The sequence below is a fragment of the Coptis chinensis genome, chromosome 6 (assembly GCF_015680905.1).
Source record: "Coptis chinensis isolate HL-2020 chromosome 6, ASM1568090v1, whole genome shotgun sequence".
NCBI lineage: Eukaryota > Viridiplantae > Streptophyta > Magnoliopsida > Ranunculales > Ranunculaceae > Coptis > Coptis chinensis.
Genome location: NC_141461.1, coordinates 20,505,469 through 20,577,231, shown reverse-complemented (window position 1 = coordinate 20,577,231; position 71,763 = coordinate 20,505,469). Strand labels below are relative to the sequence as shown.

The 71,763-nt window shown below is 37.5% G+C and overlaps 2 long non-coding RNA genes and 1 pseudogene across 3 annotated transcripts; 2 read left to right on the top strand and 1 right to left on the bottom strand.

The window, feature by feature from the left end:
- The first annotated feature begins 11,155 nt into the window (after window positions 1-11,155).
- LOC147492028 (uncharacterized) lies at window positions 11,156-14,746 on the top strand. Its single transcript, XR_015199638.1, has 4 exons — window positions 11,156-11,372; window positions 12,416-12,522; window positions 12,732-12,881; window positions 14,351-14,746. It is a non-coding gene; the product is annotated as an uncharacterized LOC147492028 (long non-coding RNA).
- Window positions 14,747-23,439: 8,693 nt separating this feature from the next.
- LOC147492027 (uncharacterized) lies at window positions 23,440-27,326 on the top strand. Its single transcript, XR_015199358.1, has 3 exons — window positions 23,440-23,468; window positions 25,798-26,739; window positions 27,247-27,326. It is a non-coding gene; the product is annotated as an uncharacterized LOC147492027 (long non-coding RNA).
- A 5,319-nt stretch (window positions 27,327-32,645) lies between these two features.
- Window positions 32,646-40,470, bottom strand: LOC147492026 (thioredoxin H2 pseudogene; annotated as a pseudogene). The gene is made up of 2 exons (XR_015199432.1): window positions 39,654-40,470; window positions 32,646-32,735 (listed from the first exon to the last, which is right to left on the bottom strand). The product of XR_015199432.1 is annotated as a thioredoxin H2 pseudogene (transcript).
- Window positions 40,471-71,763: the final 31,293 nt, after the last annotated feature.

The following is a 71,763-nucleotide window of genomic DNA, read 5'->3' as shown; positions in this document are numbered from 1 at the left end:
ATCATATATATTCTCTCATTTTTGTAATTCAAAACTATCCTTTTAACTATTTTATCAGGACAGGATAGAACTGCAATACTCAAATATGTTAATCAAGTCATTTTTAAGGGCATCCACATCGTGCGCCTAGATTACTCTGAATTATAATATTAGCAGCTTTGATGAACTTAAGGTTAAGGTATCAAAAGAATGTGTTCCTTATCTTGCAAACAATATGAGTCGGCCATGTCTATGTCGGGCGAGGCGATTGAAAATAATATAGTTTAAAGTGGACAAACATAAATAGATGAACTGGTTTCCTTACGGTCCATGATTCTACCTTTAGAATGTTTACCCGATTATGGCAATCAGATTCGGAGAATCTAGAAATTATAATACAAATCCAATATTTACTGATCAGGAACAAATCCTTATACCTGCAGTTACGGTGACTGGATCCACATTTTCAATGAGACTACGACCAATTCAACAACTAAAAAGCTTAAAGATATGCAGGAAAATAAGAACTAATTAAGAAGACTCGCAAGAAATTGTTTCGCATTTTGTGCTACCTCTGCTTCTAGTACTGCTTCCAACATGATATCTGATCCTTTTGCATCATCTATCAGTAACAGCGTATAAAGAACTAACAAAGACAAAACATACGTCATTCAATTAATATTTAATTAAACAATGATTATAAAAAATTAGACAACATAAGAAGCAAATCTGAAATATACCCATGATGAATAAGCAAAGGAACATACCCTATTACTGTTCAACGAAGAAATGTCATATAGCGGAGGCCAATCCTCCTTCTCAGCCAACAAATGAGCAGCATCTTTAAAATGTTTCAAGGTGTGACTCTCATCAAACATCCATGGGAATATCATCTGTAGTAGTAAACCAAGATGTCAATAAGATGAATCCAAGAAATCTGATAAACACCTAATAGTATGTCTTTGGTGGCAGAAATTATACAAAAAGGAAAGAAAAAAGAGAACGGGATGCCTTTGGGTAAGCGGAAAAACTACTTTTTATATGAAGGTTATGATTTCTACCTAATAGTATGTCCATTTGCTTCTATTAGCTCCCATGTAAAATGCATATAATAGTTTTATTAATGGAGATAATCTAATGTGACTGAGCCTCTTAAAAGTATCACCAAATGACCACATGCTTCTATTCTAGGTCTACCTGCCACTATTACTGCTTAATTTTAACTTATAGTGAGTACCTAATTATAACTGCTTTATTAGTCTATCCATCTTGTCGTTCACGAAATGAATCACGCTCCACATTCATTGGCTGACAATAAGTAAACCATCAAATATACAGAAATAATGGAGGAGCAAAAAACAAACACGCAACTTACCAATATCTAAATGAGTTGCATAAAACAACCAAAAGACAAAAGTATCAACTAAAGAAAATGGATACGACAGAAGAAAAAGTATAACTCACATAGTTCCTTTTCGGCATAGTTTTATTAGTTTCTAGTAACAAAAATGGCTTAGACCTTGGGTGTAAAGGCAGCGTTGAAAAGACTATCTCGTATAGTTGCAATCCCATTAATCCCCGTCTCAAAAAATGGCATCCAAAGTTTATCGTCCCACTTGAATTCGAAGTTAAAGTGAATCAGAGTTTCTGACCCGACAATTTTTTTTTTTTTACATTTCCCTCTTTTTCTCCATGTGGCAGAGCAAATAAATAGACTCGTGGACTCACAGACTTCAGATGTAAAATCTATTAGGTCAATTCTTAATGAACACTCCACATGAATCTAGATGACAGTACAATTGATAAACGAATAACAAATATGTTCACAATTTACATCATCAGGTAGGTATATGGAATCAGATCCATATTACCACTAACTTTTAGAATATTGCGAACAAAGACGATTGACTGATATCTCAGCTATATGAGGTTGACAACATCATTAAAATTAATGATTTAGGATTTGGGTTATGGGAAGAGGTTTTAGAAAGATGATGGGTTTTGGGATGATAGGTTTCCAAAACCCCGAGTAAATTCTAAGGTACCAATCTTGCACTCACTTTCGATAGAACCACTACTAAAATTCTCTTCACTCGCACTAAATCCCAATGCCATACACTAATGCAAACCAATCACAATGCAAGCATATCAACACTAAGTATTCGTGAAGTCGAAAACCGGCCGCGATAAATCCGAGCAGTCTCAACTCGGCAACTCTTTTTCGCCAATGCCGGTAACTCTTCTCCCAATATCTTCTTCTTCTTCTTCTTCTCTCTTCCCACTCCATCATCTAACCCAAAAAAAAAAAAAACATACACAATTAAATTGAAAAAAAAAAAAAAAAAAAAAAAAAAATACAACTTGACTAAAAACAATCACAACGAACCTGGATTCGACACAGAGACACGTGTCAAGGACTTAAGATAATTTAATTTCTGTTCAATTACATGAAACAAACCACCGATTTGTTCTAAATGTGAAGCGTATGTGAAAAGAGATTTTAATTGACAAAAGAAAAAGAGGGTTGTCAAGGGTTATGAGTACCATATTACCTGAAAATGGAGGGAGATGAACTGATTGGTCTGGACATGATAGACATGGGAAAAGGCCTAGCTTGGCTGAACGGTCAAGAGATAGGAAGATATTGGCCTAGAAGAAGCTCTATTCATGAGGGAGGTGCGCGAATCACGATTCTGAGAGGAAAATTTAGCCCAAACAAATGCAGCACTGGTTGGGGAGAACCAACTCAAAGATGGTAACACTACTAACAATATGTCAACGTAATTGGAAATGAGAGAGTTCTGCTTTAGAAGAAACAGTGCTAGCATTGGATCGATGGTTCCATTAATGAGCTCTTGCTTCATATTTCATGGTAATGGCGGTGAATAAGAAGTAGTTTTTTTTTTTTTTTTTTTTTTTTGTTTGTTTGTTTGTTTGTTTGTTTGTTTGTTTTTCTTTTTTTTATAATTTTTTGGTGAAGCGTTTTGTTTTTTTATCCGAACAATTGAAATCTGCAAAAAAGGGCGTAGATTTATTTTTTTTGAAGAAAAATATGATGTGTTAGTTTTAGAGAAAAAAAAGAGACTGACATGGGTCACTGGGAGCATTTTCCACTACTCAGTATTAATGGGCTTTGATTACATCTACCAAAATCAGCTCTCACTTCTTTAGTTTTCAGTTCAACCGACCTCAACTTGATCGTCCTACTGGTACAATAAGGAGTTACGTGGGGGATTTCTATCTTAAACTTTGAAACTTTGCCAACAATTTGGATCATAATTGGTGTTATCCCAAAAACTGACAAAAACGGCCTTCTTATAACACTTATCATAGCGATTTCCCTTTTCCATATGGTCTCGAGTAAAAGAATAATACTTTAAATATGATACATTATATTACAAAATGTAACTTGTTTTAGCTTGCTCCAAATCCTCCAATGCCTTAATTTTGTGAAAACAATTGCTTCTTGAGACTCTGGTGCTAAGCAAACTTGCACTGAAGTTTCAACAATCAAATCGCTATATAAAATGATTAGGAAATTGAGATAAACTTTTACACGAGTGAGCTATAATTAGGGTAAAATAAGTTGTGGGCAATGAACACTATCACCTGTGGTGAAAATTTTATGGTTTGTGTTATTTAATTTGTCAGCTGACGGCCTGACGCTCACACTTAATTCAATTTTTATACAACAATGCCCAAATCCTGAAAATTAAGACATAACTTTGGCAAGAATATATTTTTCGTGATCACACTAGCTAATATGTTTAATTAGGTGATCACTTTCTAGGTAATAATAGCATGCCCAACAAATTGACCTAGCTCGTTAGGCTATAACACTACATATGTAAGAAACTAATAACAAAGCTAGTTATAGCTGTTACTGAATCCTCAACAATGACATGAAGTACATATTCGCATTAGGTAGAGAGTCATGAAACTGAACGCTCCCATTAGATTTTTGTGAAGCATATATTTTATGGAGAATACAACTGGCTAGTTCAAACTCATAGAATCACAGCCATTGTAGATTTATTATTACTATTACTATTTTTTCGCTATAAAACATATTTATATATATTATAGAATTAATAGAGTACACTGTAGGATTTTATCGATATCTCATGCATGATTCCTATGATATATACAATTACGTTATACCACATGCATAAAATAGCCTTGTGAAAGGAAGATCGTACCTTGGTCACGACTTTCAATTTGAAGTTCCAAGCTTTGATCACGGGAGAAGATGTTCTTGACACACTCAAGATCTTCTTTTTCTTAACTTTGCTTGAGTCAAGTTCCAACCCTAACGGGGAAGCAACCTTTGTTTTCACGAACCAAGAACCAAGAACTGACAATGGCTAGGGAGGATACCACCTATGGAATCTCCACAAATTCATCGGGCTTCTACTTTAGAAAATGTTGGAGGAGGCCATTAAAGGAGAGAGAGCTTTTCTTGTTGTTCGGATGATTAATATGTGAGAGGTGGGGGTCTATTTATAGAGGTTCCCACCTCCTCAATATTGATAGGATAAGTCCTATACTCATCTAATATCGATAGGATAGAGTTATATACTCATCTAATATCTGATAGGATAGAGTCCTATACTCATCTAATATCGGATAGGATAGAGTTATATACTCATCTAATATCGATAGGATAGAATCCTATACTCATCTAATATCTGATAGGATAGAGTCCTATACTCATCTAATATCAGATAGGATAGAGTCCTATACTCAGTGGTTTATCCTTATCTTGGTGGGCGTCTATCCAACCTTATTTCCAACATCTCCCACTCGCCACACAACGTGAAGAAGGTTTCTAAGAGAAGCATTTAAGTAGAATGCTTAGCCATTTGTGTGTCTCACACGGCAAATGGTTAGGTGTGACTCTAGCACCGCGTATCATGATATCGTGAAGTAGCAAGTCGCAATGAAAAGCACGACTACGGTGATCTACCATGAAAGTGATCTTAAAGAAGATGAATCCGAAAACCTAATATCCGGAGAGTGTGTGTATACCCCAAGATCTGTTTGTTTCATCACTTTGACAAATAGCACTCATCCCTATGAGTCCACACCATAAAGTCAAAAACGTATCACATGATTCACAATTATCATCAATTGTCACGGCGGGGTAGAATCCCGGTGATTGTGTGATAAACCTTCGGTTCTTTTACCGCTTTTGCTAAGTCATCATTTGTCGTCGAGTTCTACCAACTTCCAAGATGCATCCGGTCGGCCTTTTAGTAAGAGCTTGTGGGGAGCAAACCAAAGTTACGAGTAGTCCTCTTATTTTTCTTGACAAGGTCAAAAGTTCAAGGAGGGTACCATTCGATATGTTTTAAACAAAAATATATCAATAGAGCTCACATAGCAAAATTTTAGGGATATTTCTTTTCTTGCTCTCGGGTGGTCAACTATACACATGTTGTGTGAAAACATGTCATGGCAAAGAGTATCTAATTTGTTTACTTTCAACAATAGATATCTGTATGTCCACTCATACCATGCAAGTGTTGTCATCCCTAATGACAATTCCAAGGATACTATGCTTCCCACTTGGCAACAACCGTTTGTAGGTTTAGGCGAGAATCTTCCTATGAAGCTGTTTCTTCTTATCCAATTATAAGAAGGGGCATGACTTCGCACTAGGTCCACCCTTCCTATAAGGTTTAGTGACTTGTCAAGCTAAAACCCACGTTTAAAATGGAAGTGATTTGTTCATGTGGAGTGAACCCAAATCAACCCTACTTGACATACATATGAGATGATATAGCGATTATAATGAGAATGCAATCGATATGGAAAGAATGCACTTTTATTCATTAAACCATCAAAGTGTTCTTAACATAATCACATCCTCTTTAACCCAAGCATTTTTACATGTGCAAGGAAGAGTTCCTTTGGAATAGGTTTGGTCGGTGGATCCATGAACCATCGATCGGTGGATATATGTTGTAGAACCACTTTCTTTTTCAGTATCATTTGTCGATGCGTAGTGGTATTTTAACTCTATATGCTTGGTTCTTCCATGGTACTTTGGATCTTTAGCATATGCAAGAGCAGACCATCTTTGTCGACCCGGATGTGAACTGGTTGGTTCGGCCAAACTCTTGAGAACACGACAAGTGTTTGATGAATCGTCGAGCCACCAGCGACCTCGTGGTGGCGAGTAAATATGCAATATACTTTCGGCTTCCATAGTTGAAAGTGCTATGGAAGTTTGCTTCTTTTTTGCTCGGATATAGCACCTCCATTCATTATGTAGGTATATCCCGAAGTTGACTTCCTCTCATCAAGGTCTCGACCCGGTCGGCATCGGAGTACCCAATCAGCTTAAGATCTTTCCCTTGGTGGTAAGTGAGTAGTCCGCGGTGCCTTTTAGATACCTCATTATCTTCTTGATGACCTTCCGATTAATGGCGACCCGTGATTTGTTTGGAACCTTGATACTAACCCAACTGCATAGCAGATGTCCGGGCCTTGTACACAACATTGCATACATAAGGCTTCCGGCTGCTTTGAGTATGGTACATTTTTCATAGCCTCCGAGTTTCAAGAGGGGATTCTTGGGAGACATTTTAGAACTCAAAGACTCTCCCTAGACTTCTTGGGAGATCCACTTGCTTACAATCGGTCATGTTGAATCTTTCCAAACCTTCTTGATATATGTCTCCTGAGACAAAGATAACAAGCGTTTGGGCCGATCACGAGTTATTTTAACTCCTAAGACATAACTTTCTTTACCCATGTCCTTCATTTCGAAGTTTAATGACAACAACTCCTTAGTGGAATTTATCAATGCCTTATTGTTACCTAACTAACAAAATGTCATCCACATATAGAGATAGAATCACAAAACCATTTTTAGATGTCTTGACATATCACCAATGATGGTCCCTCATTTACCATTTCGAATTTGTCTTGAAGCATTGCTTCATGGAATCTCAGATTCCAATGTCTAGAGGCCTGTTTTAAACCATATATGGATGCATTTCGGTTTACACACTTTGTGTTCTCGACCCTTGATTGAAAAACCAAATTGGGTTGATCCATATAGATTTCATCTTGTAATTCTCCATTGAGAAAAGCAGTTTGACATCCATCCGTAAAGCTCTAAATCTAAATGGGCAACCATTGACAAGAGGAGGCGATATGGAGGCAAATCTCACTCTTGGTGAGAAGGTGTCCTCATAGTCTATTCCTTCTTTTGGGTGTAACCTTTTGCAACAAGCCTAGCTTTGAATTTGTCTATGTTCCCTTCGATTTTTCTTGATCTTGAGAACCCACTTGTTCCCCAATAGATCTCTCTGTTTGGAGGTAGATCAACTAAGTCCCATACTTTGTTTTTCTTCATCGACTCCAATTCTTCCTTCATAGCTTCCATCCACTTACTTTATTGGACCCAGAAATAGCCTCCTTGAGCGTTTTAGGTTCATCGGATATTTCGTAAGTGCATTGGTCATATTTATCTCCCTTCAATCTCAAACCGACGCGTTTGGGGATATGGCCTCTAACACTCTTACGAGGTTGGGATTGATCAATCATTTGACCAATGCCATTGTTACTAGAATCGGGGTTGATGAAAGTTTCATCTTCGCCTTTGTTCATCGCCAGTTATAAGGTTATCAACTTCGTAAAGTTGTATATCCTTATCAACCTCACCCCTCATTGGGTATTGATCCTCTAAGAATCGGCGTTACGTGCTTCTATTTACGTGACATGCCCTTGAGTATCCTCCCCTAGGAAGACATACCCCTTAGAAGTCTCACTTTGTATCTTATAAAAGATACACTTCTTTCGAGGAGCACTCAACTTTCCAAATTCTCGATTTTGAGAAGTGACAAAGGCCGACACCCCATGGTCTAAGGTAGTTCAAAGCGGGTTGTCTACCAGTCCATAGTTCATAGGGTGTTTTGTCGGCAGTTTTTGAAGGAACTAGGTTAAGTATGTGCGCGGCCGTTAACAATGCATCACTTTAAAAAATGAGATAGGCAAGTTAGCCCGAGCCATCATAGATCTAACCATGTCCAACAGGGGTTCTATTCCTTCTCTCCGGAGACACCATTCTCGCGAGGGGTATAAGGAATAGTTAGCTGTCTAGCTATACCCTTATTATTTTCACGAGTTCCTTAAACTCATGGAAAGATATTCGTCGTCCGCAAATGTTCTTCTTAAGGCCTTTATTGTCTATCAAGTTGATTCTCAACTAAGTTCTTGTACTTTTTAAAATAGTCCAAGGCGCCTCGATTTGTGAGACATCAAGTACACGGTCCCCATAACGTGTATAGTCATCTGTGAAGGTAATGAAATACAAAGCCCCATGCCTTTAGCGTTACATTCATTGGTCCACGGATGTCCGAGTGAATAAGTTGTAAAGGATAAGTTGCCTTTTGGGCTTTCCCCAAAAGGTTTCTTGGTGGCTTTTCCAAAGAAGACAACTTTCACAGGTTTCCATTTTAACAGAGGTTAAGTTACCTAATAACCCCTCCCCTTGCTAAGCGGTCTATCCTATTATTGTCCAATATGTCCTAGTCTAGCATGCCACAATTGGCAACCAACCATTTTAGACATAAAACTTCAGTTTGTGCTAAGTGTAATGTCATAAAAGAATTCATTAAATAAGCATGACCTATCAAACTGTTATTTAAAGATATCTCAAGCGAGTTAAGGGAAAAATTAAACACATAGGATTCTTGAAGTAATTTCAAAACCCGGATAAAAGATTTCTCCTAATTGAGGGTACAAAGAGTACTTCTTCAATAAGGATGGATCTCCCACTCTCATAAAATCCAACCTACAAGTGCCTGTGCCCAAAACATCGGCAACACTTTGGTTTCCCTATGTGGACTCTCCAGGAGTTCCTTGTGGAAGTTCAGGAAATCTTCAAATAGGGACCTATCGGCTTTATGTGGTCTGTCATTTCGCTGAATCTACAATCCAATATTGTGATGAATCAGACCGGCATGACAGATTTTATCACATTGGCAAGATTTTAAAGTAAAACTCACCTCAGAGAAGGACATGCCCCAGCATAGTGTCCCATCGATGACAACGGAAGCATTCAACACTAGTCATGTCCATCGACTTCCTAGGTTTCTTTTTGTGGGTTAGGCTTGGCCTTTTCCTTGCCTTTCCTTTTCCACTTTTCTTGTTCCAAGGAGCCTTCCTCTTTTTGGAGTTGACAACATTTGCTTGGTTTGAACAACGAGGCTTTCCATTGAGAAGCCTTTGTTCCTCAAGCTCACATTTCCTTTGCACTTTGTGCAAAGTTTGTGATATTGTCGTCATCGGCCAAGATAAGACCTAAATTGTTCCCAAGTTTTAGGTAAAGACCTAATGACAGCTTGAATTTGCTGTTCATTTGACAGACTCAATCTGCTTGGGCTAACTTCAAGAACCATGTTTCTCATCACCGTGCAATGTTGTGTCATAGAGGTATGGGGGCAGCTTGATAAATTTGTCAAAGCTCATTTGTAGCCTCCTCACCGGTGCGGTGAGTCATTACCCCAAGGTCCGCTTTTTACTGCTTCCCATAGCTTTTGCCGATCCAAGGCCATCATACCGCGATCATGAAGTCATTCCTCTCATGGTGCCAAGTATGGCAATTCGAGGCAACATTATCTTTGCTTGTATACTCATTGTACTTTTTTAAAATGAAGATTATAAGCGACTTGTATTAATCCTTCAAATGTAGGTTACGCTACTATCTCAGTTATTACATCAATGACCTTCCTATCTGCGATGAATTAGCCTAACTTTCCTAGACCAAAGTTTGTAATTCTTATCGTTTAACAAGTCCTTTTCGGTAGCATCAGAACGGGGATTTTCCATCGGGTGCCATTCTATCAAGTTTGAATTCCAAAAAATAAGATACTACTTAATAAGAATCATCTCTTAAATTTAAATCTAAGTAATCCACATTTTCACATATGAGATGATCATGATAATCTACTAGCATGATTCTAGCCATTAAATAAAATCAATGCATTTGACTATCAATAACATAGAATATGCAAAAATCTACTACTTAAATTTCCATTTCATAAAATTGTTTCTACAAAAAAGAGTTTCCTATCTTTCAAAACAATGTAGAACCAAACATGAGGCTAGTCAACCATGAACATAGAAGCTTCCCTGGGTGCCGAGTCATCCTCATCCTCCACGGTCACTATCACCATTCGAAAATTACTAGCCACTTCCTCTGTTTCCCGGAGGTGGGAAAATAAACCCCACGATGACACATCATATGGATTTGGTTCCTTAGCATCGTCCCATGTCGATGTAGAGAGATTTAAGTGGGTCGAGCCTCATTCCTATCTTGAATAGGACTGGGGCTCTTTGGTGTATATTCCAGTGATGGTGGCTCTGTCTCTATCTTATCAGATTTCAAGACAAGAGGGCTTCAAAGTTCTCCTATATTGCTTTGATCATGCGTTTCTTTGGAAGCCCGTCTCCCAAGATCTGGTTGATTTTTCCTACAAGTTTGGTCTATGTGACTTAGGCATTGTGCCTTAGTTTTCATATGACCGTTGATAGAAAAACAAACAATTTTATATTCATGCAATAGTAAAAATCCAGATTCAAATAATTATCGCATGTTAAAAATAAACATCCTAATGTCAATTTTAATTGTGGAAAAATACATGTGAAAAAAATCCTAAAATTTATAGAGAAATAATCTCATAAATAAATTTCCATGTAAAAATTTCTAAGAAAAATTTCCTAGAAAAAATTTTTACATCAAGTTTGAAATCATCAAGTTTAATCAACCCAATCTTCCACCTCAATCAAGTTTAATCAACCCAATCTCCCATCCCAATCAAGTTTAATCAACCCAATCTTCCATCCAATCAAATTTAATCAACCTAATCAAGTTTAGTCAACCCAACCAAGTTTGAGTATATACTCAAACGGGACATGACTCAAATTGGGTGAAGTCACCAACTTCAATTCCCATTGTTGATTCACAACTCAACACTCGAAGTATGAACATGACAGAAAACTCGAAGTTTTTTTTTTTGGGGTTTAGTCTTGCAAGAGAGATGATACCGACTACAAAAGGTTTGAAAAAAAGAGTAGCCGGTATGCGTTGAGGTGGGGGTATTGGGCTATTGTTGTTTGACTTAGTTGTCGGGTTTTGGCCGGAGGCTGCCCAATACAATTTGATGAGTGCCCAATTAAATCACCATGGAATTTATTGTATATGATATGTCGATCAATTTTACAAGTTTTTATTGTAATTACTTTATGTATCAAAATTTATGTGTTAATAGTTGACAATGTTGTCTCACTAGGCATGGAGCAATTGCAGATACTATAATGTTACTCACCGAATTATGATGAAAGGGGATGCTCTATGGGATTCTTTTCACACATCAACGGTATAGTCTAAAACTACAAACTACAAAAAGCTGCTTTAGTAATTTAAGATGGTCGAGCAAGTCTTTGAATTTTTGACAAAATAACCCGAACAAATTTCATGAAGCCAAAGAGTTTGATCGAAGTTTTGAATGGTTGAGCAAGTCTTAGAATCTAAAGTCAGGAGATTGTCAAATTTCTATATGCTCTCCCCGTTCATCGAGAACTACTCTGGAAGAATGAATCCCTTTTGGCTCTCTAGATATTGTCCCCTTTCATACTATCCCTTTCCATTATTGACTATTTTAATAAAATAGAAGTAGGTTCAATCTCTTGCATTTGTTGCTTTGAACTATCTTTTTTGAGTTTTGTTGTGTTTGAAAGGAGACACAAAAGACTTGAGGTTCATTTGGAGGAATTGAACATAGGGATTGTTGTTATAGGGTATGGGTACAGTTGATTGGAGTGGGGAGTTAAACATTTTGGGGACCCTCAAGATAATAGTGATAGCCATAAACTTATTTTACTAATACCATCATACAAACTATTATTAAGAGTTCATTTTTTTATATAATTGAAGTGTACTAATGCCACTGTTGAAACTCGATTATTGCACCATGGGCACACTAGCAAGTGTATTGAAAGCTCTTAAGTTAAGTTATTGTTTTTAGTGTTTCTTTTCAATTTGAATGCATCATGTTGTGCCTACAAGCAGTCTAATTCATTTCCAAGTCGGGGAACTACATATAAAAAGCTATAGTAATTGGAATGAGTCAGTCAGTAACGTAATTTTATAGATGAACATTGGGAAATCACGTAAAATCTTAACTCTTCAGATTATTTCAGAGTTGAGATTTAAATCTAAATCTTTTGTGTAATTTCTTAGTAATTATACCATCTCGCATAAACAATCCTGTTGAATTGCTTTTATTTCTTTTCCCCTTGAAAATTATGTTTGCGTTGAATTGCCTTTATTTTTTTTCCCCTTGAAAATTATGTTTGTGATATGGCTGAAACAGTATATATTGGTGTTTGGTATTGATTAAGAACGTCTTTGTATTTCAAGATTGGCTTGGTATTGGATTAGTTGAATGGTGATAAAATAATCAATGGGACTAAATCAGCAGAGAAAATAACCATTGTCAATCGTGTTCTTCAATCTACAAATTCACGGTTTGTTCCTTCTTCTTCTTCTCTTACCTTCAATCAATTTCCAACACTTATTTCATACTCTATAAGGGTATCTCCTTTCTCCACCACAGGTCCAGGAACTTCGAGTCCAAACCGGATTTAGTTTTAATATAAGCCACAAGATTGTCCTTTTTTTCGTTAAGAGCTAATGCTTTTGGGTTTAATATATCTGCTTCTCATTGTTGGTACAGAACCAATCTATAAGCAATGTATACCCTTTCCAAAGTTGGAGACTACATGTTCTCACAAGAACGAGGGTGACAAGGAGAAATAAATAACTACCATTAATACATACGGCGTCAATCTTTGGCACTAGCTGGTGGTGTTATTGCTCCAAATGTGTAAGCAAAAGTCCCTCCATGCTCTTACTTAGTCCATTTTACTTTACTTGATTGGTAAGTTTAAGCCCTATTTTCATTGGTCATATTGTTTAAGAATTAAGAATGGTTTCCACTATACTATTATTTTATCAAAAAGAAAAAAATACTACTAAGTTTATCTAGAAAGAAGAGTTTGCTGAGTTGCACTAGGGTAATTACAACCCTTGCAAGTGGGTTATGTATAGTTGAATCCCTTGCAAGTTTTTATATATTCTTTTACATGTCAAGAAGTGAAAACATGTTTCTAATTTATGATGTATGTCATGTAGAAATCAATTTAAGCAGTGACAACATAGTGTCATGGAGATCGCCAGTTGAGAAGTTTGATAACTAATTTGCACATGTCATTAATAATCCAGTCTTAATAATTATCTCCTTTTATTTCATTTATCAGTGGCCGCTCACTCCATTTTATTTGTTGTAGGTATGAGTGAGAAATATATGATGCATGTTGCCTGTTTATTAGTCTATTATATGTGAATTAGGTTGCCTTATGTAACTTACCTTTTGGAAAAGTGGTAGGAAGCGATTGAGGAGAGGGGGAGAAGTGGGGTTGGTGTTATGAGAAACTTGAGAAGGGGTGAAGTTGGGAAGGAGAAGAGGGAGAGGGAGGGAAAAGAGGATGGAGGAGTAGATGGGAGCTTGGGAGACAAGACTCCCTAGACAGACTTTGTGACGGGCGAATTGGTTTTGGCGCCCTTAGAACAATTAGGAATTTTTGTAGAGATGGATTCCAGGTGATTAAAATTATTTGAAATAAGTGAAAAATCAAAAGGGAATTTTCCTATATCTTAATAGTTCTCCTCACGATATGAAATTTCCAAATTGTTTGTTTATGTGCTAATTACTCCCAAACTTTGTGGATAATGGTAGCTTTTTAAAACTGAAGAATTGATTCATTTCAATTGTCAACATTGCTAACGTAGTATTGGCAGTTTACAACTTAAATTAGTCTTACCTCTCTACCTGTAATGAGTAAAAGATGTATCTTTGCCCTTAGTTTTTGTACACTGGTTTTTTCGTTGCACAGTGTAATCAACTAATCATGTTCAGCAGAAGCCACTTAAAAGACTTAAATAGTTAAAGTTACTTAAGTCATAGCCACTTTGTTTTTGTCTTGGAAGATAGTTGACAAACATATTGTGCATGACTCAATTGCTTTGTTCTGGGTGCATGAGTCCTTCAATAGCTTTAGGTTCTTTAAGACTTGGTAGCATGTCAGAAGATTTTACATTTGGTCCATTGTAAAAGATTGCAGGAAGCTACTTTTATGTAGAACAAATAATAGTAATGAGGTAGAGATAAATGTCGAGAGGATATAGATACAATGTTCAATGTTAGCCATTAGTTATTATTTGGCAATCTAGATTTTTGATATTCTAATTAACAGTTGTTTTCTTTCACTCTCATATATCTTCTCTAACTTGCAGGATTCTTTGGTCAATCCTATAACAAAGATCCTGGTTGAAATTGTCATTATAACTATTTTGATAGCATTGGCTTTGAAGGAAACTCCTGATTGGCTGAAAAGTTTACAGCTCCCAAGTCTGAACTTTCCTCCATGGATTCTTGCCTTGGTTGTGATAGTTTTTACCTGTTTAGGAAGAGAACAAGGGATTTCTTGAAAAAGTTTGGTTGGTGAAAGGAGTTCTTTTTGTATGTTGTAATGCACAAGTTTGGTTGGTGAAAGGAGTTCTTTTTTATATGGCTCTTCAATTTCACCCATCATGATCTCACTTGAATGTACTCTGCCACTCTTACTAGGAATGAACAGAGATGACCAATTTTTTTCCCTTCCCATTTGTATATTGTACAAAAGACAGATGTGCATGCTAATTCAATAAATTGTGAATTTGGATGTCATTTTTGCTTTGCCCTTTCCGTTACCTGGAGTTGTGTTTTTTGTTTCTGCTCTGTGCTAAACTAACTATTGCAGATTTGAGCAGGTTGGTCTATAACTTTTTGTTCCACTTGATAATGATTTGGATATCATATATCCCACTTGGAAATTAAATGATTTCCAAGGCAGGGCTATAATAGAAATAAGCAAAAAACAAATTGTGGAGGAAAATGATTGCCCAACAATGTGTAAACACGAAAACTTAGCCATGCACTCTTCAGCAGAAGTGTAAATAATAAATAAGTATATAAGTATTGATTGTAGAGAAGAGATTTACAAGTTGGCCTTTGAATTATATTGAAGTCAAATCCGCTCTTTGGGATTGGGACGTTCATTTTGAATTATACTAAATATTTCGTCCATGAGATTTGTTACGTGGGCTATTCGGAGTCCAAACATGGGACCTTTTCCAAGGTGTATAACCTTAATGTATAAGTGTGTTGTTGCTCCTCATTTCAGTATGATGAGTGATTAGCGGAAAAAAGAAGGTTTCTGAATTTGTCTCTAATTGGTCCACATCATCACAGGGCACAATCAACCAATTTATGGAGGCAACTGCAAACACAAAAATCTGATTTGAAGGTACGCTGCTTTGTTTTCATTTTTTATGGTTGGGATCTTGGCTTAAGGTCCCTCTCTATGGAGACATTATCTGTATTTTCTAAGATGAAAAAAACTAAAAATATAAGGTAACACCATAATTGAAAATTACCGGATTTAATGGTTTAATTGAACATTACAATATTAAACCTCTAATGGGTTCCAGAATCCTCAAGTACTACCGCATTCAAAATTTCGTGTTAGTAAGTGAATCATAAACAAAACCATGGGAACAAGTTTTGCAACAGGTATCAAATATTGGTAAGTAGGTTCTCTGAAGCTACTGTCACAGAAAGTTCATAGCAAAGGTATCAAATATTGTTAAGTAGGGTAAGTAGGTTCTCTAAAGCTACTGTCATAGAAAGTTCATAGCAAATGCACAACGATGTAATAGGTAGTGTATGGTTGACATGACTTAACCATCAATTCACAGAGCACTTTCATTAGTAAACATTCATATTAGAGTTCAACATGACACAAACAACAGAGACAAATCTCAAAGGATCCATATCCTTACCGACCATGTCACTACACACTAAGTAGTACGTACTAAGTACCACACTCCATGATGAAATCTCATGCATTCACAAGCAAATTAAAAGTGTGCCCCCTTAAGGTCACTGACGAGGCAGTATCAGGTCGAATTTCCAACCAAGGCCAGGGATTAGTCATGGTGCGCGTAAGCTGGCACGGACACCCGGTTAAAACATACACACACAGAGAGCAGAGCAATAACATCCTACCAAATTTCATTCATGTTCAGATAGAAATAGTATAATGTGTACCATTTGGAGTAACCTCAGTCAATGTAATTATGCACTTGACACGTATTTTAGTTTATGAAGGAAGCGTGTAATTTATCATGTAAACCCAAGATTTTTTTTCATTTGAATTTTGTTGTCATTAGAAGATAATGGGGATTCCTCTTTGAGAGATACACAAAAAAATTGATCAATTTCTTTATACTATTTGTCCCTAGGTTGTGAATCAGTTATTTGGAAAGATTCCAACAAAGTTAGGCTACTTGAAGAATTTGCAGCTCTTGAATGTCATGTCCAACCAATTAACAAGTCACATTATTCCTACTGAACTTGGTGAACTAACCAAGATAGAGGTGCTTGAGCTATGGAACAATTCCCTATCAGGTCCCTTGCCAGCAAATCTTGGATGGAACACGCCTTTACAGTGGTTAGATGTATCATCAAATTTGTTGTCTCATGTTCCCATGCCTTTACAGTGGTTATTGCATGCTTTGTAAACATGTAGTCTCTACTTTTCTTACGCTTCTTTGTGTTTCTGCTTTGAGTAATAGGAAAAACTTTGCAGAATTGTATCCCTTTGATTTACTAATGATTCAACTTATAAAAAGAGAAGTACGTGTTGCAGTCTAATTGGATAGATACAAATTTTCTTCCTATAAGAGCTTTATTTCTGCAAGTGTTCGAAGGTATGCCTCTCTATCATTCATTTTATTTTTTTATTACATTCGGGGTGTATTTTTGGGTTTTCTAGCTTTCCATACTTCCCAATGCGTGGTGTTTGAGAAAATTATCTGGGCTACAGTGTTTATATTTATGGATTTGAGCAAATGGTTGTTATGATATTGTACTATTAAGTTATATAATTTATTTTATGTTAGGGTCTTGAGGGAATCAAAAATTTGGATTAATGATCATTAAATCTGTGTCCTTGAATATGGTTCCATTAATCTTCTCTTATTTGGCTTTGGCCCTACTCTTAACATCAACAATTAATATGCTAGACGGGTGCACATTGATAGCCAAGGAAATCGGATATGGGTTGTGGATTATGAAAATGGGTGATGTATTAACAACTCCGGGCAATAGTAGTACTTGAAGAGTGATTAATTGTTATCCATAATTTTTCAAAAGAAAATATGCAAGTTTTTCTGCTGAAAATCTCTTTATCAGCTTTGCTTTTTTTTTTTTTTTTCTTCTTCCTTTTTTTTACCCCTTACGATTAGCATTTCTTTACAAATTATTTTATGATTGTTCTTATGGATAGCCGTGTATAGATATAGTTTGCTTAGCCAAAATTGTTAATATAGTTTATGTACATGGAGAACTGTTTCTGCTAGCCAGTTTTAGAACCAAAAAGTATAATTCCCACAATGAAGTAGCATCTACCTAAACTTATGTGTTGATAAAAAGCTTAAACCCTACAAAACATTATTTAGCCCTTATTTTCAATCGCTTAATCCAATTTTTCTTTACACCAACAAGTTCATCTCTTCTCCAATTTAGAGTTCTTCTTCAGGTATTCTTCTTCAGTTACCTTCTTCAAATGGTATGTGGAGATAACATATACCCTCCTCATTCCCATTCCCATAAGAACGAATACTGTGATTTGCATTTTGAACAGGCGTGAATACAACAACTATAGGATAACTTCCGTTTTGAGCATTTTTTGGTGTTTTCATACGAATCCTTTTTTGTTCTTTCATTCCAGGTAACCCCCTAGAATTATCAACCAATGGGGGATAGAGGAAGAGAAAACAACCAAAGATTTCACATAGTACTTTTGATTGACAAATAAATCATATTTATTTTGTACCCCTCTCTCGATGAGGAAATGAGTCACATATATAATTCCTCCACGATTGCATGCCTAAAAGAACATTAATCAATGTAAATATTACAATCTTATAGTTGTTAAAAATTCATCAGAATTCAGAGTCAGATGTAACTGAGAGATCAACCCAATTACTTTCGTTACTCTTGTAACAAGAGTTATCATTCCCTTGAGAGACCACCTTCTTTCTTTGCTAATACTATTTGTATTTGCCATGTTTTAGCCAGGCCTACAACTTTTTAATTGATATACAAAACATATCAAGTTCACTACTTCCCTTTTGCTAGTGAGTTGTAAATTAGTCATTAAAGTTGTTATCCTACATATAGAAATTAAGTAGTGTATGAAGAAAAAAAATTATATATAATCAGTATTGTTTACTTAATCCATGTTGACAGGTTAATTGATTGTGACCAAAATTATTTGATGGTATGATTTTCTAATTGTCCAAAATGTCTCCAAAACATGCAATGAGTCCAAAGTTGTCCAAAGAATGAGAAAGGTGTCTTATTGTTATTCAAGTAAGGAAATAGTTTTAGTGTTGTTTTCTCTGTTGGTAAGTAAAGACTTCATTTGTATATATATATACTTGCATTTTGATATTTGATGTTAAGAAGCCACAAAATGCTTTTACCCCGTGAGCAATGCATGTTCTTCTTTTGTTTCCCCTATAGTTCTTTAGCATATATCAGATTCCAAAAATCAATTTTTCTGATAGGTTATAGGTATAGCCTAAAAGCATAAATCTGGAATAATTAGGAAGATTGGTGGCATGCTCGGCTAACCTTTTCAATCATTAACTCTTTGAGCTAAGGCGTCAGGGTGAGCTTGAACCTCTTTGAAACGAGAACAAATGCTCCGAGTTGGTGGTTGACGAACTTTCTCAGCCTGTCATAAGCTCATCTTAATTAGTACAATGAGTAGAAATATCACTCGAACCTGAGACCTAGGTCATCCATTGACACCTGAACTCCAAAAATATTTCCTGAGTTTCAGTGAACCTAATGAAGTCGGTCGAATTTTCAAGCCACTCGCAATCATAGAGAAATGCTTGAAGTTTGAAGTGGTTCTCTCCATGCAATAAACTTGGGTTCGCTACAGAACATGGCTACTTCTTGAGGTATTCTTGTTCTTTTATCTATGTTGAATTAATTTGATGTATTTATTTGTATCGAAGTTTTTCATCTTTCGTGTTATTTTGAAATTTATTCACCTGTATCTTTTGTCGTAATACTTCATGAGGTCAGGCAATGAAGAATGGGAAATGTGTGGCCATGGTAGTGATTTTGGGTGGATACATATGATTGAGCATGTGATGGAATTGCATACATAAGCTACTTATGGTTCTTTGGTATGGCACCATCAGGATGCCGACCCAGATTTTGAATCAACTCAAGCTAAGGAGATGTTGGACCAACTAGAAATTGTATTGGCAAATGAACCTGTTGTAGTGAAGAGAGGTCAATTCATTGTAGAAGTTAAACCTCAGGTATGCCTTGCATATATTAATTTAAGGTTCATGCGTCCTAGATATTTTTTGATAACCTATTTACACCTTAATAATCTAACACACCCATCAGGCCATATGATAAACGGTAATTTGTGGTTTGGTTTACTTAAGTCTGAAGTCCAAAGTCCGTAAACGTCTGTTTAGTCAAGTTACCTTACTCACGTGGGTTTGTAGGATAGGTTAAGTAAGGGATCGTCCATACCTTAGGGCTCGGAAAGGTTTACAACTGGATTTACAAAGTGAGTAGGATTTTAGGTTATTTAGTTGGTTTAAGTAAATTAACGGTAATGTAAGTATCGTAAAATAATAACGATTGATTTCTAGATAAATAAATAGAGATAGAGAAACAGGGAAAGGGTTAACCGTACTCATGCAAGATCAGTTTCAACAGTTATAATACCACATCACTACAGCTCTAATCCGTCTTGAGTTCATAGACAACCAAGACGGGGTTGAGTATCGATCCCTAGTGAGATGTATGCATCTCTGAGCTCATCTCACTATCATAAGAAGTTGAATTAATATTCTATCTTTGGAATATCATTTCAGCTCCTGGTTCGATTCTACATCAGCTGAACAATTCAGAGGGCTATCTGACACCATAGAGTCGCGCGCGAGACATTTTGGATCCCTCGCGAGACTGTTATGGAGCATCAACACTCCAAACTTGGACAGTCTCGATCATTTTGGGACCGGATGTATAATCTACACCTAATTCCTAAGTAGTGATTTTAGAATATTAAAGTGTCAATCCAGATCAGAACATGAGCGTCATTAACCCTCCCCCTTGGGGGCACTACACCATTTGGGTGAATTGGCCACAATTAGGATTTATCATTAGTAACACTTCTTCATCCGTTAGAAAGTTAATCACATCTATTATCCGTTAGGCATACTATTAACCGTTGCTTAAATAGTTGAATTATTCAGTAACATTTCTATAGATATTTAGTGACGGTTAGTAATATATTAGAAACTAAGAAAAATCATAAAAATAATAAATCACATGGGAGAAAAAGAAAGATAAACTCAAGCGGAGTTTTTCATTTCTCGTGCACCTAGAAAAGAGAAAACAAAGGAAAAAGCCTGTGAAAGAGTAAAACGAGAAAACTGTGAGGTTGGACGAGTAGTGTTGTTCGTCCTCTCCATTTCTTCTTTCATGTTCTTCATCTCATCTTCCTCTTTCTACAAATAATTATTTAGGGTTTTGATTCTAATTTTGGTTTTGTATAGTTAGGGTTCGAGATTTCATTTTTAGGCGAAATTGTTCGATCTGCTGAACAGATGATTCTCTTTAACAGAGGTAAGTAATTGTCAGTCATGGTCTGGGTTTTCCTTTTCTGCTGAACATGTTTAAGTTTTGTTGATTATTGTTTATTATGTTGATTTTATAGAATCCAGTACAAGATTGTTTTTAAAATGAGAAAAAAATGACATTTTTATGAAATTTCGTTAAAGATTGATTTTTTTTTTTTTTTTAAGGTTCCAATTCAGATATCACACAAACTGAGAAATTTTTCAGTTCTCTGTTCAGAAGGTACCAATTTCTCTTATTGGTTGTTACTAATGCTTTGGTTTTGAACCAAATTGCTTACTTTTAATCATTCTCTATCAAATTCATGATTTGGGGTTCAATATTTTAAGTTTTTGAAGGTGCTTGATTTCGTTGCTGTTGTCGTTTCTTACTAAGTGTTCAATCTGCTCAAGGTAACAACTAATTAATGTAGTGTTTTTAGTGTAACAAGTTTGTGACATTAAGGTTTTAGCTTATGGTGGTTAGATTTTGGATTATTATTTAAAAGATTGTATGTTTATAGCTTCATATATGGTGTTCTCAAGTTCAGTTTCTTGTCAGGTTTTATAGTCAATGAGGTTTTTCTTTTTACTTCTTTTAAATAGTATTGGAATAGATAATAGAAGTGAAAAAATTATTCTTGTACTTTAATGTAATGCAATGTCTTGGACTAGAGCATTGGATTCACATTAAAAAATCAAATCCTTGTTAGCAACTAGTAATTGCTTGTGCCTTAACCATAACTTCAAGCTTCAGTTAGTGTTAACGGCTTACTTGCATCCAGATTTGTGAGTGTTGTCTGATTTTGACACCCATAAACTTACTAGGCATCTCTTATTGTTGTTTCATTTTTTCTTTTCTTTCCTGTTTGTGATATAACAATATTGTGGAATTGGTAGCATACTATAATGATATCATAATCATCCTCAATAAATATTATAATCTAGAATTCACTTAAAGGTGTTTTTGGAAAATTAAGTTTAGTAGTGTTTCAGTTATTCAGTTGTACACGTTGCATACACGAGTAGAGTTTTTGGTTAATTTCTTTATGTCAAAGCTAAAAGGTTAAGCTTTATGTGAGTAAATATATATATACTGAAAATTTAAAAAAGTGTCGATTTTATTGACAATAAGTATTCAACTAGTTGTATATACATTAATATAATTGGGTTTTATTATATGGATTAGTTATGGTTCACTAAAATCATTATGTATATAGGCAACATGAATTGGGTAGCCACCAGATAACATGTGCATGGGCCATGGGCAAAATTATTAAGTTTGGAATATCTTACACCTCATGCTTGTAGTTGGAATTAGGTGTTGGACTTAAAAGAGTAACCCATTGGTTACATACTTACCTAAGAGGGTATCTCTCTTTATTGAACCTCAAGCTGGTGGAAGGACAGATGATGGGTTGCCACTCTTATTGAAGGGGGAGAAGGAGGCTTGAAAAGGGGACAGGCACAAGAAAGAAGGGGAGAGGAAAGCTGAATGAACCACATACCCAAATGGGAGCTTCTAATTCTCCTTTTTCTAATTTTAATTGGTTTTGTTTGCTACTACGGTCAGTTGAATTTCAATTTTATTTGCATATGAATATTGGATTCTAGCTCTTTAATTGCTTATTCTTTGTGAGATTGATTTCTAGTTCGTAGTAAACACCTCTTACGTATAAGAATTGAAATCTATGGCTATGGAATTGCTATAATCTCTTGTATTGCTAATCCTTAGGATAAAATTGGGTATTTCTGTATGTTTTTGGTTTGTGGGTTGCTTGATGTGATGGGGTGATGTTGGGCTTACTGTTGGCGAAGTTGAAGGTGTTTTGGTGCTTTGTGCTACATCCCTTTATGATTTGATAAGATTGTGATTAATGGTAGTACTCACTTAGTTCAATTGAATAAATTAGGGACTGAATTATGTATAATTGGATCCAATTGTTGTTGGTGATCTATGCTTATGACATTGCTCTTGAATATAACAGTGAATATTATCAATGAACCCACTATTATTCTCTCCTAGCCTCGGAAAAAAGGGAATGAGACATTTTGGATTCTGCCAACCTCAGTATCTCTTGGGACTATGATTCTATATTACGAGTTGTGTCTCATGGTAGTTCTTTGCTATTCTAAGTATTTTATTCCTAAAGGTAATTTTAAAAGTAAATCCTAGTTTCTTTTTTGGTTTTTGTATGTCATTCCGCTACAAGGAGTACAGTCATGCTAGAAAAGTAGTTAAGATCTTGTCTTGTTTGCTGAACAATAATTTTATAGGTATCTAATTCCAGCTGACTAGAGAGTGGGTCAATTTGTCTTTGTCATCCACAAAAGAATCAAGCTGAGTGCTGAAAAGGCAATCTTCATATTTGTTGGGAATCAAAGCTCTTTTGTGTTTCTGGTCAAAAGTGCATATTGAGACACGAGACATACCTTTTGAGGCGTTTGTGTTTCGATGGGAGTCCATAATGAGATGATCTGGCTAAGAGACTTGTCACTTTATGATTTTTCTTTTCTTTTCTTTTCTTTTTCTATATGCATGTAATGGAGGATATCTCATCCTGGACCTATCTTTAATTATATTAATAAAGTTATACTTTACCGATAAAAAAAAAAAAAAAAAAAATTGTAGACAATGTCCTCCCTACTGCAGGTAGTTTTCTTCTGAAGTTTTTTTAGATTCTGTTGCAACCCATTTCACAATTTTTTTTATTTTTATAATTCTCGACTACTTGGTTAGATGCTGAAGGCGAACAATACACCTAATCTGACTTCATCAGCTGAACCCATTTGGGTTGCCTACGTACCCCCTTATCGAGGGATCAAGCTGCACCGTAGTTCTCTCCTCTCTCCACTCTTTTCTATCTCTTCTCCTCCTCTCTAGATGTCCTCTCCTCTGGTTGTCTCCCTATTCTCCTCTGGTTGTCTCCTCATTCTGGCTCCTCTTATCTAGGTTTCTCCTCCTCCCTGGATGTCGTCACCCTACTCTTCTTCTCAAGATCTCTCCTCCTATTCCTCCTCCTCTCTGGCTGTCGTCTCTTTTGGCTGGCGTCGTCTCCTCTAACCCGTCGTCTCCTTTGGCGCCCGTTCTATGGCCGTCGTCTCCTCCCTTCTCTGCTCTAGATATCTCCTCCTCTCTTCCTCCTCATCTCGGGACATCATCTCCCTACTCCTCCTCTCTGGCCGTCGTATCCTCTGGCTATCGTCTTCTCCCTTCTATGTTATAGATATTTCCTCCTCTTTTCCTCCTCATCTCGGGACATCATCTCACTACTCCTCCTCCTCTCTGGCCGTCGTCTCCTCGACGACCTTCGTCTTTTTTCCTTCTCTGCTATAGATATCTCCTCCCTCTCTTCTTTCTCATCTGGGACATCATCTCCTACTCCTCCTCCCCTTTGGCTGTCGTCTCCCTTCTCCTCTTCTCTAGATCTCCCCTCCTATTCCTCATCCTCTCGGCTGTCGTCTCATCTAGGCTGTCGTCTCCTTTGGCCGTCTCCTCCTCCGTCGTCTCCTTTGGCGCCCGTTCTTATGGCCGTCGTCTCCTCCCTTCTCTGCTCTAGATACCTCCTCCTCTCTCTTCCTCCTTATCTCGAGACATCATCTCCCTACTCCTCCTCTCCGGCGTCGTCGTCTTCTCCCTTCTCTGCTATAGATATCTCCTCCTCTCTTCCTCCTTATCTCGAGACATCATCTCCTACTCCTCCTCTCGGCGTCGTATCCGGGGCGTCGTCTCCTTTGGCCGTCGTCTCCTCTGGCCGTCGTCTTCTCCCTTCTCTGCTATAGATATTTCCTCCTCTCTTCCTCCTTATCTCGAGACATCATCTCCCTACTCCTCCTCTCTGGCCGTCGTATCCTCGGGCCGTCGTCTCCTTTAGCTGTCGTCTCCTCTGGCCGTCGTCTTCTCCCTTCTCTGCTATAGATATCTCCTCCTCTCTTCCTCCTTATCTCGAGACATCATCTCCCTACTCCTCCTCGGCCGTCGTCTCCTCTGGCCGTCGTTTTCTCCCTTCTCTGCTAGAGATATCTCCTCCTCTCTTCCTCCTTATCTCGAGACATCATCTCCCTACTCCTCCTCTCTGGCCGTCGTATCCTCGGGTCATCGTCTCCTTTGGCCGTCGTCTCCTCTGGCCGTCGTCTCCTCTGGCCGTCGTCTCCTCTGGCCGTCGTCGTCGTCTTCTCCCTTCTCTGCTATAGATATCTCCTTCTCTCTTCCTCCTTATCTCGAGACATCATCTCCCTACTCCTCCTCTCTGGCCGTTGTATCCTCGGGCCGTCGTCTCCTTTGGCCGTCGTCTCCTCTGGCCGTCGTCTTCTCCCTTCTCTACTATAGATATCTCCTCCTCTCTTCTTCCTCATCTCGGGACATCATCTCATTACTCCTCCTCCTCTCTGGCTGTCATCTCCATACTCCCCTTCTCTAGATCTCCCCTCCTCTTCCTCCTCCTCTCTGACCGACGTCTCTCTTCACCTCTTCTCTAGATCTCCCTTCCTCTTCCTCCTCCTCTCTGGCCGACATCTCCATACTCCCCTTCTCTAGATTTCCCCTCCTCTTCCTCCTCCTCTCTGGCCGACGTCTCCATACTCCCTTCTCTAGATTTCCCCTCCTCTTCCTCCTCCTCTCTGGCCGACGTCTCCTTCGGCCGTCGTCTCCACCTACTTTGGTTGTCTCCTCCCTCCTCCTCCCCTCAACCTTTCTCTTTTTCTCTCTCTGGTGCCTCTTTCCTCCATTTCTTCTTTTCTCCTTTCCCTCACTTCTTTCCTCCTTTTCTCAAGTCCTCCTCTCCTCACTTTTATATCTCCTCTTTAGGTTTACCTCATGGGGCCTAGTAGGGTCTTGGGCCTATTCTCTGGGCCCAATACCTACAAAGGCCCATCTTATGAAAATGGCTATTACAGATTCAATAATTGGTAGGCTCGTTTCTATTCTTTTAGAATACAAAGTTCTTTTAAATGACAGAGGTGTCTGTATGTGTTTGTTTCAGGAGCATTAATGTCTGCAATATATGATGAGAAAAATGGTTAAGATAGAGTCTAAGGCCCGAGATTTGCCTGACAAGTGTCCGACCTCTTCACATCCGCGAAGGCGGTGGCATTGCTACATCTTTTTCTTCACCAAAATGTAAGGCCTATGCTACTAAATCAGCTCGTGGCCTTGAGGTTGAGAAGGAAAGGACCCTCAAAGGAGTTGCTAAAAGGTTTTCAAAAGCTTGTGTTTTGCTGGTTTCTAAAGTTTGAAGGCAAGGATATCTATTTAGTTTTACTGCTCATATATGATTCACTTGGTTCTTATAATCATTGCCTATTTAGACCATAGGTTTAAGTGGCTAGAAAAAAAGTTGACTCTTCGGTATTCGTCAATCTATAATATTTGGGCTCAAGTTAATCATAGTTAGAGTCAGAATCCAGTCGGGGATGGCTTGCACAAAAAAGTTAGTTTTTCCAGTCTCTTTTCAAATAGACCAGTTTCATTGCATTTGAACATCTGTGTAAGGAGTTCTGCTTCCTAGACGACGGGCTATTTAAACTGAATTTTTCTGCTCATTTTCCTTTCATTTCTTGTGAATTATGTTATATATGTAGACTATGTTAATTACTAGTTTTCTTTATGTTTTTCTCTTAACTTATCAACAATAGGAGCATAAAAAGCTAATACCTAAAAAGTAAGCTTGAGATAAACTGTTCAGGGTATAACATACAATTGGTGAGTGTATTTTGAGTGTACAACGGTTAAACTTCTAAATGTGACTCAAGAAGTTGTTAAAGCAGAGCTGCATGCAATAAGGCCTGCATTACAGGTCAGTCATTGTTGTAATGTAATGATTCCACTTCATTGTCAAGTGCAGACATCACTAAAGAATCATTGAATTGCAGGATGATGAAGGTTTGATCCAGAAAAAAGCATAACTCTTTCGTACATCCTCAAGGTAGTAATATTTCTCTTTTCATCTCTCAATCCCCTCACACACACACACATTTAGAGAAGAGACACGGACCTACCCAAACAATAGCATCAACTGTAAGTAGAGGCAGTTTGGCCCTTTAATAGAGCTTATAGTTAAACTTGATTCTATCCATACATCCATCCGTTTTTAGTGTGGTTTATGAGCTCCTCATATAAAGTATTACTTCATTCAGGTATAAACAGAGGTTTCCTCTTAATAGAGTAACATCAGCATCAATTAGAGATGTTACAGACACACTAACACTAACACTTAGATGTTAAATAGTATATCCAAATTAAGTACAAACAATGGTTGCTACCAAGGCTTACAAATTATGTAAAGCTTGTAGAGTTAATGTACAAATTAACACCTAATTCTTTTGTAACCTTATGCACAAATATATATTAGGTTCCCTGGCTACTTTTCTTACACTAATGACTATACTAACTTTCTTTTTCTCGAAACAGATTGTGGAGTTGGTCAACATAGAGACATACATCACCAAAGAAATAGATGACATTCGAATCGGGTTTATCGACTTCATCCAAGGATTTTTCCCTTTATAAAGGTATTTCTGGGACATCAATTTATATAGTTTTATATTTCAATTTTAGGCTTAGTTAGTGACGATACACTTGATTTAATGTTGCGTTTCAATTTTTAGACTTAGTGACTATATTTTTTTCTTCGTCAAAGTATCATCAATATGAAGTGATTCATGACACTCTCTCCAACATATATGCATGTAACCTTTGGCTACACTAGCATGCCATAGTAATTATGCCTAGTGTGATGACTAACCCTTATTTAAGAAATGGCTCTTTTACACCTCATAGGTTGTGTTAGTAGTACATATACTCCCTTGTTTTATTTTAATTTGGGGGGAGACCTTGTAAGTTATCTCTTATTATCTTTGTCTCACCTGTGCATATATTGAATTTTTCTCTAAAGAGTACCTCGTCAGTTTTATGTCATAGGTGTTGGGCATGGTTTGAATGACAAGCTTCTATTTCACTTGTCTTTTTTTCTGTTTGCTTCAAGATTATTCACAAGTATTTTGACAACTGGTGCAAAGCAATGTAACTTACTTTATACCTTCTTAACTTCAATGTCTTTTGCAATCTATATCTTAATATTTTGTTATTGTGCTCTAAACTCACATAATTCTAAATGCATGCAAAAATTATTTGTCAAATACTCAAATGCACTTGATTATATACTAGATATAGTTGATAGACCGAATTTAGTAGTATCATTGGATACATGATTTTTTTACAATAAATACATAAACTTAATTGTTTTTATAAACTTTATTAGATGTCGAAAGGTTTAGAACGGTCTTTAATATGGGTTTTTGTTGTCATTGATTTGATAGGGAGATCAGCAGGGGTAGCATTTGCAGTTCCATCTTCATCTCTGTTGAAAGTAGTATCTATGTTGGTCGAATTAGGCAACATAAGGTGTTCTAACAAGTCCTTTAACTTTTTATTTGCAAGGAGCATGCAGTTCTTGTTTTTATGAATCTAACGTGGACAAATTCTACTCATTATTATGTATTGATCATTTCTATTTGGTGTCATTGGACTGGTTGCAGGTGTCAATGACTTTCATGATTTCTAGAGGAACACCGATATGATATTAGAGGTCAAATGTTTCGTTTGCGTGCTACTAGGACTTATTCTATCCATATGTTTTGTTTACAAACTTATTTTACGAGTTGTTATTATATTTTTGGTTGTTTTCTTATTGTTGAATAAAATGTAATTAAGAGTTGAGACTTGTGACTTCTGATTTTATGAATAAATTATGGAATACGATTGGTTTAAGTGCTATTCTTTGTTGCTATTTTTGTTATTGTGTACCCAAGTGTGTTCTTAGGCCTTTAATGGGATGGACAGGAGGTTGTGTAATATATGTGGGAAGTATGCTAGAAGCAGGTGCAGGTAACCAAACAACAATTGGAACCTAAATATATTTTTTCAGATGCTTCTTAGATTTAGTAACGGATGTATATCCGTTACAAAGGGATAATTGCTAACAATTAATTAGTTGCAAACGAAATCAGCATGCGTTACTAATATATTGTAATGGATACATATCTGTTACTGATATTAATTTTAGTAACACTTGAAAACTGTGACTAAATTATGTAATGGATATTAAGTGTTACTGATTTCCATTACTAATATTTGTCACGCATTTGTGCCAACGCAAGATAACCGTTACTAATATTTTTTGTAACGGATGTATATCCGTTACAAATCAACAGTTATAGTGTAATAGTTAGAGGGGGTTAGTTCATGGTCATTGGATGATTAATTGAACTTGTTGTATACAACAAATAAGTAAATGCAGAACATGAATTAAACTTGAAAAGAAATGATTTTTATTAAGTAAAAAGACTTACAGTAGGGGTGGGAATTTGGCCCTAACGACCCTAACCCAGTCCTGACCGACCCGACCCTAAGCCCTATAAAGCCCTCACAACTAAAACTCTCACAGAGTTTAGGGCAGGGCCGACCCGACCCTAAGGCCTTCTAGGGCAGGGCTAGGGCTAAGGTTCTGAAACATAGGCCCGACCCTAATTCAGCCCTAACCAAGCCCTAGTTATAGTTTCACATTTTCACTATAAATACATGTACCATAATTGTCCAACTCTTTGTTAAATATTTTAAATTAAAATAACATTGTCCTTTGTAATTTATCAGTTACACCCAAGGGTACTTTTAATAACTTGTCTTATATAACAAAAACTTGTTAACCTATCTAGCAGCCATGAAGAACAATGAACACTAGCCTAATAAAAAAATATGACTTTATTCCTTTGATCATCAAATCAAAGTCTAGAACTTATTATTCTCAATTTATTTTCCCACTTACTTCTTATAAATTATATTTTTATTCTCATCCAAGCCAAGTCTAGAACTAAAGGTTTTCGTCTACACCATTAAAGCGAAATACAGAGCAGAAATTTGTAACACAGAAACAAAAAAAACAACCTTTGTCTGAAAAATGGCATTTGTAAAATGAAGAAAATATATAGGCCCGACCCTAAAACCCGACCCTAAAGCCTTTAAAGAGGGCTTAGGGTAGGATCAGGGCTTGAGATTTAGACTTGTGACCCGACCCTATGCTGACTTTAGGGTCGGTCCGACCCGGCTTTAATATCTAAAAGGCTTTTAAATGTTTAGGGTCGGGCTAGCCCGACCCGGCCCATTGCCCACCCCTAACTTACAGTACTAAAGCTGGTATGAAAGCTACTGGAAAGGAAAGCTACGTACTGGAATGAAACAACAAAATGAAAAGCTAAAAACTATAGGCTAAAACTAAAACTAAAACTTAAAACTAACAAAGGTAAGGTCTCCCTCTTGTATATATAGCCTGGTCTCCTCTCTTGAAGCTCTTCCCCATTAATTGTTTTGTTCCTATTCAAATTGATACCCCAAATTTGTCTTGATATGTTTTAATTTGGTTTTTGTCTTTTTGTCCCATAATAAACCAAACTTTATGTTTTGTTATTTTCTTCAAAACAATTCAAACATTGAATTGATCCGTCTCTTTCTTCTTGCAATGTGGCACACAATTGTGACCATCACTTGCCACCTGTCTATGCTAACTCATCATGCCTTTTGGGCCCGCAGAGTGGGTCCATGTGGTGTGTCTAGTGGCGGCACCGATTTTGGTATTTTTATAACTTTTTGTCTTTGCGTAGAGTTCGTCGCCCAGGTTGCTCTGGCAGTTCACTAGCCGAAGTCGGCATCCAAGTTTGAAAGATGTGAGCTTCGGAAGTTTGCTGCTCCTTTTCATATGGACCCGTTCTGCACTGGTTTTGTCCCTTTGGAATCTTCGGCTTTAGTCAGGCTTTGTTGGGCTTCACTGGGGTTGAGTGGGAAGACTTCAAGTATTCCAATATTCCTATATTTCGATGCATGTTTTATTATCATATTCACGTTAACTATAAAAACCTACAAAAGTACGAAAATATAATTATTTCATGATTGTTAAACACATAATTAACCAAAATACTATGTCTCTACGGGGTTTAATATTACAGTTTTGGGTGCTTATCACCGTCACATGATTTAAGAAGAAGGATATGAAAAATGGAAATTTTCCCCTCTCAATCGTCGCTCAAAACCTTCTCTTACAAAAGCCTTATGGTTTTAGATATTTAATGACTTATACTGGATGAGCACCAATTGCAAAGTCGAAAGTTACTCCTCTAGAGATCCTGATTATCCTTGCATGTGTGAGTTATTGTGTTTTCTTTCTGTTTAGCCATTTTGTTAGTAAGCTAATGTACACTGAGTATTAGGATAATGCAAAAAAAAAATTCTTTTTCATGTAATGTTTTATTAAGCATTGGGACCAATTTAAAAACAATTATGTAGCAAGCCTGTCCGCAGGAAATTAGAAACATACCCAATACTTATTAGTAGCTGCAAATTATAACAAGGAAGTCTGTGAATCATTGTTTTTTCATTTTTGCTTGTGCATTATCGATTTGTCGATATAATCATATGAATTGATGGATATTTGATACAATCCCACAAATCTTAAAATAATCTTTGTAGTACAAGTTGTGAGTTGCCTTTGGATTTTTCATTAGGCTTGGAAACTTAAACATGGAAAAATATGTCGGTAACTATATCATGACAATATCATAATGCTTACTTTTATAAAATAAAATGACTCTTAGGTTGTCATTTCTGCAGATTATTGCTGGATGGCTAAGAAGGTGATATTTAAGAAATGACTTCCCGAGAAATTTTTCCCTGCGAAGGGCGTAGTCAAAAGGCCGCAAGATGTGCAACACCGAAAGAAAGCATAATACTATGAAAGATAAGAAATTGTTCTCGACAATACTGCGAAGACTCATCTAATCAAGGAAACTACAGTGTTCTCTATAAAATGCTTAGAGAAGAGGAGCATGTAGCAGAATACTATCTTATAGGTAAGTAAGCTATGGTTTTTTTCTAAATAATGTTGTGCAAGTAATTTCATAGAGTCAACATCTATATTACTTATCATTAGCAAATGTTGCAGTGTGGACTCAAGAGCTTCCTCTCTTAAAGCATAAATGTCTTGCATAATTTTTTATTGCTTATCATTTTTCTTTTTTCTTATTGTTTGAAGTCTAGAACGAAATCTGGCAAATAATTGGCGCTGAGAACTTTAATCAATTAATTTACTGTATGAGTTTTAATATAGTTTGGAAGTAAGATTTTTGATACATAATAATAAAATGAAAAAATATATATATAAAAACGGTCCCCGTTCGTTGAATGAGTCCAAACATCTAGTTTTATGTTTTAATTATTTATGATTTTCCGGATTTTTTAAACAAATTTGTACGAATTAACGATTTCATCCTTGCCGAATTAACAACGAATTCTGAATTTGTGTGACCATGCTTAAGAATAGAAAGGTAGCTTAAGTGACACGTGACCACCACACATGAAAGCTTGTTAGCTTATGTTTAAGATGCAGCGCTCACTGGTTTAACCAAATCCTTTTTTTTAAAAAAAAGCACAACTTCTATTGAATTAAAATATATAAAGGGAAACAAAAACAAACAAAAACAAACACAACCTTAATTTTGTGCTGTTGTGCTACTCAGCTCATACCTGTGCTCTATGCAATTCAATTTTCGGAGCTCATAATTTTTGGCCCCAACAACTTTATCAGCTTGCTTTCTTTTTTGGGTTAACCAACATTACCTCCTCACTAGATGAGCCAATTAGGATTCCGCCATTAGAAAATTAGAATCTCCCCCCAATGCACACCAAAAAAACACGTTCAATCCAAGACGACTTTTTTTGTGTGTGTACTTTAGGAAGAGACCCCAATTTCCCCATCTACCATGGGGAAAATCCTAATTGGCTCATCTAGAGGGTAATACTAGTTAACCTCCCTTTTTTAAACAGCACAAAAGTTGACATCGCTTGCACAAAAAATTCTTGAGCCACTTCTTTTAACTCATCAACGTCAATTTTAACAAATATGACTCGGGAATTTTTTATTCAATTTTAACTCAATTTTTAGACTCTTGGATCATCTCAATCTAATGGTTCCAAATATTAGCATGATAACATTTTAAAACATGACATCACGTGGGTCCCTTACCATTTTTTTTTTCCTTCACTGTTTCTTCTCAAGTTTCTTCAACGTACTCTGATACTCCACACAAGCAAATCATAGAGGATCCCCTTTTATCAAGGAAGAGCACCAAATGTTTATAAAAAATATCCATATCTTGAAAGCTGAAATCTTGGCCTGGTAGGACAACATTCTGAAACACAAAAGGGGGAAGGGGGTCAACTGAGTTTTTCGATCAATAAAACACTGTCGACCCATATAAAAGAATTCCATCCTTTAAAAAATTAGCCTTAGCCCTTCGATTTATTTATGTGGGTCTTCTAACCAGCATATGATTCCATATATAAGGTTTCCAATTTTTTTAATGATAACGACATAGATCCTTGCATGTAGTGATGTGGGTAGTTAAGCCACATGCTGGAGAGAAATGTTAGGTTTGTGGAACAGTCTAGCTTTGCTCCGGTGATGGTAGCGAGGAACTAACAGTTGTGAAACATAGATGGCTGGATTAAGCCAGTTTTTCACTCTTGGATGACACAAATCGGCCCCACCTTTGTGTAGTTTTTCTCTCGCGATCGAAGTCACTGATCGACCAACTTTAAGAAGTTTGGACGGCCCAAGAGAACCAACTGAGATCCATGCACATTTCTTCCTTCCTGTTTCGAAGTCGGCCTGATGTGACCAACCTTGAGAAGTTTGGATGGCCCAAGTGAACCGACCGAAATTCGTCTTGACAAAATATTATGAAATTTTGACAGTTTGCCGAAATTTCAATAACTAAATCCACTTTCTCATGAAATTTTCTCCCCACCTATATAAAGAAACTTATGGTTAGGGTTGAGATAACTTTTGAGAGATTCATTTCTTGGGTATTGTGGGAGCTCTATTGAGCTAGGGTTTGAGTAAGGCCTCTTGTTCTTGATTCTTAATATCTCTTGTAAACTCTCCAATCTTTGCTATAAAGGAAACTCGGCTCTTGTGTGGATGTAGGTAATATTTACCGAACCACCTAAATCTTTGTGTCTCTTTGCATATTTACTTCCTTATTTATTGTTTGTTTGTTATGGGTGATGATAAATTAGTGGCTTTGCTTGTTTGAGTTTGTTGTGATAACTACCAAAGTCTTGGGTGGGTGATTTCCTTGGTGTGATCTCCAAGTTGAAATCATTTGGGATAGAAAGTAGCTAGATTGAGGTGTGACTTTCTAGTGAAATCTCCCAACAAGTGGTATCGGAGCACGGTTTTGAATCATTGGAACAAGGTGTGTGAGGAAAGACTCCACCTTTAGCATTGAGAGCTAGGTGTTTGAAGAAATTCCTCTGAGAGAGTCTCCACCGTTGTATTGGTTCAAGTGGAAGTCATGACGACCGAAAAGGAAAGCTACAAGATAGAGAAGTTTGACGGAACAAACTTCGGCTATTGGAAGATGCAAATCGAGGACGTACTCTATCAAAAGGATTTGATGGAAACATTGATAAGTGAGGCATTGGCCACAATCCGATTGAGTCTCTCGAAGTCGGTAGCCTTCAATATTAAAACTGAGAAGACGGCGAAGTCTCTCATGGAGGCACTTACTACGATGTATGAACAACCCTCGGCTGCGAACAAAGTCTATTTGATCACCAAGCTATTTAGTATGAGAATGTCGGAGGGGACCTCCTTCAAGGATCACCTAAATGAATTCAACCAAACTAAGGACCAATTGGAGTCGGTTAAGATTACATTTAGTGATGAGGTGCTAGCTTTGGCGATACTTGGACAATTGCCTCCAAGTTGGAAGGCAACTATGGCGGCTATTAGTGGCTCTGCGGGAATGACTAAGTTGAAGTTTGAGCACGTTGTTAGTATGGTACTAACTGAGGAAATCCGGAGACAGGATTGTCCGTCCTCTTCGAGATCAACTTCAGGGTCGGCATTGAGCACTGAAAGTAGGGGAAGAAAGTCAAACAGGAGTCGTAGTAAGAAAAAGTGGAGGGGGAGATCGAAATTTCAAGCCCCCCAATTGCAAAGTGTTGAACACAAACCTCGAGACTTAAGTGAAGTTATATGCTACAACTGTGGTAGGCCTGGCCACTATAGTCCCAATTGCCCGGCACCAAGAAACAACAACAACATTAATAAGAACAAGAAAAATAATCAAGAAGCTAATGTTGTTGAGATGGTAGATGATGCCTTGATATGTTTGATGGAGCAAAAGAAGGAGTCTTGGGTACTTGATTCCGGAGCATCTTTCCATGCTACCTCACATCGAGAGTTCTTTGAGAACTACGCCGAAGGTGACTTTGGAACAATCTTTCTCGGCGATGACCAACCTTGTGACATTGTCGGCAAGGGTGACGTGCATGTCAAGATGAATGGCTCGTCATGGTTATTGAGGGACGTCAGACACGTTCCGGATTTGAGAAAAAATTTGATTTCTATGGGGCAATTGGCAAGTGAAGGATTTGTTACAGTCTTCACCAGTAACACTTGGAAAGTCTCGAAGGGTTCAATGGTTGTTGCAAATTGTAAGAAAGATGGTACTCTTTACATGACTACACATGGGTGTGAGTCGATTGTCGTGGTACATGGCAAAGAGGATCCGAATGTTTGGCACCGCAGACTTGGTCACATGAGTGAGAAAGGAATGAAAATCCTTCACTCTTCTGGTAAACTCCCAAAGTTACAGTCGACTGAAATTGACTTCTGTGAGAACTGCGTATTTGGAAAGTAGAAGCGGGTGAGTTTTCAGAGAATGGGTCAGACTCCAAAAGCTAGAAGGCTTGAGTTGATTCATACAGATGTCTGGGGGCCAGCTAATGTCTCTTCACTTAGCGGAAAGTTATATTTTGTGACTTTCATTAATGACCATACTAGGAAGGTGTGGGTCTATTTCTTGAGACACAAGTCAGAAGTATTTGAAGTGTTCAAGACTTGGAAGGCCATGGATGAGAATGAGACAAGCTTGAAAGTAAAGAAGCTGAGATCCGACAACGGTGGAGAGTATGAGGATTCAGGTTTTAAGAAGTATTGTCTTTGCCAATGGCATCAAGATGGAAAAGACTTTGTCGGGACACCTCGTGAGAATGGGGTTGCATTTAATGAATAGAACAACGACAAAGAGAGCTAGGTGTACGCTGGCGTACACTAGCAGGCTTGCCCAAGCAGTTAAAGGCGGGCAGAAAGTGTTAGCAACGCCGGCTTACGATCAATAGAGGACCATCAAGTACCTTTGGACTTTAAGATTCGGAGGAAGTGTGGAGCCGGGGAAGGATGTGAACCTTTCCCATTTGAAGGTGTTTGGTTGTGTGTCCTATGTCCACATTAGTGACCAAGCTAGAAGCAAGCTTGATGCTAAGTCACTAAAGTGCACCTTTATCGGCTATGGCGGTGATGATTTTGGACATCGCTTTTGGGATGATCAAAATCGGAAAATCATTCGTAGTAGAGATGTTGTGTTTAATGAGAAGGTGATGTACAAGGACAGAGATGAAGCACAAACCAAGGAATCGGGTACAGAGAGTGGCACAGAGTATGTTGAGTTAGAAGACTTTGATGTAAGTCGTGGTATAGTGGGAGCCCCACAGTCAGAGGATGACAATATTAGTGACTCAGAGAATAATGAGGATACTACACCACCGAGTCCATCTCCACCTCGTGCCCCAAGGAAGACATCCAGGCCACATGTACCGAGTACGAGATATCCGCCCTCCACCTATGTGAATTACTTGCTACTTCATCGATGGTGGCGAGAGCCTCAATGCTATGATGAAGCATTGGAGGCGAAAGTGATCTTAACAAGTGGGAGCTTGCTATGCAAGATGAGATGAAGTCCCTCATCTCTAATGGCACGTGGGAGTTAGCCAAACTACCCATGGGCAAGAAGGCTCTACAGAACAAATGGGTGTTTAGAGTTAAAGAGGAACATGATGGTTCCAAGAGATACAAAGCGAGGCTAGTAGTCAAGGGTTTTCAGTAGAAAGCAGGTGTTGACTTCACAGAGATATTCTCTCCAGTGGTGAAACTAAATACTATTCGGTCAGTGTTGAGTATTGTTGCAGCGGAAGATTTGTATCTTGAGCAGTTGGATGTTAAAACTGCCTTCCTCCATGGTGACCTAGTTGAGGAAATTTACATGCTGCAACCGGAGAGTTTCAACAAGAAGGGTAAAGAGAGTATGGTATGCAGGCTCAGAAAGAGCTTGTATGGTTTGAAACAAGCCCCTAGGCAGTGGTACAAGAAGTTTGATAACTTCATGCAAGGAAATGACTACTATAAATGCAACGCTGACCATTGTTGCTACTTCAAGAGGTTCAACTCCAGCTACGTCATCATATTGCTATATGTTGATGATATGTTAGTAGCGAGTTCTGATATGTTAGAAATTGGAAGATTGAAAGAGAAGTTAGCAAGTGAGTTCTCTATGAAGGACTTGGGTGCAGCGAAACAGATTCTAGGGATGAGGATCAGAAGAGATAGGCTGAAAGGTATTCTGGAGTTGTCTCAGGCTGAGTATGTTGAGAAGGTATTGAAGAGGTTCAACATGGGTGGTGCGAAACCAGTTTGCACACCTTTGGCAGTCCACTTCAAGTTGTCCAAGGAACACTCTCCCAAGACTGTTGAGGAAAGCAACTTCATGGCTAAGGTACCATACGCCTCTGCCATTGGAAGTCTTATGTATGTCATGGTTTGGACGCGTCCGGATATAGCCCAAGCAGTGGGAGCTGTCAGTAGATTTATGTCTAATCCTGGCAAACAATATTGGGAAGCCGTGAAGTGGATATTGAGATATCTGAGAGGTACTACAGAGAAATGCCTATGTTATGGAAGGGGTGTTGTGAACCTGCAAGGATATGTGGATGCCGATTTTTGCGAGGTGAGGTAGATCGTGAGAAGCACTACTTGGTTATGCCTTTCTGAGGTGCTACTGCGATGAGTTGGATTTCTCGATTCTGAGAAGATCGTTGCTTTGTCTGCCACATAAGCAGAGTATGTGACTGTTACAGAAGCAAACAAAGAGATGATTTGGTTACAGGGATTGATGGAAGAGCTTGGGATGAAGCAAGAGAGAAGTGTGTTACACAGTGATAGTCAGAGTGCTATACATCTTGCTAAGAATTCCGCCTTTCATTCTAGGACCAAGCACATTGGTCTCCGATATCATTTTATCCGATCTCTGTTGGAGGATGAGGTTTTGGCACTTGAGAAGATCCGAGGGAGTGAGAATCCGGTGGATATGTTGACCAAGACCGTGCCTACTGAGAAGTTGAAGTTGTGTTCAACTTCGGTGGGTCTTCTTGCTTGAAAACCATGATGGATGAGCCGAGTGTTTCATTAGTAAATTGGATTTGGGTGGAGTTTTTACAATTGAGATGTGATGTGCTTGTAGAATCTCGACAGGTTCCAAGTGGGAGATTGTTGGGTTTATGGATCCGTCGAGCTTTGCTCCGGTGATGGTAGCGAGGAACTAAGGTTGTGGAAACATAGATGTATTGGATTAAGCCGTTTTTCACTCTTGGATGACTGTCCAAGATCGCCCTACCTTTGTGTAGTTTTTCTCTCCGCGATCGAAGTCACTGATCCGACCAACTTTAAGAAGTTTGACGGCCCAAGAGAACCAATTGAGATCCATGCACATTTCTTCCTTCCTGTTTCGAAGTCGGCCTGATGTGACCAACCTTGAGAAGTTTGGATGGCCCAGGTGAACCGACCGAAATTCGTCTTGACGAAATATTATGAAATTTTGATAGTTTGTCGAAATTTCAATAACCAAATCCACTTTCTCATGAAATTTTCTCCCCACCTATATAAAGAAACTTATGGTTAGGGTTGAGATAACTTTTGAGAGATTCATTTCTTGGGTATTGTGGGTGCTCTATTGAGCTAGGGTTTGAGTGAGGCCTCTTGTTCTTGATTCTTAATATTTTTTGTAAACTCTCCAATCTTTGCTATAAAGGAAACTCGGCTCTTGTGTGGATGTAGGTAATATTTACCGAACCACCTAAATCTTTGTGTCTCTTTGTATATTTACTTCCTTATTTATTGTTTGCTTGTTATGGGTGATGATAAATTAGTGGTTTTGCTTGTTTGAGTTTGTTGTGATAACTACCAAAGTCTTGGGTGGGTGATTTCCTTGGTGTGATCTCCAAGTTGAAATCATTTGGGATAGAAAGTAACTAGATTGAGGTGTGACTTTCTAGTGAAATCTCCCAACAAGAAACTCACCTTCTATCTAGCTGGTTGTATATTCTTGATTCACATAAAGCCATTTACTTCACATAGAACCAGTCAGCCAGATAGTAACTTTTATTGGATAGTAACTTTTATTGGATATATTAACATTCTCACTCGTAGGAGCATTGGTGAGGATGTAAAATATACCATCATGACGTTACAGAGAAAAAAAAAATGTTCCATGCTTACGCTTCCATACTCTCTGCAGCCCACCTGTTGGGTTGTTTGCATATATCTATTATGTAAACCTGAAACGAAAAAAAAAATGGAAATGAACCACATTAAGATGCAATTTTCAAGTTATGATTATATGTCAAACCAGAAATGGTAGAGGCAAGTAACCTTCCTCGGATGTAGACCTCGAGTTAGAATAGATAGTTATATACTTGCAATCTTCTTATCTTCTGGTGTGGAGTATATTGAAAAAACTAGAGAAGAAACAATGGAGGAAAAAAAAATGAAAAAAACGATAAAGGACCCACGTGATGTCATGTTTTAAATTACTATCATGCTGATATTTGGAACCATTAGATTGAGATGATCTAAGAGTCCAAAAATTGAGTTAAAATTGAGTAAAAAATTCATGAGTCCCAGGAACCGGACCCTTCAATGAATTTACATGGACAACACCGTGAAGCAGTAAAATCAATCACCATCAGACTAGAATCATCTTTGATAGAGTTGAGATGATTTTTCCATTCAGAAGAAGAATGAAAAGCTTGAGCTCTTGAAGGTCCCGAAGAAGCAGCAGCAGCCGCAGCACCAGAAAAAGCAGACATGATTGATCCCCTTAACCAAATCCTTGAACCACCTGATCGAGTCTTATTTCTATTTGCTTCCTCTCACGAACAATAATTTGAAACCCGACAGCTCTTTCCGATTCGATCGCCCCCAATCACTAAATGTTTTGCAAATCTTTCCAATTCCAATCAAACTACTTGACGCCCTAATCAAACTCCTATATATTTACCACTGAAAACCGAGATTGAAAGGGGGAGCCTTAAAAACTGAAAACCGAGATTGGAAGGGGGGAGCCTCAAAAACCCCCCTCAAAAGCAGAAAAAAAGAACGGAGGAGAGGCCGAGAGCAGGATCATAAGACAAACTAGAGAAGTCAGACGCATCACAACAGGATATCGGTTTTGTTAAAGGATTATTATTCGTATAATTTTGTTGCTTCATGCACCATGAGTAACTAGATACTAAGCTAGGGGGTTAAGATGAAGCTCTTGCCGTAAATATTTTGATATTGGATTTCGATGTTTATAGTTATATATTAATTAATTAAATCTTCTTCTGATATATTCGCGATTATTGACAGTACTTATTTTCTTTCCCTTTGTATGTCATGCAAATGTATTGTTAGTAATCAAAGCTCAATATCAACTGTTACATGTTAGATTGAGAGATTATTTGTGCCTTAAAAAGACAAGTAATATTGATTTAAGGTATAAGGTGGATTCTAATGCCGCCTTAGAGCCTTAGAGCATTTCTAGGTGGTAGTATAACCTGCATTTTTCTTCATATTTGAAGAAAAAGTTCGGAATATCTCGGAATTCCATCTCTAGGTGGCCTCATTTCAACGAGTCAAAAATAATGATGGGTCGGGTTAGGGGTAAGGAATACAATAACCTGCATTTTTTTCTTCATATTCATTTTAGAAAAAAAACTTGAACTAAAACCCAAAACCATATCTCAGAATTTGAAACTTTTTTCTCGTGATTTATCATTTGTAAATTGATTATTTTCCATAAAATATAAGTTAAAATGAAAATGGGAGCGAGGATCTATGGTACAAAACAATAAAATATAAGTTAAAAGAATTCGAAATTAATACAAAGATAAATGATTAATCTTCTCCAAAATTTGAAAGTTGAATTTAAACTTTTGATATTTGCCCAATGTTCAAACTTGAATGTTTGAAATTGATGTTGAACTCATAAGTTTTGATCATATCTCCAAATTCTAAAAAAAAAAAAAAAAAAAAATAAACAAAATACAAAAATATTAGAGTAGAGTCTTGAAATTGTGTTGGTCAACGGGGTTGGGTCAACGGCTTTTGCACAATGCGGGTCCGGCGGCTTGACGGGTCGGGTTTGAGTATATAACCTATACCCATAGCCCGACCACATAAAAACGGTGGTGGGGCGGGGCGGGTTTGTTTTCGGGTCGGTGCGGGTTTGGGTGGCGGGTGAAGACCGGATACCCTACCGGATGATGGGTCAACGGTTTGTTTTTACACTCCTAGCCTCATTCATAGTCGCATCACCTGCTTGTTCACATTCTTGTTCGCAAATTTGGCAATTTGGATGCGGATGCGGAGCGACAATAGTAATGTCGCCCCACTTTTTTTTTACTTTGACCACTACTACTGGCGCGCACCACTTCAAATGTCGGTATTTCAATGGGAAAAAACGGGTAAAAAACAGTCGGATTTCTACATCCATATATCTACACTCATATCCTTCTTCATTTTCACACACAACACTCTCAACCATTTCACACACAACACTCTCAATGTCACAACCAAAATAAGAAAGGGGTCCAAGTTGGACAAATGAAGAAAATATTGCTCTTACTAGAGTGTAGATTGAGATTGGAGAAGATTCTATAATTGGGAATGAGCAATCGGGACAAGTTTATTGGGAATGAATTATGGTTAGGATGAATCAAATTCAAGGTTTTGACCGCAACCGTAAATGGAAGGGAGTCTCACAACGTTGGACGATTATTTTACCGTTTTCAACAAATATCATGCTATACTAAGAAAGCTTGAAGAACAACCTCCAAGTGGGTGGGGACGTGAAGACATTGTAAGATTCGTTTATACTTCGTTTAATTTATACTTCGTTTTATATACTACTTGATATTGATTTTTTTTTTTTTTTAATAAACGTAGCTTTCAGACGCGGCAGCAACTTATGCGGCTACTACTGGGAAACCATGGATATGGCAAGATTGTTATAATCTAGTAAAAAATACGCCAAAGTGGCAAAGAACTTAATTACGCAACGAAACGCTTCCTCCAAGACCAAAGAAAAAAGCAAGATCCGGAGATGTTGAAGGTTTCTATTCTTCACCCTCAACCCCAACCCCTTCAACGCCTTACTCTACCCCTTCACCTTCAATGTACTCGGAATACCCCTTCACCTTCTTTTTGGAGAGGTCGGTCGGTAAGAAGCAGAGCAAAGAAATTGAGAAGAACAAGAAAGTTGTTTCAACTGTCGAGGGTAATGTTGCATCCACTGCTAAAAGTATGGATGAATTTCTTGAAGCTTTTAAAGAAAGTCGAAGAAATAAAGAAGAGATTCTAAATGGGCAATTTCAAAGTATAATGAAATTGAAGTAAGAGAAGACACAAAAAAAGTTATTTTTGAAGCAAGAAAAACTCCGTGTTAGAGAGGAGGAAAATGAGACTAAATTGTTGGCAATGTCACTCGACAAAGTCAATCCTCATTTGCGAAGGGTTTTAGAGCTAAAACAATATACAATTATAGCTAAATAAAAAAAAAAAAAAAAAAAAAAAAAGGGTCAAGTAGTACAAATAAAGCTTCCAACAACGAAGAAGCCAATGATGAAGAAAATGATGACTGGCTTGAGATAACTAGAGTAACTCTAGTAGTATGTAATAAGGGTGATATATAATAGTTATATTTTATTTTTTTATTTTTATTTTATGTTTTTGCAATCATGTATTAGTTGTCGTTCTATTAATAAAAATTGCAATTCATTTGCTAAATCAAAGGAAGTAAATTAGAACTTATCAAAATGATCAAGTGAACAATTTTAAATCACACAACATAATAATAATACACAACATAAATCATCAAGTCCTCACTTCCTACATACGCCTCCTCTGTCGTGAACTCCTCCTCGACTGTCCTTCTGCTGAACTCTCCGTCTGTCCATGTGATGAACTCACCCTTGTGCACTAAATTTGAGCCTGTAACTCATCAACTTGGCATTGCAAATCGTCATAATCCACATGAGCTTGGGAAAGAAGTCTCTCTCTCTTAACACTGTAGGCGAATACCGAGGAGCGCAAGCCATCATTTACACGAAGGCATGTCTCATATCTCATGCGTAGCTCATCCTAAAATAATTATTCATTAATAATTTATGACATTTTCATAATAAACAAAAATAATAAACCAAAACCAATAAAAATAATTACCAGTGGTAGATGTCCAAGGTCAGACTCTAACTGTACGACGCGAGTGTCATCAATAGAAAAAATGGGATGGTAAATTGTCTGGCCACTCGGATCACTCAAACTAAAAATCCTAGGCCACTCTGACTGAGGGGGATCTGGCACTGGAATAAATGTGTGTATAGGTCCATGCTGAAACGTCGGCTGTGACGGCTAGCCAATCTGGAATTCACGTCTGACACTTATTCTGTTAACCGTATGAATGTTGCATGTACGACCCATAGTTGGGAGCAAATGACCAATAGATACCTTCAACCAATAACGGTAATATTGTTCATAAGTCTGCAATGTAACTAGGTCAGAAGCTACAGGCCAACTCCAATGCGCATTACTCTCGATGACTTGTTGTATAGTCATGTCTTTAGCCTCTGATACATGGGTAGGCGGATCAGGGGGGATACCAAAGCATGGTGTGAACTGTCTGTAACATCTATCCCCTAAATACCACTCCATATCACTCCCACAAGTGAATACCATCCTCCTATGAGAAATGAACAATGCGTATTTATAGTCATTTGTGCCGATGTGCACAGATGTCCGCCAAGGCCTCCAAACAATAGAAGCCTGTGTGCTAAGCTCGATCTGGGTTTAGACAGAAGTTATGTTATGACTGATCTCACTGGTCAAACGAGCTCAACGAGGTCCGTGCCAAGCCCTGAGCCTAGGCCTCTCATCGGTATACTCTGTGAGGATAGGATTTGCAGCACGGAAATACTCATAAAACCATACCTCTAAGAGAATGACAAACCCTCCCATCTGGGGACTACTGACAACACCAGTCTGCCGAGAAGCCCTATCTAAACAACGCAACAAATGACAGTATATGGCTCCACCAAAATCAATACCGCCCAACTCATGCAAGTGCTCAAAGTTGGCTAGATACCCTAAGTTAATCGTGAAATGGCCAGAAGGAAAAAAGAAGACTCCCATCAAATACATACATAAAGCTCTTACATACTCATCAATATGTGCTTAACCATCATCAGAATCAAGTGACAAATAATTTATCAAAAACTGCAACCCTGAATCAGTAGTCAACGGTGTAATGTATACAACCTTGATACCAGAAATCCTAACACCAGCACTGTCATATGACTCCTCGGTCAGACAAGGGAAGAAAGTCATAATTTGGACACAACTCTGGAATTTTGTGTCACATCTCAACAGATTACCTAATCCTATACTCAAACCATATATCATGCAAAAATCTAGTGGAGTGAAGCCCAACTCTCCCTAAGAGAAGTGAAAAGTATGTGTACTATCCCACCATCAACTAAACCATTAATAACTCCCTGAATGTCAGTCTTATTGTAAGGTATGTCAACTAGATGAACAAAGGGAGTCGCCAATATTGCATCTCTAACATGGTCAAGTGCACCAACTTTTTTAATATCATCCCACCACGTCTTAAGCACACGTGGAGTGCACCGAACCCGATACATAACACATCTCTGATGTACGTAAAATGAAAATAAAATTAAAAAAATAAAAATAAAAATGTACGTATTTAACTACTAAAATTAACTACTACTACTACTAATATATGAAATTAAAATACATACATGTTGTTCAAGAACAACTCTTGAGACATGCCTATCATAAAACCTCATAGACACCTAAAAACAACTTGCCTAAGATGGCTAAAACAAGCCCTCCCTCATCAGGAAATTCAAAATCGACTTGTTGATATTGACTATAAACAATGGATTGTCACGCCCCACTCCAAAGCTTCCACGATTTCCCAACTATAAACAAGTGTTTGGTTCATCATCTAGATCACCAATGAGATTGTTCCAAGCCCAATGCAAGCTTCCACGCCACCCCATGCTCTCAACTTTTTTCCTCACCATCACCAGCTCCATCGTGTTTGGTTATTATAGATGTATTAAAAAGATGTTCGCCACTCTCCAACTTCATTCCAAACTCATTTTTTGCTAGTTCTCCTCCAACTTAGATTCCAAACAGAAGTTGAAAAAAAGTTGTGAAATGACAAAAGAATCCATTAAAATCCACGAGTCGAGACTTTGTAACTTCAATCCAGGCAACTTCAAATGTCCGAAGTCGCCGACATTTTATTACCAGCATAGCACAAGACGACGGTTGTTTCCCGGCGTAAGGTGGGGTCCACAATGAATTTTCTAGAAAGTAAGTTGAAAAAAAAAGAATGAAATGACGGATGGTCGAATGGAATTTGCGACCACAAGTTGATCCCAAAAAGTTATAGAAAATCAACCTATTCCAACCTTAAATTTGTGACCTTCACCATCTCCAAAAACATTACTCACAACCCTTCTTCAAACTTTTTTTTTTTTTCAAATATGAAGAGTATGCTACCACCACCTAGAGATGCTCTTAGTGTTTCCTCGATTGTTAGTTTAAAAACTAAATATTATTATTTTTGTAAGCATACTTAAGTTAAATAGATTTAGTTAGTAGTGGTTTAAAACTTCCATCTAAATATATTGTTTGAATTAAGATACATAATATTATAGTACTCGATTGTCCCTAACGTGCATTATTTGTGTGATCAACTTTGTATTTACATATCTACTACAATAGAACTTGTGTGTTTGCGAGTATTACAATAAGATTAAACAACCTATTTATTTAGGCCGGTCAATTTTCTATCAAGTAGGGTTTAGATTCTCCCTATCAAGAGCTTTAAGTCTTTTTTCCTATTTATTTAGGCTTGTAGTTGTTAGTATATAGACCCGTATCAGCTGTTCCTTTGTCAAACTTCTCTAGATTCCTATTATTCCACATAGTTTGCAGCAGGGTGTATGCATACACACCCAAGTTTGCTATGTCAAGAATCTTGTTTTCACATCATTCCATGATCTCATCTACCCATCTTCTACTGGGTCATCCTCTACTGATCTCTCTGTTCTTAAACTCAGTGATGATGCAAACTACAAAGTTTTTGCCCAATCACATTCATGAAAGATGTATTCCATAATTTCTTTATTCCTGAAACAAAAGTCACACATAGTATCATTGTTCCTAGTCTTTTTCTGTATCTTTGCTCCAGGACTAGTTGGCAATATGTCAATGTATAATTTCCACATAAAAACTTGTTCCCTAACTGCCACCCTACCATTCATTGTAGATTTGAAACCACAACTTCATCAAATTGATCATTAAAATGTTCGTATGTGGGCATGTCCAATATAAGTGCTATTAGGATTTTACAACTCTTTTTACAATCTAATGTATATTATAATGATATTCATGTGCGTTGTATGTATTGCTTTCAATAGTAAACTTTTACAAATTTGGAACTTTAAAACATGAGTGTCACTTAGAGTGACATCCGAGTTAAAATTAAAGAGAGACGTTGTCCAAAGCATGGACCAAAATATCGCTGATATATCCGATATATCGCCGATATATGTCGGTATTTTGGTACACCGACATCGATATTTCCGACATATATCCACCGAATATAGAACTCTTTTTTTCCCGATATATATCGGAATTTCCGATATAAAACTTTATATCACCGATATAATCGATATATCCGATATTTACGATATATATTGGTTGACTTTTTGACCATTTTTTAATATAAATCCGATATTTCCAATATATTTCCGATATTTCCTATATTATATTTCCGATATATCTGATATATCCGATATTTTAAATAGTTTGAACTGGTCACAAAAAAATAGATATATCCGATATATATCGGTTTTTGGATACACCGATATATTCATCGATATCGATATTTTGGGCCTTGGTCCAAAACTTATTTTACACGAGTCCGGCTATGCAATAACCAGGTGCTGAGATTAAATCTCAATAACCGTATTAATCTACACGCCACGTGTCCCTCTTTCTAACAGACATAACTCTCCGTTTTCTAATTTTTTATTCCTTTTATATAATTGATTGATTAAACGAAAATCTAAACTGACAAAAAACCCCAAACCCTTCTTCCTCTCTCCAGAACTAGTTTAATTTGTCTTCCTCCTAAAATGCAAAACCCAAAACAGCTTTGTCATCCTCCCAAAACCCAAAAACCAATATATTAAACAAGAGAAAATAATCACTAGAGTAAAAGAAAAACTTAAATTACTAAAGAAGCTCAGTAGAAAGATGAAATTATTGAACTTTATGGGTTGAGGTCACAGTCTAGCCTTGAAGATAATGAACTCGCTGTTAGTTGCAGACCTTTATGGCAAACAAGAAGAACGAGGCTCCATGATTATCTTTTATTTGTTATTTCTTTGTTCAACCCTTTTCTTTCTACTGATTAATCAGTGCATATTATTCATTCACATTATAATATCTTTACCCATCGTTATGCAAAAATTCGGTAGGTGGGAAGAAGGAATTTGGAGATAGTTTGCTATTGTTGGTGGTTTTGGGTGGGTTTATTTTTTTATTTCATTTTTTTGTGTTAAAAAAAAAACTGAAAAAATGGAGACGGAGAAGTCAATTGTTGTTAAGTGAGGACACATGGGCTACAAATTGCAACGGTTACTGCAAATTGCAATGGTTATTACATAGTTGGACTCATTTTAAACTATTAGAAATTGGATAAAAAATTTGTTCCTACGCACTTAGGAGCGAAAAATATCCTAATATAATTAACCACCCATCCACTACTTTTAACTATTGATTAACTCTAGTTAATTAAAAGAGTTATTTAGAGATTGGTACTACTTATTTAGGGGTATTTAGAGATAGGTCCTAAAATTATCGATTATTAGGCTTTAGTCCTACTTCTATCAATTGACCGTGGTCAACCCATTTTATAATAATAAATATTTTGTTTTTTTTTATCAAAATGGCCAAACTAATAATAAAATTATGTAAATAAAATTTTATAATAAAATTATTATAAAATTATAAAATTTTATAATAATAAAATTTTTAACACTACGTGCTGAACAATGAGGGATGAAATTATGTAAGCCTTTCGATCATTTCGTATTCGCATCTCGAGAAAATAGATGAGATAGGGAGGGAAAAATCTTCGCACTCCCCCCCCCCATTTTGTTCACTTACACTACGACAGTTCGTCTTCTCTTAATCTTCTCCATTAAAAATGATAACTTGAATATCTCTATTGTTTGCTACCAAACACTTAACCTTCACTCACGAATCTTAGAAAAAAACTTCAACTGGAATTGTTTGCTTTGAAAAAACTTCAATTGGAAATGTTTGAAAAACTTCAACTGGAATTGTGAGTGTTAGCTAGCTGGTCGTCGAATTTTGTTCGTGGACATCTCTCTTGTGGTAGTCGTGGATTTTTTCGGAGTTTCTCATTGTAAGTTAGTTCAAACTTTGTACGTTTACACGTCAAAGCATGCGTTTTTAAAGTGTAAAGCATGGATCTTTAGGATTGTTTATAAAAATTGTGTTTTTATTCCATTAATTCCATTATTTGTTTGTATTGATTGAACCCTATGTTTGAAAAGCAATTTTTGTAGGAAGATTGTTGTGTGGGTGGTTGGGTGGATATATATGCATGTATTTTGTTCTTAGGGTACTCTTGTTATTGCATGTTCTTAAAAGTAGGACTATTTTATTGTGATAAGTGTATAATGTCAGCATTTTTTGTTGCTTTGTTATGTCCAGTACTATTATGAACTATGGCCAGTACGGTGCTAGGTGTAAAACAGTTTGTTGTACATTATGGGGGTTCTTGGGGGACAACTAGGAAGATTAAGGGTAGTGATTACAAAGGTGGTAAGAGAAGCAGTACTATGAAATTTGATGGTGATGAATTTTGTATGTTTGATTTGCAAAAGGATGTGCAAAACTTGGTTGGTGTGGGAGTTGAATTTCAAATGGCAAGTATCATTCAAGGGTATATTTGCAGGTTAACAAAAGATGAACACCTGTTACATATGTGGTATGAGCTTAAACCTGATAGAGACAAATAATACCACCTGTATGTCTTTCCAGCTCCAACAACTTCTAAACCCACTAGAGCTCCTATAATCCCCACCACTGCTTCTGACAACAGTCTCCCACCAATGAAGTCACCAATAAAGGCCCAACAAGTAAAGGCCCAACCAGTAAAGGCCCACCTAGTTAAGTCCACACCAATAAAGGCCCACCCATTACCCACTACCCCCAAAAAGAAAAGTGTCCAAGTGAGTGCTAGTGTTAGAAAATCCCCTAGATTTACTCCCACCACTCCTATACCACCACCAAGTCCTATACCACCACCACCAAGTAAGACTATCACCACTTCTGTACTTCCAACAACCCCCAACAAAAGTATAAAAATGGGTGAGGCAGTTTGAGTTAGAAGATCCCCCAGATTCCCTGTATACAACCAAAGTTCTTCAAATAATGTCCAACCTACTGAGAAACCCCCTACTGTGAAACCCCCTACCAAAAAGCAAGAAAAACCTTTAAGAAGGTCAGGTAGGCTACAGAAGTTGAAACCACTTGTAGGCCCTAATGGAGAGACTTTGATGTTAGACCTTGTGTCTTCTTCTGATGATGATGTAGAGGAAATAGTTGAAGTTGAGCATGTTGTGGAAGTTGCTGAACCTGAAGTTGTTGAACATGAAGTTGCTGAACCTGAAGTTGCTTATACTATCAATGATGTTGTGGATGACTGGGAACATGTATTGGGTTCACTTGATCCAGAAACATTTGATGAGGTTACTTTAGGTGAGACATTTATAGATGGTGATGGTGATGCATTAGATGACAAGGATAGAAGTGATGATGAAGGTGACAAGATGTATGAATATGGTTACAGTTTTGGACTAGTTTTTGGTACTGTCACAAATAATGATGAGTGGAGTGCTAAAGATGAGGATGAAGAAGATTACAACTACAATCCTTCAGATAGTGACTACTCAGTATGTGGTACTGATGACGAGGCCTTGGATGACATGGAGCCAATGGAAGAAGAAGTACAAAATTTAGAAGAAGAGATACAAGGTAGTGACTCTAGTGTTGTGAGGGTCAGTACAAACATAAACTTACAGAGGAGATGGCTAAACTTGCAGGACCAAAAGTTGAGAATGTTTTTGTGTGTGACTTGAAGCCTAAAATGTCTTGGCCAACAGTTGAGGCTTGTAGGGATTTTTTCATAAATTTGGCAATTAGAAAGAAGTTTAACTATAGACATCTGAAGAATGACAAGGAGAGGCTCATTTTAGAATATAAAGATTTCAATTGTCAGTGGAAAGTAAGTGCCTCTGTTACCAAAAGAGACAATCACACATTCATTCTTAGGAAGTTTTTGGACCAGCATACATGTGAGGCTGATGATGAAAACAAGTATGCACATGCTACATCACCATGGGTAGCTAAAACACTTGTTGACAAAATGAGAGATCATCCTGATTACAATCCAAGGGATATACAGAAAGAGATTTTTTGTGAGTTTGGAGTTAGTATATCTTATTGGATTGCTTGGTCTAGTAGAGTTTTGATGCTAGGAAAAATTAATGGAAATTATGAAGTTGGGTATCAAGTAGTCCCAGAGATGTGTAGACAGATAGAGAAGTCCAATCCTAGTAGCCTTGTTAAATGGTTTGTGAAAGATAGCAATCAGACATTTATTGGTGTAGTCATTGCATTCAAGGGTTCACTGGATGGGTGGGTGACTGGGTGTAGACTAGTGATTGGGCTTGATGGCTGTTTTCTCAAAGGTAAGTATGGTGGGTGTTGTTTGACTGCTATAGGACTGGATGCCATGAATGGGCTTTTCCATATTGGTTTTTATGTGTGCAAAGGTGAGAACAAAGATACATGGAGGCTTTTTTTGTCTGAATTGAAGCCACATCTCATCAAGCACAAGGAAAAGTTGACATTCATTAGTGACAGGCAGAAGGGATTGGTACCAACTGTTGCAGAATACTTCCCAGATTCTAATCACAGGTTGTTGTTTTAACTTATACATGTATTTTGCTATACATCTCATCAAGCCATATCTAATGTTTCAGACACACACGTATTTCTTGTTGCAATGTTGTTTCAGACTTTGTTATAATGTTGTTTTAACTTGTACATGTATATCTTGTTGCATATTTTGTTTCAGACATATGTATAAAAATTTTAAAGCTAAGTTTCCTGGTGAATTATGGGAGAGTCTTGCTTAGGAAGCTGCAATGACATACAAGCTACCAGAATTGACTAGGATCTTAGGAACCATAAACAAAACTGATAGTGCAGCATTAGATTGGTTAGATAATAAGCCAAGGGAGTGTTGGGCTAGAGCACACTTTGATTGGACATCAAAGTGTGATGAGTTGACTAACAATTTCAGTGAGTCTTTCAACTCATGGATTTTGAAAATAAGAGATAAACCTTTGGTTCAGTTTATAGACATGTATAACCTGCTTTTGTTGAAGTCCATCTATGATAGGAGAATGTTGTCAATGAAGTCTTTTGAACATGGTGTTGTTCCAAATGTTTTGTAAATGATTAAGAAGAGAGAGGAGAGGTATAACAATTATGAGATCAGAGGTGTAACTGAGACTCAGTATTTAGCAATAAGCCACCTAACTGGGAAGAAGTATAATGTGGAAATCCAAAAGCAAGAATGCTCTTGCATTGAGTGGCAAATGTCGAGTGCCCCCGTGCATGCATGCAATTTGATTCGGGTCAAGGAGGGAACCATGGTCTAGGTAAATCACTTGTGTCTATACTTGTGTCTATATGTGCATTCTCTTGGGTACTTTTTTATATAATTTTTCATTATATGGCAGGTATTGTAGTCCTTATTTTAGTGTTGAGGCCTTCAAAGCAACTTACGCAAGTTATTTGTATCCACTTGATAATATGGAGGATTGGCCAGAAATAGTGAGTGATGCCCCTTTCCTAATACTTTTGTTATTTAGCAATTTATTTATTTTATTTGTATGTAATTTGTAATGTATTTTTCTTAACAGACCTTGGACAAAGAAGTGGTACTGCCTCCTAAAGTCTCCACATAACCAGGAAAACCAAGGAAGCAGAGAATTAGGGCAGATGATGAAATGCCCAAATCAAAAAAGAAATGTGCAAAGTGTCAAGAAGAAGGTCACAATTCCAGATCATGTGATGCAAGGAAAAAAGGGGAATTTGCTAAGAAGAAGAAAAGAAAAGGTATCCTTCAATGTCTAATGATACTCATGATGTCACAGTTGGTTCTAATGTGATTGTGATGTATCCTTCAATGTCTAATGATACTCATGATGTCACAGCAGCCCAAGTGCAAGATGGACATCATATGCAAGATGAACCTCATATGCAAGATGGACCTCAGATGCAACAACAAGCTCCTCCAATGCAAGAAGATGCACCTCCAATGCAGCAAAGGAAAGGGAAGAAAAGTAAAGGTATGTTAGTTGAATATTGAAAGCAAAATGCATGAGTATGGTTAGTGCATGACTGCATAAACCTTACCTTATGCAAACACTAATTCAATAAGTGAGCAAGTGCCCAAACAGAGCAAGAAGCAAGTCAGCAACAGCCACTACCCCAAGTACAACAACAACAACAAGAGGCACTAGCAGAAGGTAGGGGAAGGAAAGGCAGGGGAGGGAAAGGAAGAGGAGCCCCAGTGCAAGAGGCAACTCCAGTGCAATAACCACAAGCAGAACAACCCCCAGGTAGGGGAGGGAGAGGAAGAGGAGCCCCAGTGCAAGAGGTAGCTCCAGTGCAAGAACCACAAGCTCCAAAAGTGTGGGAGGAGAGGAAGGCCAAGAGGAGGCAGAACAGGAAGAGGAGGGAATGGAAGGGGAAGGGGTAGAGATTTCTCTGGCTTGTTGTTTGGTGATGACAATGTAGAAACTCCATCAACTCCTCCAGTGAATGCAAATCAGAGAGCAGGAGAGCCACTTACACAATAGTTGGTTTTTGAATCCTTTTGGGGCTTGTCAGTGAATATTTGTCCATACTTGAGAAATGGTCTATATGATGTTGTTCATTTTGGATTAGGTTTATGTATGTGGCCATATCTTTTGATTGTTATCAGATGCTGACATTGTTTTGGTACCCTTGTGAATATTGTCTGAGTGACATTGCTGAGTTTAAGATTTGAATTGTTGTAGGTAAATCTATATTTCATAACCAAGAACTTTTATTTCATAACCAAGAACCTTTATTTGAATCCTTTTCAATGAGGCCTTACATCAGATAGAACCTCACTTGGGATACCCTATTCAATAACACAACAACACTCATTGCCACACGCATTACAATCTAGGACAAGTGTAGTCTTGTTTTCAGTAGGCAACATAGGTTGGTTGCAGTCAATGTATTGCATCTCCCTACTAAAACATCCAACCCAGTCGCATTGCAGCCACATTCCAATGACTTTGCCTGTTGTTTTATCCCAACTCTTGAACAAATACATGATCCCCTTGCAATTATCCTCCCTGCATCTCCTATTAAGGTAGGGACAAGTTGGAGCAGTGTGGCCTTCTTGCCCACATAGCTGACAGATCTGTCAATAAACCAAGTTCAAAAAAAGTTAGAATTTGATACAACATAGAATTAGTCTATTAGGATTTAACCCCTCCTGTATTTAAGTTAATTAGGTTTTCATCCTACTTTTCTGCCATTAAAGGAGTTTCAATTTAGGGTACCCTTCAATTTAAGTTCGTGAAATACCTTTGGTGAATTTACCATTTAAGTTGATTTCATACCTTTGGTACAATGAAAGTTCGAACAGGAGCTCCACCCATGTTTTTGCTTCAGTGTTCAGGTTGTTGAGTGAAGAGTGTGAGTGTTGAACGCCTTCTCTTATAGTACAGCAAAGAGACAACTTCCAACGACTCTATAATTTTGGCCATTGGATCAAATGCTTCAGATTTTTGACACGTGGCCATTTTAAACGTCTCTCTAAAGTCACATGCAAAGGGTAGTTTGGCCATTTTGATAAAAAACAAAAATTTTATTATTATAAAATGGGTTGACCACGGTCAACTGAGACGACTCAAGGTCAATCGATAGAAGTAGGACTAAAGCCTAATAATTGATAATTTTAGGACTTATCCCTAAATAAGTAGGACCAATCCCTAAATAACCCTATTTAAAATCTAACCAAATATTTATTTTATTCTCGCTCCCAACCATTCTATTTTTTATACAATAAATAATGATAATAATAATAATAAACTTCATGTAATAAATTGAAAGCTACACTAACATTTATGAAAAAAATCTTAAATTTTATCATAATTCTTAAATAAACATAAATGTAATTATAAATTGCTACTTTATTACAACCTAAAATATTGACGATAATAGCTAATACAAAATAAACTTGAGAAATTCGCACTATTATTGATTGAAAGAGGAACCCTTGAAAAATCTGCAACAAAAAATTAAAAATTTATTTGTAAATTTTTAAATTTAAAATTTTAGTTAATATTTTTTTTTTATTATTATTATGAAAAAACAAATAAACAAAATGTTTGTGGAGAAAAAAAAATAGAATAATTTGGAGAGAGAATAAAATAAATATTTGTTTAGAATTTAATTAACTTGAGTTAATCACTAGTTAAAAGCATTGTCACCAAGTACGGTACGGGTTTAAAACGGTATACTTGAAAAAAACTTAGTTCGTGTTTTAAACGGAACGTCTCGGGAAAAAAACGGAAAAAAAAAAAGCGTAAAAAAACGTGGGGCATAAAAAACGGGTTTAAAACGGTAAAACGGGTTTAAAACGTATAATACGTAATAATATGTAAAAAACGGTAAAAACCGATGATAAATAATATAATAGATAAGGAGTTTGATTTTCTATAAAAGTGGAAAAAAAAATAGACACATAAAATAAAAATAATAATAATACAAATGAAAGAAAATTCAAATACATGAAAGTATCAAATTATCATTACTCATCCAAATACTAGAAATTTTAGATTCAGTGCCAAAACACTATTCAAAATAAGATACTACTAATTACCAACCATAATGGCATAATTAAGTACTACAAATAAGTTAATAACTTTAAAATTTTCAATTAATTATTAATAATCCAAAGCAAAATAGAACGGTCTCAATAAGTCAATCTAACGCCCACTCTTCAAAAAAGGTAAACTCCATAACCTTTTTTTTCTTTTCTAGCGTTTTCTTTTAGAAAAAAAAAAAAAAAAAAAAAGTTTTTAAACGGAGATTTTTCAAAATCTCGGCTTTTAAACATTTTTAAGTTTAAAACGGGTTTAAAACGTTTAAAACGCGTTTTGTTGAAAAACCCGGGTTTTAAACTGGAACCAGACGCCTCAGCAATATCTCGGGTTTTAAACGCGTTTTAAACCCGTATTTGGTGACAATGGTTAAAAGAGATGGTGAATGTGTGGTAGATATGTACTTAGGAAACTTTTCACTCCTAAGCGTCTACAGGGAATTTTTTCTCTATAAATTACCCGTCACTCCAAAGAAGCCGTTGGATTTTGGAGGGTATTTTTGAGATCGGGAGTATAAACTTTGCATTTTATGCATTTGACAATGCCCTTAATTAGCACACGGTCGAACACATGTAATGTTCTTTGACCATTGACCAAATATAAGTAGCGCAGCTATGATAAAAACATTTGTTTACCTAGCATCCATTTTCACATATTCAGCTCTAAATTGTGTATCAATCCAAATTATGGGTCAACTATTAGCCGTTTTAAATAGAATTTCCACGTAAAGAATTCAAACTTGAAAACATTCCCAACCATTTCATGTCATTCTTGATAAAACAACGATAATAATGGAGTAAAGCGTACGGTTGAAAATGGAGTCCACGCTTGGACTTCATCAATTCTGTATCTTCACGTTTCTTTGCATTTGACCCACACGTTGCTTACATGAGCAGATAATTGGTTCCTTCCAAAGTTCCAAGTTCACTTCAGATGCTAAGAACTTGATTCAAACGGCTGCACACTACTAATTGGAGTATTTTATGTATGTCATTAGTTAATGATGATCGTCTTGTTAATTTCTTGGACGAACGGTATCTGGAAGAGCAACGTGCTTTGTGTGTATACAGTGTACTTCATAAGCTTAAGTTGACGTAAAACCATGGTAAATGTATTATGGAAGTTTTCAAATTATTTACGCACTACATTTATAAGTTTAGATGCCTGAAGTCACATTTTTCCTTAATTTGAACTAGAAATATCAAGCATCTTCCTCCAATTTCACCCAAAAATAAAAACAAACTAATTGTTATGAAACGATGAGTAAACGAGTGTACACAAACAATATCAGCCACAAAGGTGCGACTTTTAATCAAGACAAACGTTCTAACAATATCCAAATACAACCCAATAACTTTATAACTTGCAAAACATAAACAAATAAAAAAATGAAATAAATACCACACATCAAGATTTAAGGTGTTTCGGCAATATGCTTACATTCACACGGCGAAATCGATGATTTCACTAGCTGAACAAGACGATTACAATAAGAGCTCTCAATCACTTGCAAAGAATAAATCACTCAATCACTCACTTGAAAGTGCTCTCACTAATATCTCTTTTCTTTTTCATAAGTTATTAAGTCAAAAAAGTCTATCTTCTTTTATATAGTTTCTGAAATTTAGGTGGCACCGAAATTTCGAGTCATGTCGAAACATATGTGAGAAACTGGAATTTTGGCTATTCAGAGGCTAGGAGGTGTGCACCCTTTCACCAGGGCATATTATAGGGCGTGCGCCCCTTGGGAAGGATCAATTTCCAATACTATGTTCGCCTTTCTTGGAGAAATCCTGCTAGTCAAGACTAGAGGGCATGCTGTTGGGGAAAAAGATATCAATCGATCCCCACTAGGATAGCTTACACTTGGACAATCTACTACTCTAAACAAAAAACTAATCTTTCACTACAACCAACAACCACAAACCTAAACTATAGATATAACTATCATAAATAAGCAATAAATATATTAGAGAAAGTAAAACATACCATAACATAAAGATGTACCGTGGTTCGGCCAATAATGCCTACTTCAACAAGAGCTAATCATTTTATAAGTATAGGAAGGAAGATTACAATCTCTCCTCTCAAGTTTCTCCACCTTACTAGATCACTCCTCTATCTTTACAAGATTTTCTCTTTGTAAGGGTTTTCTCTCAATTTTGATTGCTCTCAAAATTGGGTTTCTATTCAAGACTTGGTTTTCCAAAACCTAACTTCTGTTTTTATAGTAATCTGAAATTTCGGCGCGTCTATGAAATTTCGCGTTACTGTAGAAAAATTAGAAACTTGAGATGTCCAAACATGAGCACGGGCACGCTCTCAGGTAGGCAAATCTGAGCGTGCGCGCACCCTCTTAATTTTTCATCCCAAAACTCTAGTAGACATGCTTCGTGAGAGGCTGAAAAAAAACTATATTCTTTTTCACGACAAGGGCGCGAGCGTGCCTTGGGCCAGGCTAAATCGAGCGCGTGCGCGCTCCGACTTATTCAAACGAACAGTACTATTTTTCTCCTTTTCTTCCTCATCCTCATGTGAAGAATAACTCCAACAATCTCCCTTTCTCGAATAGTGAGGGGGGATACCTCCCTACATTCCCAAATCAACAGGAGAAATGTGCTACCATTCCGGCGGTAGCACAAAAAACATCAAACTTACCTTTCGGTAAGACTTTGGTCATCATATTCGATCCGTTCTTGTCGGTATGGATCTTCTCAATACACAAATGCTTGTCTTTGAGAACTTCTCTAATCTAATGATAACGCACATGTAAGTGCTTGGATCTAGAATGAAAACTCAGATTCTTGCTCAAATGGATGGCGCTCTGACTGTCACATAGAACTACAAACTATTTTTTTCTTTAACCCTAATTCATCGAAAAACCTCTTCATCCATAGCATCTCTTTTCAACACTCAGTGGCTGCAATATACTCGGTATTTGTAGTGGAGAGGGCAACACACTTTTGCAACTTAGATTGTCAAGAAACTACTCCCCCTGCAAAAGTAAATAGATAACTAGAGGTGGACTTCATAGAGTCAACAAGCACGCTTTGGAAGTGCCCTTGAGATATCTCAATAACCACTTAACACCTTCCCAATGCTCTTTACCCGGATTTGATAGAAAATGGCTTACAACACCAACGACAAAAACAATATCCGATCTTGTACACACCATTGCATACATCAAGCTGCCCACTGTGGATGCATAAGGAATCTTTTCCATTTGACTCTGCTCATGCTCACCCTTTGGACACATATCTTTGGTCATGCGAAATTGGCCACAAAGCGGACAACTGACTGGCTTCGCTTTATTTATGTTGAATCTCTTCAACACCTTCTCAATGTGGCTTTCTTGAGAAAGCCACAACTTTCCACTCTTTCAGTCACGAGTGATCCGCATACCAAGTATCTGCTTTGCTTGACCCAAATCCTTCATCTCAAAGGACTTACTCAAGTCTTTCTTCAGCTTAGATATCTTGTTGATGTTCTGGACAACTATCAACATATCATCCACATACAACAAGAGCACTATGAAATCCCCATCTGAAAATTTCTGAACAAACACACAATGATCGGAAGCGGACTTCATATATCTATGTTTCACCATAAATTAATCAAACTTTATATACCACTGTCTCAGTGCCTACTTTAACATATACAAACTCTTTATCAGCTTGCATACTAGGTGCTTCTTGCCTTTGACCTCAAACCCCTCTGGCTGGTCCATGTAGACATCTTCTTCAAGGTCTCCATGAAGAAAAGTTGTCTTGACATCTAGCTGCTCAACCTCTAGGTTCATACTTGCGGTCATACCCAATACCATCCTGATAGAAGTCATCTTAACTACTGGAGAGAAAATTTCATCAAAGTCAATACTTTTCCTTTGACCGAATCCCTTCACAACAAGGCGAGCTTTGTGCCTTGGGTGTGGATTATTTTTCTCATGCTTGACTTTGAAGATCCACTTATTCTTGAGAATTTTTCTTCCTTTCGATTTCTTAACTAAGTCATAAGTGTGATTCTTATGCAAAGAATTCATCTCATCATGCATGACCTTCAACCATTTCTCTTTGTCTGTACCTTCAAGAGCCTCTTGATAGTACATAAGTTCTCCACCATCAGATAGTAAAACATACGTTTGTGGTGGATACCTGGTTGAAGCTTGTCTCTCTCTATCAGACCTCATTGCCCCATCTTCTTGTGCCTCAAGAGGATGCACTTCTGCTTGCTCAGGTGGTGGTTCATGCACTTCATCTGCATCTTCTATATCAATAGGTTATATCCCATCATGAGTAATATGATCATCATCATGAGCTTCAAACCCATGGTTCTCTGCATTCTTAATGCCTTCTGCACTTTCCACAGTAGGAACTTCTGGTTCTAAATCAACAAGATCATTAGTGAAAGTTTCTAGCTTCTCACCATTCTCAAAGTTTGCTATGGTTTGGTCTTTCAAGAACACAACATCTTGACTTCGGATTACCTTCTTGTTAATTGGATCATAAAGTTTGTAGCCAAACTTCTCATCCCATAACCCAGAAAAATGCACTGCTTAGCTTTGTTATCAAGCTTGGATCTCTCATCCTTTGGAATATGAACAAATGCTCTGCACCTAAATACCTTCAAGTATCCATAATCAACATCTCTGCCTGACCATACTCTCTCTAGATAATCACTATTTAGAGGCTCCGAAGGCGATAGGTTGATCACATGTACGGCTGTGCGCATTGCTTCTACCCAGTAAGTTCTAGGTAACTTAGAGTGAGACAACATGTATCTCATCCTCTCTACAATGGTCCGGTTCATCCTCTCGGCTATACCATTGTGTTGCAGAGTCTTGGGAACGGTCTGCTCATGACAAATCCCATGACTCTTGTAATACTCTTTAAATGGCCCAATGTACTCACCCCCATTATCTGAGCGAATACACTTCAAAGGCTTTCATGTCTCTCTTTCTACCATGTTATGGAAAGTCTTGAACACGCCAAGTACTTCATCCTTGGTCTTCAGACTATATGCACATATCTTTCTTGACGCATTATCAATGAAAGTCAAGAAGTACAAAGCTCCCCCATAGGACTTCACTTTCATAAGACCACATAAATATGTACGTGCGTACAAGCTCAAGGACATTGTAACGCCAGTATTTAAAATACGTATTTATTTATTTATTTATTTATTTTTATTAAAAAATTGGTTGGATTGGATTTGAGATACGTGGGCCTGATTTATGGGCCCGAGTCTGTGTTGGGCTTAGGTTTCAAACCCAAGTATATATTCATATTTTTTTTTAGAGAATAGGATTTTGGAGATAAAAATAAAATAAAAATGGAGGCAGAGATAAAAGCTTGATTTCTAGAGCGTTGGAGCACGACAATTTGGACGATGAAGGATTCATCGAGTTTTAATATAGGTGAGTAGTTAGTTTTTCTACTTCATGTGTATACGGAAACAGCCTTGATGTTCAATGTTTTCATTCATTTTAATGTTCGTTCTTCCTCGTCCTGTGTCGTTATTGTTAAACTGATTTCTGTTATATATGGTTCGTTGTTATTAATTATTGAAAAAAAAGTTATTGTGCTAGTGAAGCTCGAAGAAGCGTTAATGGCGGCGCAAGACAGAAAGATCGTCTTTATTACTTTTTAAACTTGTACTAGGTTAAATATATGGTGTGTTAGTTGGATATAATATTGGTTGTTGAGGTTGGATTTGGTGCTGTCGAAGCTCGTAGAAGCTTGGAGGTCGTTAATGGCGGACGACCCAGTGGAGGAAGGGTTATTGATATTGATATTCTTTATGTGGATTGTTTTGGTGGGTGATATTGAGGTTGCATTAAGGTTTTGATTGTTAGGTTGGTGATGGGGTAGTGAGTGATCGAGTGCTGGAGAGTGGGGAGGTGTTGTCGAAGCTTGAGTGTTCATTAATGGCGTCAAAACGCGATGTTGGAGGAGTGATGGAATTTAAATTGGATAGTATCGGCATATGGGGTTTTTCGAGAGTAGTCAAACCGCTGGGATGAGGGGGGGCTACAGGTGAGGAGTGGTGGCTGGCGCGAGCTGGAAGTGGTGGAGGAGAGAGGTGCTGGAGGGAGAAGACGACCTGTTTGGTCAGTTGGGCTTGGGCCTTGGTTGGTTTCTTTGGGCCCGATGTTATTTTGTTTTGGTTGGGCCGGTTTTGATTTAAGTTTTTGGGCCTAAACACTAGTTAGTTGTTGGGTCAGATTAATCTTTTGTTTTGGACCAGTTTTAGTTTAAGTTTTGGGCCGGGTTCAGTTTAATTCTCTGGGTCGAACCCATTTTTGTTTTGAGCCAGTTTCTAATTTGGTTTTTGGGATAACTTAAAAATAGATCCAATGGGGGCTTTAAATATTTAGACTTTTGGGTTTTGGTTTCGAGCTTTGATTGTGGACTTTTGACTGTATAATTGTGCTACGTTTTATGTTGTAAATTGTATAGACAAAGCAAATGCAAAAAATGTTATGGAAGCCTGTATAAATTGGTTTGTCATTATCTAATTAAGATTTGACATGAGTAATGTGTAAAGCATATAATATATTGGCATGTAACAAGAGGGGAATTCTTATAAGACTTAGATATATACGTTTTTATGAGAATTAAACTACACATGGACTCAGATTCATGGACTTTAGTATTGGGCTTTGATGGTGAATTGAGTTCACATAAATATATTGAACGAATACATTACATGATTGATTACTATTATGAGTTGCTACTTAAATGAATGGTAGTATTTATGAAAGCTTGAGATATTCCATATGGTGTAGTGCAATATATGATTGGCACGTGAAATAATAAGTTTTGAGATTTGATATAGAGATACTTAGATATCGTGCAATGAATAGTATTGGCACGTGATAATGTGGATTGTATTATAACGAGAAACGTTGAGCTTCAGTACAATTAAGTATACTGACATGGGATAGAATAAGAATTATTATGAGATATAAATGTATGACACCTGAATAAATTACGTAACGAAAATCCTAGAACCTAGCTACCACAACTCATGTGATTTGGCCCTAGTGATGGGCGTATGTGATATGATTGGCCCTTCTGGCGTTTCAATGAATCTGAATGGCCCTTCGGGCATAAGTAATGTGATTGGCCCTTCTGGCGTAGCCAAATAGTGGCTTGATTATTTCGTTCGCAAAATTAGAACGAGACGCGCGATATTTTATGTCAAATAGTGGCAGTACTCATATAATGGCTTTCATGTGAGGGTTACCTGGTGTGCGGCATCCCACTCAGGGTAGCTACGCATGGAGTGGTTCATTATGTGAAGGGAGGCATATGGATGTACATGTTCAGCGTTGGAAAGCGGTTGTGGTAGCCAGGGAAAATAGGTAAGACATAGATACGACGTGATTTTAGGGACACGCAAAGAAAGTCTTAAATAATATAATTATGGTAATATGTTGGTTAATGATATATCTTTAAATATATGATTGTATATGGCTTTGCAGAAGGGTGGGTCAAACTAATTACTTGGGCAGAGACGACCCACTCTGTAATTGAGCATGAAATGCGGTACGTATAAAATATGTTTGGTTGGTTATTAGTTTAGTTAGAACATAAAGGCGTCTCAGGGGAAGAATTAAATGCCTTTTATTATGCGTATGGTTCATTGTGTGGTTAGTAGGAAGTTAAGGCGCCTCAGGGGAGGAACTAACTGCCTTACACGTTGTATGTACATATTGATATGATTATTTTTATTATTGGAAGCTAAGGCGCCCCAGTGGAGGAACTACCTGCCTTAAATATGGTACTAAATGCTTTATATTTTAGGGCTACTCACACCATCATTATTTATAATACTGACCCGATTTGCATGTTTGCTTATCGGGTGTGTTCATTAAATGAACATAGTTGATAAGTCTTGACAAGTTTAATGTTGAAGAAGGTTGGTTGCTGCTTGTGGTTTGCGTTAGCGTCGTATTTCAGGATATGTTTGGTTTTTCCTTAAGGTGAAATAGATTTTCAGTTGAGACAATGTTTTTGTATTTTCATTTGTAATTTTAATTAAATAGTTATTGAAAGGAGATTTGTGACCTAATCTTATTTGTGAATTTTTGTAATGAAGAAGACTTTTGTTTAATTTGAAATTTTTATTTGTTTAATTATCCGCGTATTTAAACTAATTATGGGTTTTTGGGGAGTGGAGAGTGCATCACACCTCGAAAATCAAAGAGTCAAGAACAAATATTGTTTTTCCAAATTCTGTCGAAATTCAGGGTGTGACAGACATTGTCCTTTATGTGAGAGGGGAATCTTTGGGAAGACACCCTGTGTTGCTTTCTAACCAAATAATGAGTACATCTATTTAAATGCGTACTTTTTATGTTTGGTAAGGCCTTTTGCTTGGCAAGAACTTTCATGCATTTTTCTCCCATACGACACAGTCTCTTATGTTATAGTTCAGAGGAAACTTCTTCTTGTACCGCATTCAACTCTGCTTTACACAAACTAGCCTGTGTCTTATAAAGCGAGCAAGTTTTCTTCCCTTTTGCTACTACAATGGAACCTCTTATCGGTTTCCATACCCCCTTACCAAAGGAGTTTTCAAAACCATCATCATCTAACTTCCCAGTGGAAATTAGGGTTAGCCGAATGTCAGGGACATGTCTTACATCCTTGAGTGTCAAGGTGTAGCCGACATTGGTTTCTACATGAACATCACCAATGCCTACAATCTTCGAGACTTCATTGTTACCCATCTTTACCTCACCAAAATCACCCGATTTGTAGGTAGTGAAGAAACTCTTCTAGGGTGTGACATGCTAGGAAGCACCTGTATCTACCACCTACTTTGTACCCTGGCATGAAGTGCTTAAGCATAACTCATCACAGTCTGACACACAATTCCTAATTCACCTTCTGAAGCGGTGTTTGTGGCGTCTCTGCCGGTGGTGCTTTCTTTAAACTTTAACTTGTCTTCATGTACGGTACTAGTCTTCTCATCCCTCTTCAATTCTATGCATTCATACTTGAAATGGCCATGGATATCGCAATGATTACATGACAAGTCTTTCTTAGGAGGTCTGCTCGCGCTCCTAGATTTTCTTTTGTCGTCACCTCTAGAATGAGATGGTTTTCTACTTTTGCCTCTCTCTTGCTTTTCTGTAACAAGGATCTCTAAGTGACAGGAGCTATTTTGTGCGTCCTTTCTTGTCTTCTTGAAGAGGTCTTCTAATGTCTTCCACAGGCTGAAAGCGGTGGTCTCTTAGGATATAAGGCGGATTACATTGTTGTCAATCCGTTGTCTAATGCACCCAATCGATTTTCCATCAAGCGTCTTCCACTCAGCCGCGGCAATTGTGTCTAGTTTTACTTCTCCATTCTCAATGGGTTGTGCCAAATCCTTGCAATATAGCAAGTCTTTCATATTGGCTTTCCAAATAGTGTAGTTACCTTTATTTATTTAGAATAGTCATGCGAGTGTTTACAGAATGGTCCATCTCCACAAGCTATTTCAACTCAAACCTCTTCTCAGGAATTTTTTCAAACACCTTCTAAGCAAGGTTTGGATAACAACCTTGTTGGGCTTAATCCAACCTAGCTCCGATACCACTTGTTGGGGATCCCCACTAAGATAACTTGCACTTGGATAATCTACTACTCCAAACAAAAAACTAATTTTTCACTACAATCAACAACCACAAACCTAAACTATGGATATAACTATCACAGTTTTTAAGACTTTACCCCCTGTCAAGTTTGCTAAAATGACTTCCCCCCCCCCCCCCCAAGACTCACAGCAGGACCGAGTCAACACCATACTGTTTGAGTTATGTGAAATGTCCTAAATACCCCTTTGACTTCCTAACCACATACGAAACACCCATAAACTCTATTAGTAGTACCCCCACAAGACTTTGTGTTTCTTTGTGTGCCCATGTGGCATTAGGGTTGGTGGTTAGTCCCAACCCATTCCACTGAATTCAAAATTGTGACATGATGCAAAAAATAGGTATTTTAGAATACCTCACCATCATTTTGCTTACCATTAGGTAAATGGGTTCGTTGAGGCAGAAAATCAAAAAGTTTTAATAATTAAGTTGTTTCACACTTTCACCTGTTTGGGCAGTCCAATTCTTAAGTAAAAGAATGATCGAAGTGTTATCAATACGAGCATAACGGTGCATTTTGTACCTCAACCTATTAAGGTCCGAAGTAAGGCATTATCAAATAACAAAAACAAAAACAAAAAGCCCTGCCTCCAAACTCCAAAGTGAAAAGGTAAAAGAATACTAATTGATAGCCATCACGTCCAAAAGGACCCAACCTACACCCCCTCAAATAAAATCAGTACAATTTACAAGATATGGGTACAGAATGGACTTCTGATGACGATGATCAAATATCCAGTATAAAACCACACTTCTCAAGGAGATTGCAGTAGAGTGAGATAGTATGGATGTCCTGGACTTGTTCCAGAAGTCTATCTTACTTGATCTCTGACCAACCCGACGGCATTGGCTGGGAGTAGATGGTTCCAGTAGAGATTATAGCTTGACAGATTGTATGTCCCTGGTGAGAACAACCAAATTTGGAGAGGAACCTTGGTCTTGGACATTGGTTCAACTTCAACCTTGGTAGAACAAAGGAGTACTACAATCTAGAGAATATGGCTTTCCGGATAGGGTACCCAGGACATCAGATGTGACTTTAATGTCATTCACCAGAGACACGTCATGCCATCCACCTTGGTTTGCAGAAGAGGCATGAGATTGAACTTTTACAGCTGCGTCGCTCAATTGGCCAGTGAACGATGTAGAATCAAGTGTATTGATTCGAACTGATGCATCATAGTCTGATGAATTGTTAATTGTCATGTGAAGTTCAACTTTACAGAAAGAACTAGAGAAGTCGTGATGTAACACCCGAGGCCCATCCATAAGCCACCACATTCGAAACACACAGTGGGGGGGTACTACTAATAAAGTTTCTGTGTTTCGTATGTGGTTAGGAAGTCAAAGGGGTATTTAGGTAATTTTAGGTCTGAAAGGGTATTTAGGACATTTCACATAACTCAAACAGTAAGATCACGGTCAACACCAGTTGACTCGGTCCTGCTGTGAGTCTTGAGGGGGGAGGGGAGTCTAAATAGTGAAGAACTAGGGGAGTCATTTTAGCAAACTTGATGGGGTAAGTCTTAAAAAATAGTAACTATCTATATAACAAAATAGGGTGGTGTCGGACCAACCACACCTCCCCCTAACCTTTGGATTAATTTTATGACATGGAGGATCTAAAAGATGATGGGGTGTGTGCAACTTTGTTAAGTCACTCCATAACCATTTGGGTCAACAAAGGCTAAAATGGGTTGGGCTTTTAACATGGGCCCTTTACACTTTGTGAATGGACACTATAACTATTTGGGATGGGCCTTTTATGTTAGGCCTTTTACAATATTGCCGCCGCGGCGCGGGCAAATACTAGTCACAAACAAACAATAGAAATATTAGAGAAAGTAAAACATACCACAATACAAAGATGTATCATGGTTCGGCCAATGATACTTACTTCCACAAGAGCTAATCCTTTTATAAGTATGGGAAGAAAGATTACAATCACTCCTCTCAAGTCTCGCTCCCCACCTTACTAGATCACTCCTCTCTCCTTACAAGCTTTTCTCTTTGCAAGGGTTTTCTCTCAATTTTGATTGCTCTCAAAATTGGGTTTCTATTCAAGACTTGGTTTTCCAAAACCTAACTTCTATTTTTATAGTAATCTGAAATTTAGGCGCATCTGCAAAATTTTGCGTTACTGTAGAAAAATCAGAAACTTAAGATGTTCAGACATGAGAGTGGGTGCGCTTTCAAATAGGCAAATCTGAGCGCGCGTGCCCTCTTAATTTTTCATCCCAAAACTTCAGTAGACATGTTTCGTGAGAGGCTGAAAAAAAAACTATCTTCTTTTTCACGGCAAGGGCGCGGGCACTGATAAGCACCCAAAACTGTAATATTAAACCCCGAGAGATATAGCATTTTGGTCGTTTATGTGTTTAATAATCATGTAATAATTATATTTTCGTACTTTTGCAGGTTTCCGCATTTAAAATGAATATAATGATAAAACATGCATCGAAATACGGGAATACTGGAATATTTGAAATTTCTCACTCAACCCCAGTGAAGCCCAACAAAGCCTGACTAGAGCCGAAGTTTCCAAAAGAACAAAACCAGTGCAGAATGGGTCCACATATAAAGAAGTAGCAAACTTCCGAAGCTCACATCTGATAAATCTGGATGCCGACGTTGGCTAGTGAAACTACCATAGCGACCCGGGCGACGAACTCTACCCAAAGACAGAAAGTCGTAAAAACGCCAAATCGGCGCCGCCACTGGACACACTAAGAGGACCCACTCTGCGGGCCCAAAAGCATGACGAGTCAGCATAAGCAGGTGGCAAGTAATGGTAACAAATTTGTGCCACCTTGCAATGGGAAAGACACGTACCAATTCAATGTTTGAATTGAATTGGGCTAAAAGACAAAATCAAAACACAAAAAGACAAAACATTAAATGAAAGTTTTGTTTCGTAACAAAACTTTGGGTCAAATTGATTCGCATGGAGACAAAGTTAATGTCTCAATTAGCAAACAGACGAAACCCAAGTAAAGGCTTCACGAGACATCAGCCTATATATATGTGAGGGGGGTCTTCAGATATTCTCCTTCAGCATTTTCATGCTCTAGCATCCGCTTAGCAATTAGTTAGTTTTATTTCAGCACTTACATTTTGTCATTTTTATTCCAGCAGCTTAAATACTGTAAGTCAATTTACCCTTAATAACAGTCATTTCTTTTCTAGTGTAATTCCTGTCCTGCATTTATTTACTTAATGTATACATCAAGTTTTATTATTCCCTCAATGACCATGAGCTAATCCCCCCCATCAGGGAAGGGTTATCTTGCCTTTCGTGTGAGAATCGGATTGACTCTTTAATATTCTAGAATCACTACTTAGGAATTAGGCATAGATTAGACATCCGGTCCCAAAATGGAGATCTGTACAAATTTGGAGGCCGATGCTCTCGAAATCAGTCTCGTCTTGGCGATCAAAAAATGTCTCACGCTACGACTTTATGGTGTCGATGACTCTCCAATTTGTCCAAATTGATGTGGAATCGAGCCAGGAGTTGAAATGATATTCCAGAGATGAAATATTAGTTCAACTCCTTATGCTAGTGCGATGCGGCTCAGAGATGTGGGCATGCGCTAGGGATTAATACTCGACGTCGTCTCCGAACACGAGACGAATTAGAGATGTAGTGATGTGGTAATATAAATTGTTGAAAAATGATTCTTACATGAGTATGACTAACTCTCTCCCTGTTTCTCTATCTTGTTTACCTACATATAAATCACCGTAGTAATTTACATTATTTGCATTACCGTTAATTTAATTAAAACCAACTAAGAAACCTAAAATCATACTCACCAAAAGTTATAATTCCAGTTGTAAACCTTTTTGAGCCCTAAGGTTTGGACGATCCCTTACTCGACCTATCTTACCAAACCAACGTGAGTAAGGTAACTTGACTAAAACGTACGACTATACGGACTTTGGACTTGGGACTTGGTCTTTGGACTTCGGACTTCGGACTATGGACCTCGGACTTAATTAATCAAGAAAACCAATAAACGTTCGGATAAAAACTTGTTTTATCAAATGGCACCGCTGCACGCCGAAGGACTCTGGACTTAACGTAATAACTGGAATACATCACGTAAAACCCCCCCTCCCCTACCTCTTCATTTTTTAATTTCCAATTCTTTTGCAATACTAACGTATTACGTATCTGTTTGCCCCAACTTTTTCTACTAACGATATCCGCGGAACCGGATCTTGTTTATTTCTATTAGCCAGTTTAAGTATTCGTAAGAACTTGAAGTCTTGAGCCCGACAAAAGAGTCTGGGACGAGACTAAATTAGTAACGTGTGAGACTAACCTGGAGTATCAACACTCCGGTTTTCAGGTACAGGCCACTTTCCTTTTCAGTACTCTTTTGGACTCTCTTGTCCAGTTTATCAAGTAAGTTCACGAGCTCGGGAGTTAGTTCGATCGTGTACGAGGAATCGCGGGACACCAGGTTTCAAATCCTTAAACTCCTCAAACTTTGTCGAGGATATTATTTGGTTGTTACTATAACCTGTTTTACCTTGCATGTTTGTGTGTGGCTTAAGAACTCTTTGCATATAAATGTGTTTCGTCATTACATATTCACGTTAACACGATCAATATGATTCGAATATATTTGGATGTATGTGTAGTTTCAAACCACCTGCTTAGAATATTTTTATATGTGTATGTTACATCAATTCACGTACGTGGTATTCATTTGTATGAGTTCGTTCTCGACATTCCCCTAGCTCACATATAACTTACATATAGTTGCACATATAAGTAATATAGATTTGCATGTGTAGATTTTCTGCGTAAACTAGTATATGTTAATTAGTATCTATTTTGGCATCGTATCTATCATTTTTAATTGCATATTTCGTAATCACGTCTCCATAATACATTAATTACGTAAACTAATATATATATATATATATATATATATATATATATATATATATATATATATATATATATATATATATATATACAACAAAAAAAAAATAATTGTAATTAAAAATTTCATCTAAATCATCTTAATAACACCCCGCATAATACACCATTATAAATCATCATCCTATTCCATCGATTGCCTAGGAAACTTGAAAAAATTGAAGTTGCCTAATTAAGGAACGTGCTAGCATACGAACAACCTCCCTCAATTCTCTCGGGTGACTGTTTCTTTGGAATATTCACACGTTATCCTAGCTTACCTGCTCGAGTTAACAACAGCTCAGGAAGACGTACTTCACCTCCCTCTTTCCTTAATTCTAAAACCTCCAGTCATAATTCATTCCTTATGAGCCTTAAATTAAAATTTATATTTGTATGAGACTACGGTCTGGTAAACATAAGGAATTAGAACTTACATATCGTCGCTGAAAATACAATAAACAAATGCTTATGCTATCTCCTAGACATAGTTCCTCCTCTGTAAATCAACCTCGTCAAACATCTCTGTTGCCATCATCTCCCTTAATTATGGCCCAGGAAAATCCCACAGTCGAGAAACCCCTTTCGGATTTCTATATTGCCTTACAAGAAGGACCCGCTTCTTGCATTAAACTCGATGCTATTGTAGGTGATTTTCTAATTCCGCCAAACATTTTCGGTTTGTTACCTGTTTACCATGGTCTAGACCATGAAAAACCGTACAATCACCTTCGTCGAATGCAACAAGTAGTCACCACCTTCCGCCATCCGACTGTTACCAATGAACAAGTCTTGCTTAGGTTGTTTCTCTTCACTTTAGCTGATAAAGCTTTAGTTTGGCTCACAGGCGAAGCGCCGCAATCCATTGACACATGAGCCAAACTCGTACAAGCATTCATGATAAAGTTCTATACTCAGAAGAAAACTACAAAAATGCTTCAAAAGATTCAATTCTTTCGCCAGCACCCCCAGGAATCTTTTTCGGAAGCATGTATGGAGCAGATTTACTGATCTACTTCTCGAATGTCCCCATCATCAACTCGATACCGCTGTATTAGTCCGTTCATTCTTTAATGGTCTCTCTGACCATCAAAAGGAAACATTAGATATCATGAACGGCGGTTGTTTCATGGACAAGGGCTTCTTGAAGCATACACTTTTCTTGAGAAAGCAGGGCTTCACGAAGCACATTTTGGGGAAACACTGATTCTTCCAGATCTTCTAAAGACACTCCTACCAAAGTTACGTCTATGTTCGAGGTCAAACCCGATCCGGAATTAAAAACTCTAATCGAGTCCCTAAACAAAAAGGTCGATGCTCTTTTGGTACAAGTAAATGATCAAAAACCCAAACAGGTCATGGCTGCCAATGCTTCCCATGTCCTCTTTGCTTAAGTCTTGAGCACGCCGATTCTTATTGTCCTTTGGTATACGAGTGCCCTCCCCAATCTTCTGAAGAGGCTTATGCTTTCAACATCCCTAATGCACCTTGGCGACAACATCCGAATTTAGCTTGGACACCCCCTACCCAACAACAAGCTCCTCCGGGTGTCAACAACGTTCCTCTACGACCACCCGCGAACTACAATTCCTATCGTCAAGGAAATCCTCCGCAATTCCAGCAAGGGCAAAGTAATTTTCCCAACAATGCAACTATAGGGTACCAAAACAACCGCAACCTTGTTCCCGCTAATCAAGGATATGGCTACCAAAATCAACCCGTAAATAATAACCATGAACTAGTTCCTGCTGTTCTTGCTGGTGGATAATCCACGGACCGATAAAAGCAATTTGAAACTTTTCGACATACATGAATCAACATAACCAAATCCTAGCTTCTATCCAACGATCTCTTTGGGTTGTTAGCTAAGGATAAAAGTTAAAAGGGCGTGTTCCCTGGCCAAGCAGTTCCAAACCCTAAGCCTACAAACACTACCTTTGAACTCAACAATGCACTAGGATCTAGTAATCCAAGCCAGGGTGAGGTAAATGTCATTACCACTCTTCGTTCTGGCCGAACCATCGACAATA